We start from the raw sequence: 72,089 nt of genomic DNA on the forward strand, positions 1-72,089 counted from the left end.
ATGTTAAGTTGTCAATCATATGGCCCAAGATGGGCCATTCATTGTGATGGCTAAGAAAGTACAAAGCAAATTACAAGTTATGATCAAAATGAAGAAAAATGGCTATTGATGTTGCCCTTAAAGTGGGAGAAATTATAAGCGGAGGGGAAACAAGATGTGGGAAGTGATTTCTAAACCACAGCAGTACGAGGGAAGAAGTTGGATGTCCGTTGATGGAGTGTGATTGGTTACAGTGTACATTGTATGTATACAAGACGTGATCTGACTGTTGGTGTGTAGCCTGTGTAAAAGGCATATGAGGGGAAGTAAATAATTTGTTGAGTGACTGTGGCCGATGGCACAAAAGGAGAGCTAATCAGTCACTTTTGAGCACTTCACGAGCAATGCATTTTACAGAGGTTAGTGACAAGCAGTCAGAGCATATTTTGAGGATGCACTCTGACTAGTCATCTTTAGTCAAAAGCTAAAAACAGGAAACCGGTTGCACAGCTGACTTAATAATCATCTACAGCGAATATTTGTATTAAATTAAATTTGTAAATAGTCACAGCCAGTCAATTTTGCTTGTAGGCTGGGAACTTTTAACTGTTTGAAATAATACTTTGATTGATTTTGACTGCAAAGACAGCTTGGCAGAGAATGCATGTTTGTGTAGGAGGGTTAATAAAGTGCGAATTTTGTTCAGGCTGCCTACTTGAGCGATGTGGCAAGTACTGACAGAAGTATTTATTGTATTAAATGAGCTAGATTTCATTTATGTAAAGGATAGTGAAATAACACATGCACATACTGTATAAGTTAGCTAGTACAAAAAAATGAAGTTCATTTATGAAATGTTTATTTTCTTAAGAGTACACAATTTGTGAGAAGATTGATACTTAATAAAGTGTGGTGTGCAGCAGTGTTGTGGAGTGCAGAACTCGATGAAGTGTCCATCAGTGGTGTGTTGTCAACGAAGCTCATTTGTTGGAAGTGTTGATCTCAATGAATGGGAAGTGTCAAAGTTCATCATAGGAGGTAAGAATGTGCATTTATCAGGATGTCTGAAACAAATGAAAGTAAATAAAAGAAATGAGCATGTTAAGTTTCTTAAATGCTTAATAAGTGCAATGACTGTATTTTTGAATATGTCATAAATGCCAAGTTTGTAGGTAATCTGTGAAGGTGAAGATGGACAAATGTTTGCCAGCAATTATATTATGTGGGTGTGTCTAGACTACATGTATATTATCAAGTGTACAATACCAAAAAAAACCTGTCCCTTATACTGAATAAAATGTATAGGGTGCAAATAGGCCTATAAAGCCATCAATTGAATTCATTTCAAGTCAATGGAACATGTATTTCTACAATGTGGAAGGATCATCATGAAAAGTTTGGCAGTAACAGTAGCGGGTTGGTTTGAGGTTTCATTGTTTTCAGGCACAGTAGCATGAATCTGGAATTGGTTAATGTGGGGAAAGTGTAAACAAAAAGAAAGGAAAGTTAAGATAAGAAAAGGATCTATACATTTTTTATAGTTGGAAAGTTTGAGAGAAATAAGTTCTTACAAGACAATATTGCTGTGCAAAGTCTGCATTGGATGGTCAGATGGCAGGAATGGCTGGTGTTTGAAACTTTTTCCCGAGTAATCTTCTATGCTCAATACAGAACCTGTTAAAAATACAGCAAGTAATGTCAAATGTATTAAGTATACATCAGAGTTTTAGGGAAATTTGTTAACTAAATTCAAATGGAAATCAATCGTGTTCATACTCGCCGTGTGGGCTCAGTATAGTAATATTATTATGTACATTATGTATTTACTGCCTTGACATGAAACAGTTGTTAGGTATTTCATGTTGCGGCGCGCGAATTACTGTGAGACGTGTATGCCTGCGTATTATACGTGATAAATGTGCAGTCTGGTCCCCCCCCAAAAAAAAATAATAGTTAGAATCTTTTGATTGCGGAGGCAGATCTTGTCTGTCACAATGACAACAACAACCGTGCGAAGAATTGAATACAGGGATTTTTGAAAAATTCAACAATGAATTTCACCAAAAGTAAGCCCCCCTCAGTCCCCATTTTGACGAAAAAGTAAAGGCTTGCTATTCTGAGCCAACATGGCGAGTATGAATGCAATTGATTTCCATTTGAGTTTCGTTGAAAATTAAACCAACTTTTTGTACACATTAGCCCCATAAATGTGGCCTATTTACAGGACTGCCTGCGTAAACATAGGCCACACATCCACATGTACAAAAATGTGTTGCACTTTGTCAATTTTTGATTTTCACATTTAGGCTTAGTTTGTAGCATTTTTTTGCTTTAGAAGCCCACTCACCCTCCAGCCTACTCACCCTCCATGCCCTCTTTATAGGCTAATCAGAAAGTGCTTCCTTTTTCAGCTTTCTATTTTTTGTGAAATTTCATGTTAAAATTTTGATATGCAAACCTGTGCAAAGGAATCTGAAAATTTCACGAAAAATAGACATCTGAAAAAGGCAGCACTTTCTGATTAGCCTATAAAGAGGGTGAGTATGCTTCTAAAGCAAAAACCCCTACAAACTAAGCCTAAATGCGAAAATCTAAATTTGGCAAAGTGCAACATGTTTTTGTACATGTGGATGTGTGGCCTACATGGCCTATGTTTACGGAGGCAGTCCAGTAAATAGGCTACATTAATGGGGTTATGTACACATATGCGTACGGTGAAGTATGTGGCCTACTGAGGTTGGCCTACTTGTTAGAAAGCAAATGAGTACTTGCCGGACAAGGAATAGGCCTAGTTACCGAATTATTTGAAGGTAGGCCGATGGCCTAATCATCCTTGTGTATCAATCATCCGTGTGTATTAGCCCAGTGGACTCCTCCGTTGTGTACAACGCGACGACGTCCAACCTGGGCTACCGTGTGTATCAATCATCTGGCAGTGCGATTATCTTCAGCCATGAAGTCTGCACGTGTAAGGAAGGAGAAGAAGAAGATCTGTAAGATGCATGGTAAGATAGAAATACATGCATTATTATTATTACAGTACATACACACGTGTACGTGTATTTTCTATGGGTCGCGTGCTATGCATATATGCCAGATCAAAGATGGCCGAGGATCGTTATGTCGACGTTGAACAATTTTTGGATGGTTTGTGCGTGTAGAGGGCGGTGTTCACTGTTGCGTGTAGAGGGCGGTGTTCACTTTTTATGGTCAAGTTACTTCGTCTCACAGCTTCGTCTCAGCTCCAGAGCATACTTTATTTCCAACTTTGTTTTCAATACTAAGCGGTTACTGATGGATATGGATGGGAGCGCGCTACTCAAGACAAATGTCACTGTAAAATATATATGGAGCGCCATCATGCATAGCGCATCAGGTATCAACGTGCACGTGATTTGATTTGTGTAGCATGTTTAGTGCGTAGTGGTTGAACTGTGTACATGTCTGGACAAATATTAGTTATTTTGGAAGTTTATTCAACTAGAGTTTGAACACAAAGTAGCGTTTAAAGAAAATCAAGAAAACCAAAAGTTATAGTGAATGTAAAAACATTGTTTCATGTGATAGTTTTTCTGGTTATAAATCTGTGGACTGTAACCAAGTCAAGCGGACAAACAAAGTCAAAGCCAAGGACAAGGTAGGAGGAATATGGATGTCGGTTACTTCGGGACCTAGTCAACTTGGCATCTTGTCAACTCGGCACCTTGTCAACTCGGCACCTGGACGACTCGGCACATAGCAATCTCGGCACATAGCCAACTCGGCACCCAAATTTTGCCTTTTGATGTAGGCTCTATTGTGGATTATTTTTAGGACCAAAAAAACCCAAACATTGACAAACATGAAATTTGGGAACGTCATGACGATGGAGTGGCTCTGATGATGTCCTCACAAGTTGCAGAGTCATTTCAAACAGCCGAAACAGCTGGTGTTTGTCCACAAAATGACAAACACATTTCTCATTTGTAAAAAAAAATAATAATGTTTTTTTGGGGGTAATTTATTGTCTTATGTTATTTTATTTTCCTCAAGAAATGTCTCCAAAATAATGAGAAGAGTCTGGTGCAAGCATGAATAGGTTCATGTGCCTGTACTGTAAATGTAATTCGGAGGTGCAGATCAGAGTAGGTCAGGTGTCGAGTCGGTCAGGTGTCGAGTTGGCAGGGTGCCGAGTTGACAAGGTGCCGAGTTGGCAAGGTTTTGAGTTGGTGGGTACCGAGTTGACAAGGTGCTGAAGTGACTGGATATCGGTAGGAAGTCATTTTGAAGTGTATGCCTAAGGGCCTACATGAAGTATATAAAATTGGTACATGTATGGTTTACATCTGTATGAATAGATTATATTCATGTTTTAATTCATAAAGAGTAAGTGGGAGGAGTGTAACTTTTATGCATAGAAAATGCTTCTTTTTGTTAGTGACGTACAAGCTATGAAAAGCAGTGATATGTGTTAAAAGTTGAAGTTAATGAATTTAGCAGGGAGCAAATCAAAGCATTTATTTAGAAAACACTTACAATTTTTTTCAGAGCAGTTTCATAGGGTTTGTGCACAGGGCATCAAGTGTTGTCTGTGTATGCAGGTATATGGAACTAGCTTGAATAATTCCAGCCCTACGGCTCCTGCCTCGCCATGTAGGGCGAGGCAGGAGCCGTAGGGCTGGAACTATTCCAGCTAGTATGGAACCGTTTGTAAAGTATATAAAAGAAAAGTATATTAATAATGCATTGTTATGGTTCTGTTGTGTTTAGATGACATCTGTGAGTTTCAAAATCCTCGGTGATTTTGAGAAAAGGGGGCAGTCATGGTGTGCAGATGTTGTTGTTAAAGACACAGACAGCATTCGTGCACTGTACACCAGTATAGCAGCTCATTTGGACTTGATGCACAATGGGCAATTTATCAAGGCTACAAAAGCGAACATGATGACGTTGGAAACCGGTCAAGATATTGTGCGTTTGACAGGAAGTTCCAAGGTATGTGGGATCTTTTATCATGTTGTGGTGGTGTTCAGTGTGATTTGGGTTTATTTTAATGCTTGTTGTTTTTAATGCGATGTAATGTGTTATGAGCTGGAAACGGATGGACATTGTCTGAGTGCAAGAACATTTCAAATAAGTATTATTTGGAGAGTGTTTCAACAGATTGTTTCTGTGTATGAGAGAAGGGTTGTTAAACTGTGCTATGCCTATAGTATGTTCTTTCAACCTATTCATGCATTTTGTTGTATTGAAATAAATTGTTCTTATACTATTGATATAATGTATTTCAAATTGCAAAATGTTTGTAAAGATACATTTAATATAATGAAGTAATGATTTTTGCAATTATTGTTTTTCTTCAGATCTACCGATCAGGAGCCTTCGACATAGATGATGCTGTGCTTGGAGCATATTTCAATGCACCAGTTGTTGGTGTTGCAGAAGTGTGTAACAAACCAGAGTTTGAAAGGTGCTCGGTGAAAGGCACGATTGTTGATGTGAGTTTATTTGATTTTTAAAAAAATTATATTGTGGAAGCATTTTACTGATATTGTTTTTTGTTATGAAGTCTGATAAACAACATTCAGCAAGTTTATTGTATAGTGGCATATTTGCATATTTGTATATTTTCTTTGGCATGAAATTGTTGTGTTAATATTTTCAAGAGAGTAAGATTAAGTGACATGGTTATTTTTGTGTCTCTTATGAACTACCCTAAGTATGTAGGTAGTAAAGAAAAAACAGGTCTTGTTCTGAAGTTGTTTTTCATATGTGGAACAAAGTTAAAGCTAATATGCTTAATAATGTACATGTATGGATGTTGCATATGGGTGAACATTCAAGTTTTTGTGCATTTTTGATGTGATTGTTGTACAAAACATGTCATATGTGTACATGTGTCTTTTTGCTGAGAAGGTTTTGCTGAGAAATTACATAATTTTGCACGGGTTGAATATTGGGTTCACTTTTAATGCTAAAAGTGGTTGTTTTCAAAAGTGTGAAATTCAATTATATATGATCTTTTATCAAAACAGGTGATAATGTGGCAATAAATAAAAGTTGTTTAATTTAGGCATACATGTTGGCTTTCTACAACCCCCCCCCCAAAAAAATAATAATCTAATTGTTCTCTTAATGTAATTTTGTGGCTAAAAAACATAGAAAAATAAGATTTCAAATGTTACATGCATGTATGGATATTTAAAAAGTATTATTAACCCTCCTATGCAAACATACATTCTGTGGCAAGATGTGCTTGCAGTCGAAATAAATCAGGTGGCTGTTTTCAACAGTTAGGAATTTCCAGCCTACATAAAGCAGGATTCACTAGTTGTGTATGTTCATGTAGCCAGATACAGCTCTGCTTTGGTTGTTAATCTGTCATTTAAAACAGTGTTGACATGAAAATGATTTCATCATAGTCTGGACAAAAGTATTGTTTTCTTCAGCATGTTGGATCATATCATTAGAGCTTCAAGTGGATAATGAATAGTCTCAAAATTCTTTTCACTTTTACACTAAATCAATATGACATAGGAGACTATGTTATGAACAATGGGTTTGTGGTTCTATCATCTCTGTCTGTTGCTAAATGTCACAAGAGACACTTTGTAACTCTGTCGTGTTTTTTGTGATGGCTGAAGGCATAAATGTTGCACATGCAATATTATTTTATTAGGAGTATATTTTTAAGTCATTTTGTAACTACGTGTAGTCATGATTGTGGCCGTGCACATTTACAGTATGTTCTGTAAATTTGTGAAAGATATAGGTTTATAGATTTGTTTTGTCTGTTACATGTAGAAACATCGAAAAGGGGCATAGAGTTTTGCAATTATCAGTAGATGTTGTTGATATATATTGTGATTTGTTATAGGTTTCACCTATTAAGACTACAGCAGCATCCAAGCGAAAGGAGATCCAGCTGCAAGATCTGGACAACAAGGCAAAAAAGATCTGCATTAAATTGTGGAGCGAGAGTGCTGATCAGTGTATTCCTGCAGAGCAGTCGGCCGTGATTGTGAAAAATGTGTGCAAGAGAACATACAACAATGCGGACTATTTGAACAGCACGCAACAAACTACAGTTGAGGTAGGTTGGTTGACATCAACTGTAATTGTGTTGAATCTAATGGACTTCAACATGGAGGACTGATGAACAGAGCACAAGCTTTATGTTGTGCTCCCACATAAAAGCATTTGTAGATCATCAATTTAGGTCATAAATCCAGTGTTTCGACCCACAGAGGCTAGCTAACATTAATAACTCCATCATTCAACGGCTTCAGCATAGTTCTGGAGCTAATATGCTACGACCACGAAGGAAATTGGCAAAATCGTCACCAGATCGGGGTCCATCCCTGTTGTCACCAGAATAATTGATGCATGCAATTCATACAAATCATGGATAAAGTTACTACTGCAATGAATAGCAAACAGAGCACCGTTTGTGTTTTTGTTGATTTATTGAAGGCATTCGATACCCTTGATCATTCTATTCTTCCTCACAAAATTTCTTTCTATGACATACAGGGCGTTGCACTCAAGTGTAAATTGATTTGAAGGAAATTGAGTTTAATGTTTGAAAATATGTAGGTCATTTTAACATGAAATAATGTGTGTCCTTTTTTGGGTGTAAATTACAGCCTCTTGTTCCATCCAGTAACACTGTGTCTATTACACTGGAAGGATTTGCCGAAGATTCTGAGTAAGTTCATATTAATGAAATTGTTGAACAGTTTGTTTCTTTAGGGAAAAAATTATGTACATTTAATATGAACATGTGAAATATAGATGTAGTTGGTATGGAAGCTGTAACTTCAAGAATGAGCAAATGGAAGTTTCTTTTTTACAATGGATAAAACAAATGCGATTTTTTAAAAACAACAACATTTATATAAAAATCACCTGTAGGACATACATGTATGTGATGTGAGTGATGGCAAGTCATGTTGAATTGGGTATAGATATTAATTAATTGAAAAATACTTGGGAAATAACATGTAGAAACTTTAGATGGTGCATGTGTAACGAAGAAAAACGGTTCACTAAAGAAAATATCTGTAAAGGCCTGGTTCAAATTGATAAGTCGCGAAAAATTTAATAGAAAACTGGGACAAATTTTAAAAAAGCGAAAGAGACAGACTGAATTGGGATGGAACTTTACCCCCAAAAAACCTATTTAATCCACGATTAACTGCAAGTTTTACATTCACAAAAAAAACCTTTTGGGAAAACAAAGCCAGAAATTAATAACTTTGGGGAAAAAAATCAAATTGGAAACGAAAAGTAATTGGAAATGAAAAGTAAATAAACCCAACCAAAAAAAACTAAAGAAGACGAGAAAAAAAAACCCAACCAAAAAACTAAAGAAGACGAAAAAAAAAACCCAACCAAAAAACTAAAGAAGACGAAAACAAAAAAAACCAACACAGTGCCAATAGCGGATTGCCTTAAGAGTGCGTTCAGACAGAGCACATGATATCTAAACACAAAAATACAAAAGGAATATACTTTTAAGAATGGGAAAAAAATACACAAAGCAAACAAAGTTGGGCTACACTAAAAAGAATACTGGTTAAAAACAAGATAACAAAATTCTAATAACACAAGCAGGCCTTCATGAAGTATGTGGCAAGTGTCTCTTATCTACCAGGCACTGCTAAACAACCCAACTTTCTTGTGAATATCTAATAAGCTACACATGGCCATCCTCAAGGTCAGACTGTAAACAATGGTAAGTCCAGCCACCCAGGCTGCAAGATGTTAGAGTAGCCACTAGCCACTTCACAGTTAAAGTACACACCATAAGTACTTGCATAAAGAATCCAATCAAACTCACACATCAGTTCGCAATAATGAAAGGACTAAAGTCTAAGTCTAAAATCTATTAGCACACTACTGGCCAAAGAGTAACATGGAACATCTTGTGTCCAGTGCAAGATCTCCCTCAGGCAAGTTGACATAACTTCCAATTAGACTGGTCTAGTCTCTCCATACATCAATGACTTACTCTACTTCACCATATATTTGTCTAACTAAATACAATCAACAGATCAAGCCCATGTATCAACTTAAGTTTACGATACTTGACTGAAACAAGTCTATTCATTATCTCTGGCAAAGCTGTTCTCCTAAAATAAAAGTGGGCTATTAATCCTAATCTTGCATGGTGAAATGGTAAAGAAATTAAAACATCGCTCTTCTAAAATAGCGCATAAAATCACAAGATTATCAAGAAAAAAAACAAACAAGGATACGTTCAAAGTTCCAAACTAAATCATCAATGAATTCTTCAGAGTAAATCAAAAGAACTAATTTCACGGAGTCACCAAAACTCTTTGGAAATGAAACCTCACTTCTCCAACATGTTATGAATAGAAAAGGAACTTATACAATTATAATCCTAAGAAAAATACAAAACATATCCTAAAATGAAAAGAAAACGCTTGTAGTCGAGAGTAGTCTAAGGCAATGGTCTAAAAGCAAAGTCATCACCAGCAGTATAAAAAGTGAGACTAACCATGGAGCAAGGAAAACGATAAGAAAGAACAACTTAAATATCAATGTCACTGATTTTCAAACAAAAACAACCAAATAAACTTGGAAAAACTCACCAAAGTGGTCCAGCAGACTGGCCCATCTAGGCAGGTTGGGCTAGGGAAATTTTGGCTTGCTCCCTCTTCACTGCCTGTTTGCTGAATGGAGGGTCTATATCTTCAGGGGCACAGAGCACACTAGGATGGAGACATTCCTAAGTGTTACATAATCTGAGGGGGGGGGGAACACTCTTAAATGTACAGGGGTCAATCTAGGGTGGGCCATTCTAGCAAAAACAACTACATGTATGCAGGGGGAACTACTCCTAAAAAACAACTTAAGGGAAATTTGCCCCTATTACACATGTACTTACAGTTTACACATGTACATGTATGTTTAAGCATTATGTTTTATAATGACATACTTTGTGAATAATATTTTCTTTTTGGAACTTTAAAAGACATTTTTTTCAGTTTTAACAATTCAATTACAGAATCATGAAAAAGAAAAGTAATATTGCAATAAGTGAGAATTGCGTTTGCGAACAAATTTGTTGATATGAAGTATGTCTGTAAATTAATTGTGGATTTATGTGCTAAAAATGGTGTGGACTGGCAGATGGAGTACAATAATGGTTAGGTATAGAGTGTGATGAAAGATAATAAAATAAAAACCACAAAATACAGTGATTTTGTACAAACTTGGAGCTATTGATTGATATTTACAAAGAAATTGGATGTTTTCAATACGGTTGATTTTTTTCTAGAAGTTAGTTCTGTAGTTAAATGTTTTTGATTTGAATGATTTATATTGTTAGAGAATGTTGTACTTGAAATTGTACTGATATCTATAATTTGTCTTTAAAATTTATTTTAAATAAAAATTGTACACATGTGTTTTATTATTAGTAAGGAGACAATAGTACATATAACTATGTATTTTTCACTACAGTGACATGTTGAACCTGGTGACGGATCACGATGCCGAGTACTCAGTGGCGAAACATGTGTTGCTCACTGGCCTTGGATATGCATCACTTGATGAACTTCAGAATTACTTGCCGATGGTGATGAACATCAACTATTGCGAGCTGTCAAAGAAGGTCAAGGAGGTTGGGAGTATGTAAGTTTTGTGATGGTAATTTTCTTTTCCAAAATAGATGTTCATTATTTGTAATAGTTAATTGTCAAGAACAAAAACAGTTTTTTTTCTTTCGGGGGGGGGGGGTGTCAGTTACCCAAGCAATAAGGTGAAATGTTAAAGATGGGTTTCTCCTTTTTCTGTCAAAGAAATGTCAGCGAATTTGACAGAAATTCTTTTTTAAATTAGCTGTGATTTTGATTGGCCCAAAACAGAAAGTGGTTAGTCTGTTGCATTTTATTGTCAGTATGTTTCTCCAATTGCAGGGAAATGCATGCTTGTTTTACAATGTATGTCTGGGAAAATTTTATCAGTGGCATAATCTGACAAATACTTTACATAAATTGAGAATATGATTTGTGTAGTGCTCTTGCTAATTGCGAGAATATTGCATTTGGGTTTGGAAAATCAAGGCTTAAGGTTGCAAGGGCGAAATCAAGGAAAAAATCCTGTTAACCACTTGACGTCGGGATTATTTTGGCTGAAAAATTAATAGAATTAAATCGCCAAAATGTAATAGGCAAAATTTAATATCAAATCAAGCACCTGCGAATCCTGACTCTTAGAGGCATTTCTACATTAATTGTATGATCGGCGATGAGTATCATACAATTAATGTAGAAATGCCTCTAAGAGTCAGGATTCGCAGGTGCTTGATTTGATATTAAATTTTGGCTATTACATTTTGGCATTTTAGACCCCACCATGGAGTGATATTTGCTACAAAGACAGGCCGTGTACAGCGGCCAAGTTCAAGTGCAAAACACGGTGTGCACAAATAGATGGTGGACAATGGACGTGCCCACACGTCAACCGTGGGAGACAGAGGCAAAGCATAGTTGTAAAACTGGAATATAATAATACATTGTTCCCATTCTTTTCAGTGTCCTTGATGGTGATGACTAGTGTGACTGAGAACGGTAAGATGTTGCATAAAACAGTTTGCATTTATGGCAGTAGTTAAAATTAGTTGTTAGATTTGCATCAGTATGGTAGTAATTTTAATATTTGGCTTGAAACAGCTATTGATTGTGTTTCCAATTTCGAAAACACCTACTGTTTTTCATCAATAACAATTTTTTTTTTTGTTATTCCTTGTTTTTTCTTCTCTTTTTGAGTGTTACCTCTCTAGGTTTTGTTGATGTCTTCGGGTTTTCTACTCCTACATTTTAGCATTTTCATAAATCCAATCGATTAATTAACATTTTGGTACTTTCATAAACGAAATTGAGCAACGTCAGAATTGGCAATTTCGAAAACACCTACTATTTTTCATCAATAACAATTTTGTTTTTGTTATTCCTTGTTTTTTCTTCTATTTTTGAGTGTTACCTCTCTAGGTTTTGTTGATGTCTTCGGTTTTTTCTACTCCTACATTTTAGCATTTTCATAAATCCAATCGATTAATTAACATTTTGGTACTTTCATAAACGAAATTGAGCAACGTCAGAATTGGCAGAGACGTGGACCTGTATAAACTTGGCTGAGAAGCCAAGAAATTAAACATTAAAGCCGAGCTAGTTCCATGATAATCCGAATTTATCAAATATTTTGTGTAACTTGAATGAATTTCCATAAATTCACCAGTCTACATGTGCTCTGTGTTATCTGAAGTTGTTTCTAAAGTTGAATTCTTACAAAAACTTGGCTGAAGAAATAACATAAGAAGAGTAGATACTTAACTTTCATCAAATAGAAAATGCTATTCCTCATGGCATAGAATTCATATAGGGGGGGACCTACATGTACACCTGGCTCAAAAGAAACTACACAGTTATATAATAAACCGTCAATGGTTGAATATTTGACAGTGAACAACAAATCAGAAATATGCATTTCTGTTTAATTTCAATAACGAAGCAGTAAGTATTGATGCTTCTAAAACCCAAAAACTAAAAGTTGCAGTTAGCGAATCTTTCAACAGGCACTATAGGGTACAGTAGAAACATGGTTTTGCACATATGCTTTCAGCACTGACAAACAGTAAACAAACCTTCACATTGACCGGCTTAATCTATTATCAACCACACTAACTTATTTCCACACACTGTTGCTATCCTACCTCTACATAGACATTAAAGGAAGGGCAAATAAAATGCACTGAAATGAAATTATTCTACACATACTACACATGATTACTGAATTCAATTGTCAGAGTCCAAGGGAGACACCTGTACAAATCACACAACCACTCATAAATTCACACACACTATGCTTTCATTCAACAACTCTATTCTCAATTAACTCTATGCTGAATTAACAATAATTCATTATTATTCATTTTTATCTCTTCGTTACATAGGGATCTCCAAGGAGGAACAAACTGCAACAGCAAGAGAATAGCAAGAAATAGTTCCCTATTTTCACCTCTTATTTATATTACTCATTTCATCGCAATTTTGATCAAAAGATTTTTTTTTAATCAGTGATTTCAATAACTTTTTACTTAAAATAGTACTTTTTAATAGTAAGTAATTTACCACGAAATTTTGTTCGCAAACCCTGCTTTTGTATACCCCATATTTATACCGTGTTACATGTTCAGTTTTCCTTCACATACTCCGTTGCATTATTTACTCTCTATTAAAAGCCAGATATATACTGTGATTATTTACCAATGCTGCTTTTGTATAATTTATATTTTCAACCATTTTACATGTTGCCTTTTGTTCACATAGTTACTGCTTTCCATTATGTTCTCTTCATTAAACCCAAATATATACTGTGATTACCTCTACTTAATTTTACAACAAGATAAAACGGTTCATTCATTTAAAGGGAATATACAACATTTGCAAACATCGAAAAATAAAACTACCAAGTTTTTACGAAATACCTTACTAGGATGTTGGTAAATGACAGTCTCAAGCATCTTGTAAAATTATGGCACCTGGTGTAAAGTCATTTTCAAGAAAATGGTATTTTTGTAAACATTTCCAACGGTGGTCGGCCGACCAGCGTTGGAAAAACCTAACTATTTTTCAACTACTGCTCCAAATGTACCATTTTTTTCAGTCCAAATTTTGTTTGCTATTGGTTACATGTTCATGAACGGGTGCAGGCCAGCTAGACTGGTTCCCTTGCCTTACAATAATTTTCCATCATCTATAAATTGATCCATTTTATCTTTTGTGGAGTCAGGCAACCAGACTACTTGAAAAATTTAGTTTTTCTTGTTTTTTCCAACCTTTCTGAACACAAAACTCAAAAAATGTCAGTGTAACAATATTTGATCTATTATACTAACCTCTCAAATAGTTCATTTCTGAAAATTACAGCAAAAGCCAATGATGTACATTCCCTTTAACTTTCTCTAGAAATTTTCAAAGACTCAATTCAAATTTATAGATGATGATGATTAGAAGAAACTCAAAACTCCTTGTTGATGATTGTAAGGGTACATTGTGAGATTTAGATAAATTTGGACACAGTTATTATTTTGAAAGTGACAATCATAAAAGCATCTGATTTCAATCAAAAACATTAATAAAACAAACCCAATTCCATTTTTCAGATTTTTGTTTCAATTTTTATACAAAATTACCAACCCTGCTTTTGCATAATTTATATTTATACCATGTTACATGTTTAGTTTACCTTCACATATTGATACTCCGTTGCATTATTTACTCTCCAGTAAAACCCAGGTATAATTATACTGTGATTAACTCTACCTAATTTTACAAGAACAAGATCATGTCCTAACTCCTAACAAAAGCTAGCAATTATTTCACCAAGTTATAATCACAACAAATATTGCCCCTCTCAGAATTTCCATCTGTAATTATGGGGTAATTCAAGTGCATGTTAACAATCATTCGTTTAATTAAAATCTTTTGCTACTGCTCTAATTGTAACACTACGACCAAAACTTGTACTATCATAGACCTCAGAATTAAACCTGATGATGAAACACATTTCAAAATGCTTCTTCGTTGTCATTTCTTGCTGGATTTTCGTTCTGTTTGTTTTATCTGATACGGCTATTTGGGGCATTTAAAAAGTCTACACAGATTGTACAAATTAATTAATTATGCAAAGTTATGCAAATTTATTCGTTTTCACAAAAACAGATTCTTCTTGTGTAGACCGATTTTGATTCTGTTGTTTTATCCCGTAGAGTGGGGTACACAGAACACGAACACAGAATTTTGACATTTAACTCCAAGCATTAATTCTGAAAATTTATGGGTGGCTCGTACGATAGATTCGTTAAGTTTTTATTATCATGAAAAGCGGCAAAAAGAAAGTTCTTATAAAATAAATAACTTAACATGAACATTGTAGGAAATGTTTTTATCTTTCTTTATGATTTTTCACCCGGCCGGGCCCTCATGCACGGTAAATAAGGGGGGAATGTGAGGAAGAAAAATATATAAACTGTATTACAAAATTATTGCATTAGTAAAAAGTGAAGGCCTGCAGGAACGTCCGAAATCAACAATGAATATCTCGCGGCGCACGCAGTGAGGCCACGGTAGTACAAGTGTCGAAACAAGGAATGAGATGGAGCTGAAAAGTTCCGATGATCATCAGAATTATGATGAGCGGCCTCACTTGTAGCTCCGGAGCAGCACTGCATTGCACGCATGCGTATTACATAGGAATAAAAGTTTGGTTTCCGCCTCATGTCTTTGAATGGAGCGGAGCCATGTTTTTGTGATGGGCGAATAAGAGGATGCGCGATGTTTTAATCGCGCTCTGCTCTCGGTCGATTGGTCGCAGTTTCGACAGATCGCGCTCAGATCGTGTCAACATAATGTACAGGATCGATGGATTGCGCAAGTGTATGTGGGATATGCAGGTGTGTAGCGCAGATCCATCTAATCGCGCCATTGTTCAGCAAGACAGCGTAAGTGTGAGTTGTGTAAACTGAAGCAAAGAAAACTTCAGAGAAATCGTTGGTCTGTCGGATTAGTTCAATATTGAATGTCCACTATTTTCATTTGGGTGTACCTAAAAGTGTGAAGATGTATGTTTTGTTTGGGGTGGTTAACATAATTTGAGGAAATCGTTGGGGGAAAGATAGCCCCACTAGTGTGGCCGTCGGTATGCTGCGCTGAACCTCTAGCCACACACCGTGGTACCGCGCGCTACTGAGGACGAAGTTTCATAAAATCTGCGGTCCGTTTCTTACATTCTCGGTTTCTTACTTTCTTATGGTTGTATTCTATGATGTTTCACCTATCACTTCTGGGATGCTTAGGTCTAATGATGTTTCATTTTCCGAGATATTCTTCGATCTTTCGGGAGCCCATATGCACTCGTGAAACGTCTGGTGATGGCAGCCATTTTGAATGGGACAAGAGATGACCTCAAGCTGTGACGTCGCGTTTATGCAAATTGCTTGTCGAGCGCGCTGTTTCCTGTGCCCTAGATCCTGAGGGGAGATCGGTGCACGTGGCCCCCTGACGATAAATGCATGGCTGTTTTCTGTACCATGCATTTATCGTCAGGGGGCCACGTGCACCGATCTCCCCTCAGGATCTAGGGCACAGGAAACAGCCGTCGCATTTTCAACTCGCGCCCTCGCGCGCTCGACAAGCAATTTGCATAAACGCGACGTCACAGCTTGAGGTCATCTCTTGTCCCATTCAAAATGGCTGCCATCACCAGACGTTTCACGAGTGCATATGGGCTCCCGAAAGATCGAAGAATATCTCGGAAAATGGAACATCATTAGACCTAAGCATCCCAGAAGTGATAGGTGAAACATCATAGAATACAACCATAAGAAAGTAAGAAACCGAGAATGTAAGAAACGGACCGCAGATTTTATGAAACTTCGTCCTCAGTAGCGCGCGGTACCACGGTGTGTGGCTAGAGGTTCAGCGCAGCATACCGACGGCCACACTAGTGGGGCTAGGGGAAAGAGTGCCGTACACGGGGTATCCCACTTGACAGGCTGTGCATGTTGTTTGTGGCATGGCGTTCGTAAAAACATAACAACCCTATGAATTTTTACGATGAACGAAAGTGCTGTGAAAAATTGACAGTTAAGTGTTTTCTAAGTAGATGCTTCGATTTGCTCACTGCTGAATTGGACTTTTTTAAGGACATGTCATTGCATTTTATGGCTTGTACTTTGTAGGTCACTATTAATTTTAAGTGTTGTCTGGGCCATTTGAACTCTTCCCAAAAATTTAAAGTGTTTTTTAAGTAGGCCTGGCTTAATCATTAAATATGCTTCAATTTTCTCACTGCTAAATTTGACTGATTAGGACATCATTGCTTGTCATGGTTGATAGATCGCTATAACCTAGGAAAAATAACTGTCTGTGTATGGAACTCTTTCCAACATTTTCAGAGCAGTCTCATTGGGTTTGTGCACAGGGTGTCAAGTGTTGTCTGTGTATGGAATTGTCAAATGAGATTTGGAAATGCGAGTGAAAGGATTGAAATAAATTATTATTCAGAAGAACATTGTTCACAGAAGTGCGTAATGTAGATGTGCAGCTGTATGCATAAAATATGGTGACGACTTGTAAATATTATGCACGTGGGAAAGAGTTCAATACACGGACAACATTTGACACCCTGTGCACAAACATTATAAGACTGCTCTGAAAAATTCGACGTGTTTTCTAAGTAAATTCTTCATTTTTTTCACTGCTAAATTTGACTTTTTAGGACATATCATTGTTTTTCATGGTTTGTCGGTCACTATTGGGTAAGGGAAAAATAAGCGTTGTTTGTGTATGGAACTCTTTCCTGCACATGTACATGTATGACACATTTGTATGTGGCAATTATTTTGGAAAGTGATTTGCATTCGTTTTGTTAAATGAATGTACATGTATTTTAATTGATTTGTAATTTGTATAGATGTATATAAATCATTTTCAGATGTGATTAAAGGTTTATAATAAAGTGTCCTACATGTAATTGCGATGTAAGTTAAACTACATGTATAAAAAAGGTTCTGACAACATCATTGTTGTGAAAGTTTGAAATAGGTTTTGTTTTGTTAGGGTCATAGTACATGTATATGTATACATGTATCTATAAAGGCTTTCATATGATATTGGTAGTTCATATTACAATGTTCAGTGACATGTGGATGAATGGTCGTTATGTATGAATCTGGTTTCACTTTAATCTGCACTGCCCAAACTGGGTGCTGAGAAGGGCAAGTTTCTTCTGGCAGTACATGCATGATAATTTTTTTAAGTCTCGTCGGACAGAATTTGTTTAAATCGTAAAAGGTGTCAAGCATTCTGCATGCATGATGACATGTGGACTCAGAATGTGCTTGCATCGGATAAGACAGCTAGTTCTTCATAATGCTTTATGTACCGTAACATGTACTTTCTGTAATAATGAAATTCTCGGAAGGAGATTATCTCTTCCCTACTCCCTGTTTGGGTGATATACGTGCATGAGCAGAGAACATGGGGCATTCAGGCTACACATTTCATGTATAATGTACTGCACCAAGTACATTATGTACATGTAGGCCTCGTCGTTTAAGAGCAAAACACTGTATTAGTTGGTTGTGGGTGGGAGGGTGTTGATACCTGTACTTTTTTGGAGAAGACTCAGTTTGATCTGGGATTGCCTTATGAATATCGATGTTTATGGGTAATAATGATGGGGAAACTATTATCGTGACAAATTCTTTAGCAGTATAATTTCGTTAGAGGTGTGTCTTGGTGATATGTACAGTCCTCTCCCGTTAAAACAAACTCTGTCTGACATTGTGATCATCATTAAAAAGCTTTGGTCCCATCCATACAGCTATGTGCTGGTGCACAATGAATTTCAGTGATTGATGTTCAAGTTATTAATACAAATGTAAAATTTTATTGGTAGATTAATCAGACTTTGTATTAACGGGAGTATACTGTAATGTTTATTTTTTGTTGTTTGAATGTGTATTTTTTATTTTGTGTGCATTACAGAAGATGCCAAGCTACGTGGTCCATACCGAGGCAACGTTGGATGCCAAGAGATGTACATGTACGTATCATTCCTCTGCCCGGAGAAAAGCACTTTCTCAGGGAAGTCTGCTTGCCAGGCCTACGAACCAAGGCTTGGCCCAGGCGAACATAAAGCCCTGTCCTAAAGAAACTGGACATGGGAATGCTCTGGGGTTGGCACCTCCCCGGAGAAGTCTGTCTCTAAGGCCATCTGAAGATGGTCTGGAGCAGGCGTGGCCGATGACCGAGTCATCACATGAGAGTGATGGCAATGATGGCCGTTGGCTTTCAGAGAGAAAAGATGCACAGATACCTCATGCTCAGATACCTCAGATACCTCATGCTCAAATACTTGACGCTCCTGAAACGTACGCTCCTGAAACTTATGCTCCTGATACGTACCCTCCTGAAACTTGCACTCATGAAAGTTTTCCCCCCGAAACATGCACTCCTGAAACGTGCAGTTCTGAAATTTCTACTCCTGAAACTTCTAGTCATGAAAGTTCATGTCATGGAAACTCTTATACAGACAGAAGTTATGACCATAGTTATTGTGCATATGATCTTTCACAGAGAGGAAATGATGTTGAGCTGAAGAAGCAGAGAATGCGGAAGAACACAGGAAGTATTCTGAAAGCAGTGAGAAGGTTGAAGGTTAGTGGACTGACATGTTGTAGCAGACATCAGGTATTGGAGTGTGTTGTAGAGTATCATAGAGAGGAAAGAAAGGTTTCAAAACCAAACAGGAAGAAAATCAGAAGACATGAACGAAGACAAGCATTCAATAGGTTGAGGAATGGCAAGGTCATTGAATTACGTATGAGTAAGGAAGAGAGAAAGAGCCATGAAAGAGCACAGAAGAATATTCAGAGACATACAAGGAGAAGTCTGACATATGTCATCAAGAAGATGCACAATAAGAAAGAACTATGCAAAGACAAGAAATCAAGCAAAAATGAGCACGAAGAGCAGGTTTCATTCAAGAACAGGAGTAAATTTTCAAATGGAGTAAGACAGAATGGTACAAGCAAGAGGTTGAGCAAGAGGTGTCGTGTTGAGAAGAGAAAGATTAAGAAAATGAACCATAGCTTGAAGGAAACAGAGCCTGTGCAGTGTTGGTTATGTGATCAAGTAACTAATACAGTTGAACAAGTTGTGGAATGTGATACCTGCAGTATCTGCTATCATATGAGTTGTATGGGATTTGCAAATATGGAATCTGTGCTAGCAAGCAAATCAGTATCATGGCTGTGTCTAAAATGTGGAAGATGTACTTACAGTGACTCTTGGTTGTATGATCTTGGCATTCCGACAGATGAGAACAAATTTGAGATACCATCATCTGAAGTGTACATGGAGGAAGCATCTGTTGAGTCATGCAGTGAAGGTGTTCCTTGCACAGAAGATTACATTCAAGTTTCAACAGTGAATGGAAACGAAGGTGAGAAACAAACAGGTACTGGCAAAATCAAGCATGTAATAGCCTGCAGAGATACATGTTTAAATACAGTTGAAAGACAATGCATACATGTAGTTAGGCAGACTGGAGGTTATTCATTGCGGAGCAAGAAGAGTACCAATGTTGAGAGTAGTTCTAGTAGTGGAAAGAAAAAGAAAGAGGAAAGTAAAAACAAAGCAAAGACAACAAGAGGTCAGTCTGCTAAGAAAGATGGAGAGCATAATGACACAAGTATAAATGAAGCAGTCTCAGAAAGAAAACCTATTACTAGATACAGTCTTCGAAACAGGAAAGAGCAAGTGTTGGTAGAAAATGAAAAGGAGAGTGTTGAGAATATGAAATCCAAAAGAAAAGCTGGAGATGGTGTGGAAGATTTTGGAAAAGGTACTGAGAGGAAAAAGCCCCGAGTCATTCCACAGAGAGGTAAATCACCGGAAAAGCATAAATCTAATGATGAAACCAAAATATGGAGTTGTTCTAAAAACAGTTGCAAAGACAATGACAACATAAATGAGACTAAAGAGATGAGATGTATTCAAGGTACTTTCCATCAAGGTGATCTCAGATTTGCAGAACTGGCTGGAAGACAATGTGTTTGTATGAGCCTGTGTGGAATCCTCTTTAGCCGAATTAAGCTGTTGAATACGTGGAGTTGCAAAGACATGGATTTTGTGTTGAACACTGGCAATGAATTGTACAGTTGTTTGTCTCGAAGCTCTACAATGAGAAATGAATATTTGTTAATCAGTGAGTTGCCTGATAAGATTGATGCGTTTGGTAAATGTTTTCACATGAAGATTGCTGAATCTGTTTCTGGCACTTTTGCAGAAGAAGGACATCTGACTGAGTTCAATATGATTCCATTGAGTAGGGCAGTAGAGCAGACAATTCAGAAATACTGTGCCTGTTTTATCTGTTTCAAAGGGAACACATTTTCAGTAATTGCTCAAGATGGAATGTATTATATTTTTGATTCACATTCTAGAAATCAGTATGGACATCAGGACAGTGAAGGAAGAAGTTTGGTCAAATGTGTATCATCATGGCAAGGTGTGTACAGGTATTGTACTGAACTTGGACAATCTATGAATGTCAGTGGTCATGAACAGTTTGAAATTACAGGTGTTACTGTCTGGGTAGATGATGATCTCAGTATCTGTGGTTGTGATGAGACTCTCAATGGTAGCTCCAGTAGTATGACACAGATAAAGAAACACAGTGAACATGACATAGAAATCATACAAGCTAATCAACCTGACAATCTAAAATTTGTTCCCTTGTCTTATGACCATAAGATTGCACTGTGTGAGAAATTAGGTGTGACAAAAATGTGTGTATATGGTCATGAAATTCCTGTGAAATGTGAGAAGTTGACAAAACCTGATGCTATAAAGAAAATTCAAGGTGATGGTAACTGTTTCTACAGAGCTATTTCATATGCTATTTCAGGAACTGAAAATAATCACATGCAACTCAGAATGGCAATTGTTAATCACTTGTTGGAAAATGCTGCTCAGTTTAGGTGCTATTTACGTGAAGGTTACAGGACAATTCAAGAGTATGTCACAAATGCAAGACTGTATAACAATGGAACATGGGCTACCGAGGTAGAAATCATTGTAACAGCACACATGTTGGATGTCGGTATTTACACATATGATGATGCCAATAAGTGGTATTTATTTTCAAATAGATATACATGCACAGATAGTAGAAGTGACAATTCAGAGATGTCAGGAATTTATTTGCACCACAAGAATCAGGTACATTATGATTTAGTGACAAGTGTACATGAGTTCAGAAGAAAGGTACAACACAACATTCAGGAGCACGATGACAATACATCAGAAACACAAGTGTTGAAAAGATCAAAGAGACGTAAACGTGTTAATGTAAGGAAGAGGCAAAAAACTAACCGAGACCAGCAAAGGGAAAGATATCAGAGAAAGAAAGATAAACAAAATAAAAACAATGCTGTAAGTGTCAAAGCGAAGAAAAATTGTGCAAAGAAAGAAAAATATCATAGTTGTGTGGTATACAGGCAAGGTGCTATTGAGTATGGCAAAAAGAGATACAAAGAAAATGCGGCAAATATCACTGGAGTTATGAGGAAACGATACCATGAGAATGCTGATTATAGGAGTAAAAAAATTGGCTGTGAAAAATTGAAATATGACAGAGATGCAGAACATAGGCAAACGAAGAAAAAAAGTGTGAAAATATACTGTAAGAGAAAATACCATTGTGATTTATCATATAAATATGCTCGTATCAAATCTATGAAAAAGAAGTATCATAGTGATTTGTCATATAGAAATGCTCTTATTAAATCTATGAAAAAGAAGTACCATGGTGATTTATCATATAAAAATGCTCTAATTAAATCGATTAAAAAGAAGTATTCTTTGAACAAATTATATAGGATGAAATTGATACATTTTCAGAAAGCAAAGTACCACAGTGATCAGTGTTATCGTCAAAATATGAAGCAAAGGAATGCTGAACGAGAAATAAGAAAGAGAGCAAGTCAATGTATTATGAGCAATGTAATGAGAAATTGGAGGCAAGATGTGTCATCAGGACCTGAATATATTTGTGCAGTTTGTCATAAAATCCTTTTTCGAAAGCAGGTTGTAAAGTGTAATCAAAATAAATACAAAAGTGACAATTGCATATCTCAAGAATATCTGCATAAGTGTGCCAACAATGAAAATTGTGGTGATAAGTGTCGTGTGGCAGAATCAAGTAGATCAAGTTTGTGGATTTGCTATACATGTCACAGGAAGTTGCTTCAGAACAGGATCCCAGCAGAAGCTTGTGCAAACAATTTGGCGTTGGAAGATATCCCAGAGGAATTGAGTTGTTTAAATATATTAGAGGAGCATCTGATTGCAATTAATGTGGCATTTATGAAGATGATGGCTTTACCCAGAGGTGGTCAGAATGCAGTGCATGGCCCAGTTGTTTGTGTACCTTCAAATATTTCGGAAACTGTAACAGCATTGCCTAGATGTTCTAATAATAATGAGTTAATCAGGGTTAAGTTGAAGAGAAAATTGTCATTCAAAGGATATTACCAGTACCAATTTGTAAGTAGAGAACATGTTGAACGTGCACTACAGTATCTTAAGGAGCATAATGTGTGGTACAAGGACATTGAGATAAACTGTGATTGGGACAATCCCCTGGAAGATGAAAGTGATAGCCAAGAAGAGCATGAATCTGATAATTCAAGTGAGAGTGATGAAGACACAGATGTAGACACAGATGAAGAACGTTTGACAGGTATTGTTTACGATACATGTTTGCAGCCAGTGAACATTGCTCAAGATGCTTTGGATCAATATTTTGATGATGTCATGTGTGTTGCACCTTGTGAAGGAAATAGCCCAGTCAGAGTTTTAATGGAAGAAGGTAATGAGGCGAAATGTTTTCCAGCGTTATTTCCAACAGGCACCCCTATTTTTAGTGATGATCGTGATGTGAAGTTAAGTCTCTGCAGATATTTTCATAACAGGTTAATGAATGCAAATAATAGATTTGCAAAGTGTACTCAGTATATCTTCTATGCTCAATACCTGTCAGAAATACAGCAAGTAATGTCACAAGTATCAATTGCAATGCGTCAGAGTTCAGGCAGTATACACAGTGCTGAAAGTGTAAATGCTAGCATGATTAATGATAGAGATCAACTGAGAGATATTTTACAGTCTGATAGTGGTTATAGGTTCTTGAAACCAATCAGAGGTACACCCCCATACTGGCAAGCAGCTCAGAAAGATGTCATGGCTATGATTAGACAACTTGGAATTCCAACATGGTTTTGCTCATTTTCAGCAGCTGATATGAGATGGCCTGAAATCATAAACACGATATTGAGACAACAGGGTGATTCTAGAGATGTTGAGGATTTGGATTGGAATGAGAAATGTAAAATATTGCGAAGTAATCCTGTGACTGCAGCTAGAATGTTTGACAAGAGATTCCATTCATTCTTGAAAGATGTTATTTTGTCCAGAGCTCAGCCTATTGGCAAAGTGAAGGATTATTTTTATAGAGTTGAATTTCAGCAAAGAGGAAGTCCACATACCCACTGTTTATTTTGGATTGAGAATGCTCCAAAATTGGGATGTGATAATGATGAAGAGGTTATTAAATTCATTGATTCATATATCAGCTGCAAATTGCCATCCAAGGATGAGGATTCAGAGCTGAATGACATAGTGAGTCACGTGCAGCTACATAGCAAGAAGCATTCTAAGTCATGTAAAAAAAAAGGAACTGAGTGTAGATTTAATTTTCCAAGACCACCATCCAGTAGAACCTTCATTACTGAGCCAGATCCCATGGATGATGATGATGACCGTGATGATATTCGTATTGATGATAATCATACTGATGGTGATGATGATAATTATACTGATGGTGATGATGATAACGATGAGTGTGGAGTGGATGAAAGTGATGATGGTGATGATAATCACAGAAATCAGCAATGTGATAGCAAGAAGCATAGTGATGCCAAGGAATTATTGAAGTCAGTTTGGGATGCAATACAGAATGAGGAAAACCAGAATTTGTCAACTGTACAGTTATTTGAAAGAATGAATATTACACAGGATGCTTTTGAAAAGGCTAACAATACATTGAGTCACAAACCTACAATTGTCATAAAAAGAGAACCACAAGATGTATGGGTAAATTTGTACAATCCTGCTTTGATTAGATGTTGGAATGCTAACATGGATATCCAGTATATCACCGATGCATATGCCTGTGCAGCTTATGTTGTGTCATATATGTCTAAATCAGAACGTGAAATGGGACAGTTATTAGCAAATACACAGAAAGAAGCTTTGAAGGGTAATTTGGATGCTAGGCAAAGTATGAAGGAACTTGGTTCTGTGTATCTGCATAATCGTGAAGTATCTGCCCAAGAAGCAGTGTTTCGAGTATGTGGTCTTCGATTGAAAGAAGGTTCAAGGAAAGTCGAGTTTATACCTGTTGGTGAAAATCCAGTCAGAATGAGCTTGCCGTTAAGTGTAATTCAGAATAGATCTGAAGATGATGACAGTGACATATTCATGGCTAATAGAGTTGATCGCTATAAAGCAAGACCAGATCTTCATAAATTTAATGACATGTGCCTTGCAAAATTTTGCTCAGAATACAGGGTAATATATAATGCAAACACTAACAAGAAAACTAAATCACCAGTGTATGAACTTAAAGATGGTTTGGGTCATGTACAGAGGCGTAGTAAAACTGAACCTGCAGTCATAAGATACCCCCGATTTTCAGAGAATAAATATCCTGAGAAGTATTACCACAGTATATTGCAGCTGTTTCTTCCATATTGTGTAGATGCACATTTGAAACCACCTAAGTTTGAAACATTTGAACAATTCTATAAAAATGGTGCTGTATGTCTACATGATAAACTGAAATCTGTGAGGTGCATTGTTGAAAGTAACCGCTCCATATATGAAGCAAATGTTGAGTCTCTTGAAGCAGCAGAACAGTATGTGAAGAAATTTGGTCTTCAAGAAGATGCTTGGGCTTTGATTTGTCCTAAGTCTGAGCAAGAGAGACTTGAATGTGAAGCAGAACGTGAAGAAGTAATAGGAGAAGAGAATGGTTTTGATATCCCTGATTTGCAAGCTGATGAAACAGTAGGAAAAAAATGTAGTATTGAACCACATCCAGCAAAAATATCAAAGCAAGAAGCACTCAATTTATTAAGATCATTGAACGAACAGCAGAGACAAGTGTTTAATAAGATTCGTAACTGGTGCTTGAAGAAGATCAATGGGAAAAATCCTGAACCATTTCATGTATTTGTGACCGGTGGAGCTGGAACTGGGAAAAGCCACTTGATAAAGTCAGTTCACTATGAAGCAACAAGACTTTTTGCTAGAATGGTTCAAAACCCTGAAAACATGTCAGTATTGATAGTTGCGCCTACAGGAGTTGCTGCATTTAATGTCAATGGTAGTACAATTCACAGTGCTCTTTCAATCCCTGTTGATGCTAGATTACCATATCAACCACTTGGAGAAGAGAAATTGAATACGCTGAGGAATGTGTTACAAGATCTTCAAATTTTGATTATTGATGAAATATCGATGGTTGATCACAAGATTTTGTGCTATATACATGGACGTTTGCGTCAGATGAAACAAACACGTAGTCATAATCATTTCGGTAACATCAGTATTTTAGCTGTTGGAGATTTTTATCAGCTACCTCCAGTCAAAGGAAAAGCATTGTATCAGAGAGCACTCCCAGTAGATCTATGGAATGATATTTTCCAGAAAGTAGAACTTAATGAAATAATGCGACAAAAAGATGATGTAGAGTTTGCAAAAGCACTGAATAGATTACGAGTAAAAACTAAGAAGGAAAAGTTATCAGAAGAAGATGTAACATTGTTGAAGTCCTGTGAAACTGGAGAAGATTGGAATGATGCATTACATATCTACCCATGTAACAAACAAGTGGATGAATACAATACGCAAACACTCTTTGCAACGTGTATTGATTGTATATGTATTGTTGCTAAGGATTTACAGAAAGATGCTAGTAAAGGTAATCGAAAAGGAAGGGTAAAAGTTCCTAAGAAATCAACATACACAAGCTTGCCTGAATCATTGTGGTTAGGTGTTGGTGCTAGAGTTATGTTAACTAAGAATATTGATGTATCAGATGGACTTGTGAATGGAGTGTTTGGCACTGTACGTGAAATTATTATGTTGCCAGATAAATCTTGGCCAAAGTGCATTGAAGTTCAGTTTGATAATAAGGATGTTGGATTGAAGTTAAAAAGAAAATACAAATCGTCAAATAAAGAAGACACAGTTCCAATTCAAAAGGAAGAAGAAAATGTCAGTAAGCAATGTGTTCGACAGCAGTTTCCCTTAAAATTAGCCTGGGCATGCACAGTTCACAAAGTGCAAGGAATGACAACAGATAGAGCAGTTGTTTGCCTTGAACACACATTTTCAGCTGGACAAGCTTATGTTGCACTGAGCAGAGTCACATCAATGCATGGACTTGTGATTCAAGGATTTGATGAAAAATATATCTACTGTAACAAGGCAATTTCGGAATCATTGAAAAGTATGCCAGAATTTACTGATGCTGAAGAATGTGCAAGGGAAGTGAAATCTGAAAAGACTGTTATCATGATGCATAACATTCAAGGATTAAAGGAACATCATATGGACCTAAAATGTAATAATGAAATGATGAAATCTGATTTCATCTGTCTTACTGAGACATGGATCGATAATGAGGAATACTCTGATGTAGAATTGAGTGATTTCAAATGCTATCATCAGATCAGAAGTGCGTCATATGATAATTCAAGTACAGTTACACAAATGTTGAAGCAGCAATGTCGTGGAGGTGTAGCAGTATTTGGTAGAAGGAACAGCACATTTAGCAGACTGACTCTTCCTGTTCAGAATCTAGAGCATATTGCATTTCAGGTAATAAGTAAGACGTCATACTGTGTGGCAGTAATTTATCGTCCGGCTTCATATTCAATGGATGAATTTCTTGGCTATCTTAAAATTTTGCTGAGTGAACTTCATAAAGTGTCTTATAGGTGCATTGTAATGGGTGATTTTAATGAAGACATTCTGAAACACTGTTCACGGATTGAAAAGTTAATGCAAAATTATGGTTATAGACAGTGTGTTCATGATGAAACTACAGAAAATGGCACATTGATTGACCACGTATACGTCAGAAATATGGATACGGTAGATGCTGCAGTGATTCCAACATACTACAGCTATCATGAAGCAGTTTCCATAAGAATATAATTTGAATACTTTTATTGAGGACATTCTGAAACCTACATGTACATGTACATGTACATGTATAACATTGAAACTGTCAATGTGAAGTATAGTGGTGTACACGTACATTGTATTTCACAGTTCCATAATGTTGGGATCATTTTGGACATTATAGAAGTAAGGATCAAGTGAATATTTATTCTTGTAAAATGTATGAATCTGTTTGATCATGATTAACCCGAACTGTGAAGGCCCTTTCAAAAAAAGCTTGGTTGTATCCTCAAATTGTTCAAAATATTCTAATTGCCACAGTGTACAAATTGAATACAGCCTCAATCTGCCTAAATAATTTTTTTGTTAATGACATTTGTTCCTGGAGGGATGATCACTGGCTAAATATCCTTCATTTGTATGCATAAAGGTATTTGTATTAAATGTAATTCTGTTAAATGATGTTGTTTTAATGTAAAGCTGATCTTTGAAGCAAACATACAATTGATGTGCAATATCAGTGCTAATGTGAACTAGTCATGAAATTACGATGGATGTTTTTTTGTAGATCATGTTCATTTCTCAAGTTGTGTACTCAAGAGACGTACATTATGTGCAAGATGGAATTATGTCATTCATGGTAAGTAAACAATTGCATCATCTATTTTGCTGAGGTCATAGTAGAAGTCTAAGAGAACATAGAGACCAGATTAGTTGAGCCTAGCTACTCAGTGGTCTGAGCTTCAGAAGTGCTATAGGTAAACATCGCGGTGAACATTCCTTTAAGAATAAACAAATCCTTAAAAAGAATTGAGAATATCGGACTCCTTGTGACGAGGAGATCTGCATGTGACGCACATTTGCTCACATCTGATCTCCATTGACGAAACAATTCAGCTACACATACTTGGGGTATGTACCGGTAATCTTCTCTGATGTTAAGATTGACGTACTGGTAGATGTGGACAAACAGTGGATTTGGCAGACTCCCCACAGATGTCTGGAAGAACTACCTCAAAAATGACACCAAAAACAGCTTCCTGTTGTGCAGTGCCGAGTCCTGGGTGACCACCCATTGGTGGCTGCTGCTCCTCGAGTGTTTCCATCAGTGTTGCCTCTATACCATTCATTGGAGTGACCTTGTCAGCAGTATTGAAGTCTGTGGGGCAACCGATGTTACCAGCATTGAGGCCATGCTCCTAAACATGAAGCTGCATTGAGGAGGATATCTAGCATGGAGAATCATGGTCTGCAAAAGATTGTTGAGTTCAGGGAACTGTTTAGGAGCCATCGCGACTGAGGAGCACCATGGAAGAGGTACCGGTACACAGACACCTTGAAAAAGTCCTCGACCACTTTCCACGTTGGCCGCTAGTAGTGTGTAATGCAAGCTGCTGATTCTGTAAGATAAGGAGACATGGTCAACCAGGGCACCTCCTTGGAGGGCAATTGAAGGTCCAGCATGTCAATACATGGTGGATGTGACTTCCAAAAGAGTGAACTTGTGTAATTTTGTAAACATTTTTGAGCGCTTGGCCAGATTACAGTGTGGCCCACAACTCTGCTCTCCAAAAGCATCACTTTACCTGCCAGTATTTGAACATGGTTCAGGTGAGTGAGATTGTCAGTTTTCCTGTTGGTTTTTTTTTGGGGGGGGGCGGGGAGGGCGGAGGGGGGTTGGTTGGTGGTGTTCAACTGTTCCTCAACTTGACACTTGCTGGTTTGTGTTTGGTTTGTGTGAGTACTGGAGCTAGTAGATCCTCGCACATGTCATTCTCTTGTATCCACTTTCTGTAGAAGTCATCAACTACAAATCCACATGTTTTCTGCCAGTTGCCTGTGTGCTTTCCAACAGCATCACTCTGTATGCCAGTATTTGAACATGGTTCAGGTGAGTGAGATTGTCAGATTTTCTGGTTTTTCGAGGGTTTTATCAGTGGTGTTCAAGTGTTCTTCAAAATGAAACTTGCTTGTTTGTGTTTGGTTTGTGTGAGTACTGGAGCTAGTAGATCCTCACACATGTCATTCTCTTGTATCCACTTTCTGTAGAAGTCATCAACTACAAATCCACATGTTTCCTGCCAGTTGCCAGTGTGCTCTCCAACAGCATCACTCTATATGCCAGTATTTGAACATGGTTCAGGTGAGTGAGATTTATCATGAAACTTCATTTCCATTACCATTATTGAAGCAAATAATTCGAAAAGTACCTTATTGGGACTTGATGAATCACAAAGGTTGTATCAGGACCGTCCAACAATCACGTGGACGTTGCTGAGGCGCTCATGTGACCTGTCACATTGTCATACTTGGTCAAACAACAGTCAGCAGTTTTACACGTGGGCTAGCTTGTATCCTCCATCTCTGTTCATCTGATGGCAGTGCATGTGGATTTTGACCGCTGCACATATTTTGAATTTCTAGAGTTGGTCCTTCCTGGCGATGATCTTAACATTGTCCACGTATATGTTGTCTCAAGTCAGATCTTAAATATTTGTGAATGATTTTCTAAAACCTACTCTATTTTCAAACTTTAGACAATGTTCAGACTTTGCTCATAGAAATACACGCGGACAGGTGCATTCTGACATATTTAGCTCAAATTTGAGGTGAAGGGCAACTAATGCAGAATATGCTATTGATGATTTGAATTGTCCTCAAATGAGGCACTTGGAAGGGCATCTACATATCTGCAAATAGTGTACCTTGAATGCAACTGATGGCTTAAAATTGAGTGTGTCCACAAATTTTTTAGCATTTTGCAAAAGTAAAGCCAGGTGGCAAAATTGTACGAGACATAATTTTGTACAAGTGTTGTTTCTTATAAACCACTTCCTATTTTATTGTATTCAGGGAAATATGCTGACTCTGTAGCAGATAAAATGAAGTGGTGCCAGCCTTTCTGCTATCGCTCTGTTAGCAACATCCAGCCTTATGTCATACAAGATGAAGTTACTCTGTAATTCTACGCTCTCAGCCACTATTGCGAGGCCTAATTGTCATATGGTTTAACCTAACAACCTTTGTGTATGCTGGGACCTCCAAGAAGCGTGAAATGTACATAGACACTCTTTCTACGAATCTATGTTTAAAGCAACACTGAGTGATCACAAATGTATCACTAAATACAGTGCTTTGGAGAAAAAGTGAGTCTGGAATCATGCACTGAAAGAGCTTGTTGCCTGCATGAGATGAATGACTGCAAGTGACATGCATGTTTAGGTTAAATCCATTATTTGGTACCTGATTGGTAAAACTGTTATCTTTCAGTTCCTCAACTACGGTGCAGAAAGCAACTAAAAGATATCAGAGTTATGGAACATAATCATGTTGAATTTGTATAAATACAAATTCAACATGATTATCGTAAATTTACGATAATACAAGTACGTGTTACGTGTAAAATACCACTGGCAGTGTACAACTGTACATCTATGTTTGTATGACCACGTTTAGTTTTAGTTCGATTGTTAAAATGGGGAGGGGGGGGGCTTTGTGTACTTAGATAATTTCTTGTGGCATGCCGTTTCTAAAAATCTGAAGGTTTTTCTGCATTCTAGAGTTTGTTTTGGGGAACAGTTTTCCCTCTTCAATATTTTAGCTGTCGATGTGTAGTCTTCATGTTATCCATCAAAACACTTTATAAAGGCTCAGTAATGTTTATCAGGGACAGTTTCTATGCACTTATATTACTTTTAGATGAAATTTGTCTTTTCCAGCGTTTTTTAAATGTGTTAAGAAATTAGCTATATTGTCAATTGTTAAGGACTTTGACATCTATCAAGTATCATGTAGACATTTTAATCTTGGTCAATTATATTTAAAGCCATTGTCACATATATGCCCTTTCCAATGTAGCAACCAACAAGCCGTCAGCCAAGCATGTTCAAAAATAAAATACTTGACAAAGACAAAGTTCAATTTGATTTTTATTTGGGGGGGGGGGGGTTGGAGTGTTGTGAGTGTTATGCATGCTAGTAGAGATGGGCTGACTGTTAAGCAAGTAAATATACACAAGCTTTACTTATATTGTGAGTAATCCTTTACATTTCCAAAAGAATCGACAATTGCAAAGGATATCAGATATGGTAAGGATAAGTAGGACTCTCAACATCAGCCTTGCAATTTATAGTCCATGCTCTTTTCTCAGGGACAGATTGTATGCACTTATCTTAATTTTAGATGAAATTTGTCTTTTCCACCGTTTTTTAAGTGTTAAGAAATAGCTATATTGTCATTGTCGAGCAGTTTGATAGTACATGTTCAAAAAAGTGACAACATCTATCATGTAGACATTTTAATTATTGGTATTTTGGTCAATTGTATTTAAAGCCATTATCACATATATGCCTTGTAGCTCCCAACAAGTCATCAACCAAGCCCGTTTTTCAATAAACTACTTTACAAAGAATAAGTCAAATTTGACTTGCATTTTTGTCGAAGTCAATGTTCCTTTTTTTGGGGGGGGGGGCGGTTGGAGTGTAATGAGACTAATCATCTGAGTACGCACTCATTTGAATAAATAATATGATGGTATGAAGTTTCAATAACATGTTACTGCAGTCATTTTGTTAAACAAAAAACACTTTGTGCAACAGGTTTGACATTTGTTTTTCCGCATTATGTTTTTTTTAGTTGAAGCAAGGTCTTTATGTTTGAATGCATTACCATTATTTTATGCGCTGTTGTTGTTTTTGTTATTTAGATTTAGGACTTGAAGAATGTACACCGTTATTAAGATGATGCACTGGGACCCATTATGACATCATCATGGCTTCTGTATGTGCGTATGTACAACGTACGTGCGTATGTACATGTACATTCTGTGCATGTTTTAAACCAGAGGTATTGTCAACCTAAAGTTTCAAGCGTGCGCAGGGCATGTTCGAGTTTGCTTATTGCCTCGAAGCTTTGAAATGTTTTTGACCTACCTTTAGATCGACAAATAAAGTAAAAACTAATATAAAAACTGCCATGGTTGATTTTTCAGGAATTTTCAAAGGAAAAAGGGTCTTTTCATTATAACTTCCGGTCTGATGACGTCATACGCCTAAAACTTCGCACACGTTTTAAGTGGGTCAAGATCATCATATACACCAATATTTAGGCGATTACGACAAACTTCGCCACAGACATCTATTCAAAACACATTTGTGAAAATTTTCAACCTGTCGCTAGAGGGCGCTCGAAGATTGCATGACGTCATTGGTAAATGATTTGAAAAATACTATTGGCCAAGAGACTAACACCGTTAAAAGCAAGTTCATATCTATTACCACTTTTAAATGATAAGCCACTTCCGGTTTTGGCCTTTTTCGACCGGAAGCAAGGGTCACGTGATTTCACGCACACTGAATGAAATAAAGACCTCAACCTACTCTACCACTTGCCGGCAACAGAATGCTGCGGACGCGTATGGTTGATTTCTTATGCATTTTTAAATATTAAAAGTGTCACAATTTAATTGCCTATCAATCAACATGGGATGACGTCATCATGACGTCATCATTCCACAATGTTGTTTGAATTAGGGTCTTTGCTTGGACAAAGATTGGTGTAAATGAATTACTGGCAAAGAGTCAAAAATGCCCTTTGAAAAGCGACAATTTTTTTTTAATTTCTGTGTACAAAGTCTATGGGAAAAATTTAATATTCAAAAATCTATAATAAATTAGTCGATGACGTCACCATGACGTCAATCTTCGGGACACATCTTTGCTATAGGGACTATGCTTATGCAAACTTTGAATGGTGTCTGACAAAGATTAATGCCAAAAGTGGCACTGAGAAAAAACGTGCACAAAGTCTATGGGGTTTTGGCGACAAAAAGAAGAAGGAAAAAAAAAAAAATGAGAACAAAAACAAAGGCTTTTCCGCACTATGCGGAAAAGCCAAAAAAAAGAAAAAGGAAAAAAAAAAACTTTAACGAAAACAATAGCTGTTCCCAATTGAAATTGGGAACAGCTAAAAAAACTAGAGCTATATCTGTTCGATGAACAGAACATAGGGCTTTTCCGTAGTTTGTTTATGAATAAATATGTTGTATAATTGACGTGAGTTGAATTGCATGTATAATATATGAGATCATAGGTGTGACAGGTGACCCTAAAAGAAGAAGATGATTGCACTGACGAGGATCGATGTTGTTGTAAACTGCCTTTTTGCCTTTGTATTGTAGAAATAAGTAGGGGTGTGCTCACAAGTGTGTGACAAGTAAGGCTTGAGATGTGTGTGTGTGGTTGAATTTGTTATGAACATAAAGTAGAAAAATACCAAAATGGTGAAATAACTATGTAAAGAAATGTAGCTGCATATGTTTATTACATATGAAGTGATAATGAAGTGGACTGATTTGATATCCAAAAAATATAAGATTGCGTCTATTGTTTTTTTGTTTTGGTAAATACGTATATGGGATGTCGTCTTATTGGTATCTTTAATATTGTGACCAAAATCGCTCTGCCTTTGTGAAATGTTTGGACACATATTATTCAGCCAGGTTCACTCTAGGCTTTAAAAATGATCGTGTGAGAAATTGTTCTTTTATTCAATCCACATTTTTTTTCCTAGTATTAGTTTCACTTACCAATTGTTCACATGGAAATAGGGCACGTGTTATGATGAATGAAGAATTTCTAGAAAGCCTAATTATCTTACAATGGTGACTAATTTCCCGAGAGTTAGTATTTCTTACAGATTTTAGCGACAGGGGTTTTATATAACGCAACTGGTTAATGGCAGAAGTGTGTGTTTACAACAGGCATTGTGTAGTAGTGTACGGAAATACTGTGCATTTTTCAATAGCAAACGCTGATCAGTGCGAGTGACTCATTTGCATATACGCTGCGCACGTTTAGCCAATTGTAGCGCGTGGGCAGTTCGTGGCCTAGTTTTTGACGGCCAGAACTTTATAAAAGGCGAGCGTCACCAGCATTTGGGTGGCTAGGTTTGAAGTTTATATCGTTAGTAAGCGTTCAAGTGCTGTGAACTTAGTCATCATTCAAGTGCCGTGAAGAACTTATAGTCAGCATTCAAGTGCTGTGAAAATTTAGTCAGCATAAAGAGCTGTGAAGAATTTAGTCAGCATTCAAGTGTTGTGAAGAATTTAGTCAGCATTCAAAGTGCTGTGAAGAAATAGTCAGCATCCAAGTGCTGTGAAGATTTAGCTAGCATTCAAATTTCGAGTGCTGTGATTGTTGAATTTATTCAGTATTAATTGTTAGCAGACAGCTTACAAGGCATTGCCTCCGAGGTAGCCGAACGTGCAAAGCAAAGTACGCGCATAATTTATTTTGCAGACCGCACATAGTGGCGGTGTCTTGCTAAAGAGTCACTTTAATTAAACAGCCAATGCAGTAACAGATATATTAAAGAGGTTGTGGAATGCTCGAAGACATTTCTGTCATTTTTCGGGTATATGTAGCCCAAGGTGTGATGAAATAAAAACGACTATTGTTTCTGTCATAAAATGAGTACAAAAGGTACTTTTGAGAGCTGTTTTTCAAGTCCTGTTATGCCTGTTTCGACCCGAACGTGCAATTTGTGTAAAAGTCGTCGTTGCGGGCAGCAAACAAAACACAGTAAATCGTGACGTAATAAACAGGACTCCCGATGCAGAGTAGCATGTACGAGTCCTGTCTATTACGTCACGATTTACTGTGTTTTGTTTGCTGCCCGCAACGACGATTTTTACACAAATTGCACGTTCGGGTCGAAACAGGACCTGAAAAACAGCTCTCAACAGTACCTTTTGTACTCATTTCATGACAGAAACAATAGTCGTTTTTATTTCATCACACCTTAGGCTACATATACCCAAAAAATGACGGAAATGTTTTCGAGCATTCCACAACGTCTTTAAATGTTAATAATTCCCTTCATGTAAATAGAGTTGAATAAGCCGAGTTGACACTGTTAATAAATTATTTGTTGCGGATTGAGTTCTTGAATTCTAAAAGCTGTTTCCTCGAGTGAATTTCTTGTTTGTTTAATGCCTGCGCGTGCTGCGCATTAGTAGACTGAGTTTAATAATATGCCTCTTCTGATTGACGACTTTGGAGTCTTCCTGAGGAGCCTGGGCTGCCCCTACCCTTCCCCTCCCTGAGTCCACATTATAGTTAATAGTTCAGACTGGTTCAGAATTTCACGCCCTCATCCCCCTTCAAAATTCACGCCGTTTTCAGTCTGTTCCACTGGCTGCAGCGTCTGACCATCCAGGCTGTATTATATCTGGTGAAGTTCGTTCAGACACATTCGTTGTCAAGCTGTGAGTATTACACAGTAGGTATCATTCTCTGAACGGGCACCCCGTCCATCCACGCCCCGTTACAAAAACATGTTTGTCGTTCGGAAGAGAGATTGCCAACTAGTTAACCTTTGTTAACTTGGGTGCATACCTATGCTCCCCAATACTGATGTTCGTGGAAATCTCTACCATAATAACCCTAACCTTAACCCTAATCCAAGCCCTAATTAACCCTAACCTTAATCCTAAGGATTTCGGGTAATATTGTTTACATCGGTATTGGGGAACATCGGGTAGATCGCGTTAATTGTCATATGTTTTGTGTTGGGTATTTTTTCTTTTTCAAATTGATATAAAGAAATCCATTGGTGGTGGGGTTTATTGCGTGCATGATGGTTGTGTAAAATAAACATGCTGGAGAATGGGTAAGGAGGTGGACTGTGTCGTGGTAGATGGGAAGTGGTTTGTTATAATGATGTGAATTTTGGTGTTTTTTATAGTTAATTCATCTCTTGAATGAAGTCGGATATTGTCGTTGTAACATTGAAGTTGATTAATAATTTGTGGAAGGTGATTTGTTAAGATCCTGCACGTCATTTAGTGTGTGTTATAGACTCTGTCCCTGGTGAAAAGTGGCCCTGTGGAGGCTGTGGATAACTGGTGATACTCAAGACAACTCCTCCGTTGAAAGGAGAAGAAATCACTGAGACAAGCTATATTGAACTGATTGCAATTGGGGGCGCCATTCATTGTAGACGGTGCGGCGTTTATTTTTTTGTAACGCGCTGTCCTTATTTTGATCCCGTAAAAGTTTACGGTTTTGTGGTAGAAATATTGTTTATTGACCTGTCTTTGTGTTTTCAGTTATGGAATGGGAACAAAAGTGGAATAGTCATGGACAGAGCATCATTACAGACTTCTGTTAAAACGAAGATGTTAACGAAGGCCTGCATTAATTGGCAGTTATTGATGTTATACATCGTCAAAAAGAGGACTGAGGATGGTTATTGAGATCACCTATTATACACAATTAACTATTGTGTTTATTGAAATGTCAAAAAATATAAAAGTAATGCGACTGGGTGTATGTCAAAATCAAACTTAGGAAGTTCTGATTGGACTGATGTTGGATGAATCTTGACAGTACTGGCGCGGTTAGAGCGCCCTCTTGTGACTGAAGAAAATTTACGGGTATGACATCAGTCTAATTTGTAAACTTTTCTGAAGTACTTGCAACATAAGAATAGAATGCAGAAAACAGTGTGCGCACGCGAAGACTAGTAAGTTGTAACTTGTGGAGATATAGCGTACGGCCGTTAGGAAAAGTACAATGATTAAGATGATGTCCGATTAATATGCAAGACTACAAGGGGTGTTTGTTGGCGCAGAAAATGTTATGAAGAAAAAAATAATGGGAACTTGTGCGACGGACAATTGAATCTAGTAGGGGAGGGGATGTGGGTTAAAAGAAAAATGAAGGCACAGTATTGAGCATTTGTTCCCGTCAACAGGAATGGGTTTTTATTCAGTATTTGTGGCTGAGTAAGGACTGTGGCATATAACGTTTGATTTATGTAATTAAGCACACATTATTGAGATAATTATGATGCATATGTAACAAAAGCTAACTACCGAAATGCTTTATAGATGTAGACTTATGTTATTAAAAACACAAATTATTCAGAGATAATATATGTTGAGTTTTGTTGTGATTTTTAAATCAATGATAATGATTTGCAGTGATTATTTTGGACTGGGTATTATTTGAAGTTTAGTGTTTAGATAGAGTGCCACTCAACTGTTTCATTTACTGCTAAGCAAATGCATATATAGGGTGAGTCAAAAAAGGAGCAACCCAAATGTTGGGATGATGTGTGCGGCAGTTCTGCACATAGCTGTTATATGTAAATAGTGGGCCTGTAACTTTGGTGATAATGGTGAAGCAGAGAGGGTGAACCAAGTCAGCAAATTTGACAGCCATTGCATGAAGTTGAAACGTTGAAATTGCTGTGTTAAATGAGAAGTGTCCACAATACAAACTTTTTGCTATTTCTGCGGTTCCCAAGAACACCTAGCGAACGAGAGGGCATGTCGTGCCAGGAAAAAGAAATGAAATGTGTGTCACAAAGTTGGGCTTTCAAAATGTAGGACATGAAAGCCCAAAGTTCAGAATCTTTCTTTTAGTACAAGAATCATTCAGATCACTGATGTTCTTTTCACGCTACAGAATTTTAAACACAACTAATGTTTGAAAGTTCTGTCCATGGATGACAAAAAAGGTGGGTGTTGTTTCAGCAAGATGAAAACAATTCATAAACATATCTGTATGTGATCTGTTCATACATATTCATATACACATCTGTATGTGATCTGTTTTCGTTTTGCTGAAAGAAGTCTTATCTTCTTGTGATCCAAGGACAATGTTTTAAAATAGTGGTTGTGTTTAAAATTCTAGATTGTACTGTTTAAGAAATAGTAAAGTACCTAAGACGGTGATTTGAATGATTGTTGTAGTAATAAATGAAAGGTTATGGATTGGAGTCCTATGCTAGATTTTGACTGAATTAGGTAATTGTGTTACTGGAGTTAGGATTGGCTATATTCGTATGTGTTATCATGTACACTTTAATTTTTCGGGAGTTACATGGAACATCTTGTAAATAGTATATGGTTAACAATAGAGAACTGGGAAAGAGTTTAAATATGATGCAAACTAGCCCGACTGCATCTGGCCATACAGTACTATCGCAAGCTGTGTAGTATGGCCAGACAACCAATGCTCCCCTAAACGGTGAACTCTGATGTAGTGATTTTCGGCTACCAATTGTGAGATTATTTTCTCATCCAGGACAGAAATTTACAAAGTTGAGGTTCCTAATTGTAGAGTAACTTATACCTTTTCGAAAAAGACATTCTTTTATCTAAAAATCTTCATCCATCTGACCAAAAAATGACTTTGAATTATCATTTCCCATGAATATTGCCCCGAAAATGTTCCCTTATTCGATGTAAAAATGGTGGTCGCATTGTAATGTATGCATTATGTGTGCGCGCTTGAGCAAGATTATGAATATGCATTGTTCAGTTCATGACGTTGTTTTTATATGGACAGCTGCCCCGTGCGCCTGACAAACGTTATGAAACGAATGCATATTCATCATCTTGCCCAAGTGTACGTGCATAATGCATACAATACAACGCGGTCCCCATTTTGAAATTGCATGGAGGAACATTTTTGGGATGATATTCATGGGAGATGATGATTGAAAGATGTTTTTTGGTCAGATGGATGAAGATTTTTAGATAATCGCACGTTTTTTTCGAAAAGGTATGAGTTCCTCTACGACTAGGAACCTTAACTTTGAAAATTTGTGTCCTGGATGAGAAGATAATCTCCATCAAAATTGTTATGATAGTACTCTACGTCCAGATGGAGTCGGGCTAGATGCAAACGTAACAAAAGCTAACTACTGAAATGCTTAATAGATGTATGTAACAAAAAACACAAATTATTGAGAGAATTAGGGTTTTGATTAAAACATTGATCATGTGTACATGTATGAAATAATTATATGAGTCAAGATGTAAATTGCATGATTAAATATATGTTGAGTTTTTTTGTGATTTTTAAATCAATGATAATGATTTGCAGTGATTATTTTGGGCTTGGTATTATTTGAAGTTTAGTGTTCAGACAGAGTGTTAGGCCAAAACAAATAATAAGTCGGTCTCTGGTCAGCGCGCGCGTCAAATTTAATCATTTAGCTCCAACAGCGCCCTCTATTTTTGCACCTCCTCAATTTTTTTTTACCAAAGAGCACCAAGGAATGGGAAATAGCACCAAGGCAAATGATTGAAAGCACCAAGGCAAATTATGGAGGACACCAATGTACAGGAGGACACCAAAAAAGCAAAATAGTACCCACCTTGTCTGTACAATCCAAGCTTGAAGAAAAAAAAAAAAAAGGAAAAAAAAAAAAAAAAAAACCGCGGGGCTGCGTCAATTCCAGAACTTTGGTCTGACCAGAGACCGAATTTTTTTTTTTTTAGCGTTATTCAACTGTTTCATTTACTGCTGAGCAAATGCATGTATAGGGTGAGTCAAAAAAGCAGCAACCCAAATGTTGGGATGATTAGTGCAGTTCTGCACGTAGCTGTTATATGTAAATTGTGGGCCTGTAACTTTATTATATGGTTGGTGATAATGGTCAAGCAGAGAGGGTGAACCAAGTCAGCAAATTTGACAGCCATTGTATGAAGTTGAAAGCCCAATTAAGAATCCTTTTTTAGTACAAGAATCATTCAGATCACTCATGTTCTTTTCACGCTATGGAATTTTAAACACAACCAATGTTTGAAAATCCGTTCATGGATGACAAGAAAGGTGGGTGTTGTTTCAGCAAAATGAAAACAATTCATACACATTCCTATGTGATCTGTTTTTGTTTGGCTGAAAGAAGACTTACCTTCTTGTGATCTGAGAAAAATGTTTTAAAATGGTGGTTGTGTTTAAAATTCTAGATTGTAGTGTTTAAAAAGTAGTAAAGTACCTAAGTGATTTAAATGATTGTTGTACTAAATGAAAGGTTATGGATTGGGCTTGCATATGCTAGATTTTGAAAGTGCTACATGCAGAACCTAACTTAAAGATTAGTCACGACATTTGGGTATTGCTTTTTTGAATCACCCATGGAGTACGTAATTAAAAGCAATAATTATTTAGAAAATATTGGTTTGATTAAAACATTAATGTGGACATTTTTTAATAATCAAATGACTCAAGACTTTAGTTTTATGATTCAATAGATGGTGAATTTTGTTCTGATTTTTTAAACTATTTGCAGTGATCAGTTTTGATTGGAAGTTGACTCCTCAGGATGGCTGAGATTCCTCAGGATGGTTCAGCCTTTAATCTACTGCCAAGGTAGTCTTTGATGTGGAGGCTTCAGAGTCATCGGTGATGCTTTAAAATTAAAAAGAATAAAAATTGAATGAGCAGTGAAGTGAAGATTTAAATTTGAATATGTGATGTTAATTAAGTTAAGTTTCAGAGAAGAAATAGATTGTGTTATGTAGCACTTCGAAGTTTAATTGAATTAGATTGAAATATTAATCTAAGGTGTTAAGTGGTAGTCATGGTAAATTCTTTGTTTGTAAGATTTAGTGATACATGCATTAAGGAAGAAGTTAGAATTAGTGGTGGAAAGACAGTTTGAAATGAAAATTTGGTGGTGGAGTATTTGATTTATGTTTGTGTGATAAGTGGTAAAATGTGGGATATAATTAAGTCTTAGTTTATCTTGTTGGATTAGTTGGACTGTTATGCCCGGAAAAAAAACAGAGAAAAAAAATCATATTACAGATTGATGCGAATATATAATTTGTACTTTATAAAAGGGGGGGGGGAGGAAGGGAATTGGGTGGGAGGAAATATTTGATGGGGCAGTCAAAATGAAATTGTAAGCTTGTGTATGTGTGTGTGGACCTACTGTACTGTGAATGGGCTGGAAATAAGTGAGTAGAACAACTAATTTTTTGTGTATGAGAAATTTGTGGAACTGCAGAATAGTGTATGTATAACAAATACAAAGACGTTAGTTGTAGACTATCTAGGGTTTTACAAATGCACATGTGCTGAGCATGTTTTCTGTAAAGTATGAATTTGTATAGTGTTTCATTGGTGTGAATATTTTGTGAATCTTATCAGATAAGAAATTGAATAGAACATGTCGATAAAGTGCTGGGGATCAATCGGGGGGGGGAGGGGGAGGGGGAAAGGAAGGGGAAAAGTTTTGGGGAAAGTGTCTTACTGTGAATGTGGGTGGGGGTGTTGAAACTGTTGAGGTACATGTTTTGATGTGTGGTGTAGGGGATGTGGGTATGTATCGGTTAGATTATCTTAATGATGTGATGTAGTTATTAATGCAGCTCGAATTGTTGTTATTGGAATTCTTTTGTTAGGTTTAGATGAGTTATGATAGTGACAAGAGATACTCAGTGAGAATGAAGTGCAAAAAGATAATTGAATAGGATGTGGAAGCAAGGGCGGATCCAGAACACAATTTTGGTCCCCCCAAAAAGTGGGTCCAAAAATTACGGCGTGGGGTTTGGGGCTTGCTCAAGGGCCACGAACAAATTGTGAATTCTAGATGCTCTGTGGTGCGATCTGAGGCAATTTCTGACCACTTTGCCTGCCTTTATTGTGATGTCACATTAAAAAAAAAAAAAAATTGTTTTCTTTTTATGGGGGGGGGGGGCATGGCCCCCTTTGGCCCCCCCCCCCCCCCCCTGGATCTGCCCTTGTGTGGAAGATCAGTATGAAATGTGAGGATGAAGCGGATGTGAATATTGGATAAATTGTACAAGTATGTGCAGGGTGCATGGTTGCCTGATGTGGGTTGAATGAAGTGGACTAAATATGGAAATGTAATGGTAAATGGATAATGGAGTCAATTGTTGAAATGAAGTTAAGTTGAAATACAAGTGTAAATACTTACTGTTTGATACTCTGCACAACTTTGGTTGTCATGTTGTATGTCATTTGAGCACACATTGGCAGCTGGAAGTTGTGCAAGGATTTGATGTTTGCGAAGTCGAGGAGCATTTGCTCAGGCACATAGAACTCTTCGTCAGTGTCAGAGAGAAGAGTTACGTTGAATCTGTAGAAAATAGTGATTAAGTTTGGTGGAAATGATATGCAGTGTTAAATTAGAATGAAGAAGAGTTTCATGACTTCTAAGAAATAGTGTGAGATTTTACATGAAATTGACACAAGACGGTGTCAGAGCTGGGGGTTGGTGAGATAATAATAGGCTTGTCCTGAATCAGGTGATATAGTAACCGTGTTTGGTCTGAAAATGCGAAGTTGAGACAAGCAAAGCATTATATTAAAGGTAAGATACAACTGGGGGGGAGGGGCGTAGGGGGGGGGGGGGGGCGACGGCCCCCCATGAAACCTTGTCGCCCCCCCCCCCCAGTTGCCTCTCCCACTGAGATTTTGAGTTTGTAAAAAAAATATCATTGATCTACATGATGCCCCCTCCATGAAATGTTCCACCACTCCAGGCCCTCCCCCCCCCCCCCCCCCCCCCCCCCCCCCAACTGAAAAATTCCTGGCTATGCTACTGGATACAACATTTGCAAACATCACAAAATGAAATGATTAAATTATGAGAAAATGCCTTACTGCATTGTTAGGCAATGACAGTTGAAAGCATCCTGTAAAAATGTGGGTCATGGTATGGTGACATTTTCCAGAAAATTTGTATTTTTCCAATGGTGGTCAGCTGACTAGCGTTGGAGAAAACTGGCTTTGTTGAAAAGATGCTCGTAATTTTTACTAATTAGTTATTGTGCATCTTTGCTATTGATTACACATCTGTGAAGGGGTACAAGCCTTGTAGACTGATTCTCTGACCTTACCATCCCTGAAGTCTATAAATTGGTTTTATTCATCTTAATTAGTGTTTCATGGGGTGAGGGAACCAGACTACAAGAATGATAATTGGCTTTCTTGAGTTTTTTTGCATGCATGAGCCCAAAATGTGAATTAAGTCATTTAATAATATTTGCTATACCACACTGATTCAACAAATTCATTTATTTCTGATAATTGCAGCAAAAGCAAATGTTGTACATTGCCCAGTGTTCCAGTTCAACTTATCTTGAAAATGCCTTAACTGTTTGAGTTTAGCATGTGGAGATTGATTTTGGAAGAGCAAGGTAAGATGGTATTAAAAAAATTATGAAAGGGGTTAGGGTAAAAAAAAAAGGGTTGGATGATTGCTTTGTTAATGAATGAGACTTTTTAGCATAAAGCAGAGCATCTATACAGGCAAGAGGCAGTGTACGATATTTTGTAAGGATTTGTATAGTTGTTAGAAGAGATGTAATAAGAAGAAAGTTAGAATGAGAAAAAAAAGTGTGGTCTTACCTTTCTTCACAGTATGCAGTGATGTTGATGTCTTTTGTATCAGTTGCAAGTTGCTCCTGTTGAATTGGAAGAATAAAGACGAGTAAGAAAATATTGAATGAGTGGTATGTGTTTGTGAATTTTTTTTTTTAAATAAGACAATTGTGTTTTGTTAAAATTTGGGTAGTTTGTAGACGCTGTGATTTGGTAATTTTTGGGAAGGTTGTATATTTAGGAAAGTTAATGGTTAATAGTGGAATATATGAAGTTGTTTTGCACTTTTGTAATAATTTTCTTCTCCACAGTCATATGAGAGGAACATTGACAAATGTTATTGTCGGACACAACCAATGATGGAGCAAATTGGAGAGGGGATCAGGAATGGGTGTACCATGGGTTTTGTGAGTGTAAAAGGTGTGTGTCTTTTCTCTCTCTAGGTAATTAAGTTTAAAATTGTATTTGTGGGGGGAAAAGGGTGGGGGAATTAGCAGTTTGTTTGTATGAAGGGATGTGTGGATGAAAGTAGTAGTCTATGAAATGAAATTATACTGGTGGGTTCCATTGTATTGATTGTAAATATTTTTGAAAATTAATGAAAAATGAAATGATGGGTTTTGAAAAATATGTTAAAAATTGATTGCTTACCTTGATATTTGTTTCAGGTGTAGTGTTGAATGAGATCTGGCCTTGATACAAGGATGTCTCAACGTTGGTGACTTCTACCATAGATCTCATGGGTGGGACCGGAGTTGATGACATGTGATTCCAAAGGTTCACAACGACTTTGTTCGGACATGATGTTTGTGAGAGGTGGAGTGTCTTCCGTTTCCAACCTGTGGCCTCCTTGACCGGTGAGACCTGAAAATTATAAACCACAGTTAATGTATATGTTTTGCACTGTCTGTGGTAAAGTGTTGTTTGTTGACAATATATGTATTATTATGTGAGGTAGAAGAGTTTGATACTTATGGTTTGTTAAAAAGTATGTTGTGAAGGGAATGTGTATTGAAAGGCTTAGATAAGAAGAATTGTAGTATGATGGTTTTACTTACATAGGTCAATATGCCTTTGATGGATGCGCGTCGGTATGGTGGTAGCTGGAGTGCTTCCTCGACGCTCACAGGGTCAGCGTGGAAGAATTGTTCTTCAATTTCAGCCGGGATGAAGAATGGTTGACAGTGGAAAATCTGAAAGAAAAAATGGCAGTAAAAAAATAATAGTACAGTTGTGAACATAGAATGTCCATGGATCACCTTGGGAGGCTAGTTTTACTACACCATTCCAAGCAGTCAATATTTGTATAAAAAGCTTATAAAAATGTTATTTAAGTAAGGGTGTGTAAGTAGTATGACTGAAATTAACTTTTTAAAAATCAAAAGGAATATAGAATATACCCCAATATGGAAATAAATGGCAGGGATTAATATTTTATGGAAATTAGATATATTTTGGTCAAACTTAAGGGTGGCATCTACCTACATTTTGTTCTCCATCGTTGCACTGATTTATGTAACATGGTTGCGTGCTATTACCAAAAAAAATGCAACTAAAGTTAAATATTCAACTTCAGTGCTGGTCGATTATTGAAGTTTGTAGAGAAATATGCACATTTTATATAAAGTGTTTGAAACTTTGCATACTTACTCGGGTCTTTGCATTGACTTTGATGGCACTTTCGTGGTTTGCTAGCTCAAATGAAGTATAGCCTACGAGTTTGTAGTAGTTGCCAACCTCGAATTTGGCTTGTGCTTCATGGAACATGTACAACGGTTTCACTTGGTGATCACCTGTGATGCATCTCATTATGTACATCGCTTTAGGTCGCTCTTCTGCTGCTGTGATGATTTTAATGTTGACAGCTGACATCTGATAATAAAAATGTGATAATACTTAATTTAATATTGTGTAAAATGCACATGTGTATACTTCACCAATGTTAAAATAAGCTCGCTGTAATGAAAATATACACATTACTGTATATATTGTTTAATGTAGTTTATTATTAACTAAATATGATTTTAACAGAGGTTTTGTTACATCTTTAAAATGTTTTGCACGAGGTGCAGTAACATAATAAGTCTGATTTAAGGATTCCATTAGTTGTTTGGCTATTAGTGCAACACCTATTGTTAATTATTGCATGAATGTACTTTTGTTTTTGTTACTATTATTGTTTTCAGGAAATTGTTCTCCACAACTGTTTGTCAAAATGAAAACACAAATGAAAATACATGAATGGAGAACCCACTGAAGATGCTTTTTTTTGTAATTATGAAGTCATCATGGGTTGTGTGACGTACGTCTGCACTTCAAAGGTTAATAATTTAATCTTTCAAATTTAAAATATAATTAAATTAACATGAGAGACATGAAGTTGAATGTTGTGGGAATTGACATGATAATACATGATCTGTAGTTTATCTTTTGTGTGTCAAGTCTTGTAAGCCTTCCTTCCAGTTGATATCAGAAGTGCCTAATAATTTGAAAGTGGAAAAAGATATGGACTTGTTGTCAACGGTGTTAGTCTTTGGGTGCGTTCAGTGTTCCAGAAAAATGATTGATGATGCCATTAAGTGTTTGAGCACCCTCTAGGGGCAGGTAAAAAAAAGTTGAAAATGTATTTTGTCATTACTGACAGTCATTAAGATGAAGGCCAAGTTATAAGTTATCTGTAAGTTATAAAGTAAATTTCTTCATTGTATGAAGAAAAAATGTAGTGTGAGGTTGCAACATGTTTTTGTGAGGAAAAAATGATGGGAGCTTGATAATTGACAAAGGATTGATGAATAATTTTAGTAAGTTGATGCAGCTGCAATATAGTCAATCAGGAATTTGACATATAGGGCTGAAGGTAAAACTATGTAAGTACATTCTAGATTCTAAGGGGTCCTAAAAATGTGACTCTGATCTGTATCTGTAGCACTAAAATGGTTATTTTTCCCTCTAGTTTCCCAATGTAGATTGCATGGAAAATATCTCATTCATTTGAATATGTTTGTGAGTTGGGGTTAGTAGACAGGAGAAAGATCATAACAGAGAGTCCCATTTTTTAGGCCTGTTAGAATCTCGGATCTACAAGACAGTTTAAGCTCCACATGTCAAATTCTTGATGACCATGGAGCTGGAGTTAGTCAAGGTAAATGAAGAAATGTAAATGATAAGAGATTAATGTGCAGTATATAAGGTTAATAAATGAAAGGTTTGTGGAAACATCATATGTGAATAATAGTTCTGAAAGGAACAAAAGGTATCAACATGATGTTCTGGTCAGGTGACTGTGTTGAGGAGAGTGCCTAATAAAGTCTAAGAAAGTAACCACCTAAGTAGCAAAGGGAAATTGATGAAGTGTGAAGTTACCTCTTAGTGGATTTTAAGTAGCTGCTATGGGAGTGTGGAGCAAGGTTATGGTGTGTCCACTGAAGTAGAACAGTTGGATTCCACTCTTGGTAGGAGGAGGAGCTATAGGAGACCCATTGGTCTGGGGTAGTGGTAGATCGAGAGGACCTAGGGTATAGGAGATCCACCAGTCTATAGGAGCGGGAATCAGATGTCGTTGAAGTGTGAAGTTGCATCCTATAGTGGATTAGTAGGTGATTGGAGCCAAGAGCAAGCTAATGGACGTGCTCACTGAAGTGGAACAGTTGGGTTGCAGTCTCAGTAGGAGGACCTAGGGTATATGAGACCCATTAGTCTGTAGTATTAGAGGACTTAGGATATAGAGTCCCATCATTGTATAGGAGTGGAAGTCAGATGTTGTTGAGGTGCCACAATGTCTTGAGGAACTGTGTTGTGCTTGTGGATCTCAATGGTTCCTCATGTCGATGCGTTGTGGATTCCAGAACTGGATCGAGGCAATGAGTTTGGCTGCATGCCAATCAACATTGTGATAGTTAATGTGGGAATGTTTGACAATGGCCGATATCCGTCACCAGACTTTTCAGTCTGGGGGGGCACAGGGGGGGCACCAGCATTTGATGGGGGGCACTTAGGTGGATACGGATCGCCGTCCTGGGGGAGGGGTCTAAGGGGAGGGGGTGCCCCCCTCCCCTTTGGAAAATTTTCGCATACGGAGGATGGGATAGATGCAAAATGGTGCCACATTTGATGCTAAATTCGATCTGAAGATATCTCCAGAAATTGCTATTTTCGAGGTAATGATTTTAACAACGCGCAGAATTTTTTTTTTACCAACCCAAATCTCAGATGGGGGGGCACTCGGGGGGGCACTAGGTTTTCCAGGGGGGGCACGTGCCCCCCCTGGCCCCCCTTGGCGACGCCACTGCCGATATGTGAAAATGTCTTCGTCGTCCATGTGGTCTGTACATGTTCCTTGAGTCTTGTGGGAAGGTTCCAACCAGTTTCCCTAATGTAGACTTTGCTGCATTTACATGAAATGCGGTAGACTGTTGGCTTGGAGGAAGTGTCCTGCGAGTGTGGAGGATGGCTTGGAGCTTGTCGGAAGATGAGTGATATACCTTGACACAGCTTGTCGGAGGATGTGTTGGAGATCAATGATGAGAAGCTGGACCTTTGTATGGAAGAGTGACTGAGGGAGACACAGTGGTAGGACCTTGGGTAGAGGAGACCCCTAGGTTCAGGTTTGCTGATCCAACCGCATTAAGATCATCAAACCTGACCAACAGGTCTCCTCTGGGGAAGGTCCTTCCACTGTATCTGCCTCACACTCAGTCACTCTTTTGTACATATGTGCAGCTTCTCATCATCTCCAATGCATCCTTTGACAATTAGCTGGTGTCAAGGTGTATCACTCATGTTGCAAGAAGCTCCAAGGCACCCTCCACACTCACATGGACAAGCAGGACTCCTTGTCCAAGCAGGGGGTCTACTGCATTCCATGTAAATGTGGCAAAGTTTACATCAAGGAAACTGGTTGGAACTAAGGTTCTAACCAGGCTAAAGGATTTTCACAGACCACATGGATGATGAGGAGATTTTGACAAATCGGCCATTGTCAAACATCCTCACGTACATTAACGACCACAAAGTTCTTTGGGATGCAGCCAAACTGGCATCAGTCTGATCCAGTTGTGGCATCCATGATGCATACGAGAAGCCATTGACATCTGGTAAGCATGCAAAGACAGTTCCACAACTGCCACAAGACATTGGGTTTCACCTTAATAACATCTGGGTCCTACTGCTACAGACTGATTGGTCTCCTATACCCTAAGTACTAATGGGTCTCTTGAACCCCAGGTCGTCCTTGTACTGAGACTGTAACTCTACTGTTGCACTGGTGACTGCGTTATGTTCCGACACCCCTATATGATGTTCCGACAACCTGGATTGTGTTACTCCCGGTTAGGGTTAGGGTTAGGAATAGGAATATGTGCAGTCGGAACATAGGGGTGTCGGAACATAGAGGTGTAACTGTTGCACTTCATTGGGCATTATCCAAGCTTGCTCTAGGCTCCCATCCAGCTACTTGGCATCTACTAGGATATGCAACTTCACTCTTGAAAGGCATCTAGTCCCCACTACTACAGAGTGATGGGTTTCCTATACCGTAGGTCCTCTGCTACTACCTAAGACTAATGGGTCTTCTATACCATATAGGTCCTATAGTTATACTGAGACTCACTGCTGCAACCATACTGTTCCACTTCAGTGGGTAGACCAAGCTTGTTCTAGGCTCCCTGTACTTGGCACCACTAGGATGCAACTTCACACTTCAATGACATCTGGCTCCTGCTGCTACAGACTGATGGGTCTCCTATACCCTAGTTCCTCTCGATCTACTACTACTAAGACTAATGGGTCTCCTATACCCTAGCTTCTGCTTGTACTGAAAGTGTAACATGATTAATTGATCCACTTCAGTGGGCACACCTTAATTTTGCTCCAGGTTCCCATAGCAGCTATGTAACGTACTTCACACTTCATCGATTCGCTTTTGCTACTTAGGTGGTTACTTTCTTAGACTGAGAATTTAGGCACTCTCGTGCTGGTCAGAGCTGGAATGTGACTTCACAATTTTAGTAAAGGGAAATAGGGCCTAGGCCTATGTTCATAAGTAATTAGGGATAGGCCTATATGGTGTACTTAACACAATAATACTTTTGAACAGCCTTTGTCTTTAGTAACTTAGACTTAGAGTTGTTAACTGCATTTGGTGGTGAGCATGCATGTCGAGCGATATATTAATACTTAGGTGATATATGTAGCTCCGTGGTTGAGCATATATCTGACTAATTTAGACCCAACTTATTGACTTTTTAACATTCGAACATGGTCTGGCGATGTCCGAATGTTAAAAAAGGCGATAAGTTAAGGAGTGGACTACGTTATTGAGCTCGTACATGAATAGCACGTGGTGAATATTGCTCATGGCCCATGGGTTGAAAATTTGGTCTGAAAGAAACATGAATTTTTCATTAGAAAAAAACACTGGAAACTGTTTATTTGGCTTTCCAATGATGTAAGACAAGTGCCAAAAAAGATGAGATGAAAGTTACCTTTCGCTTTAGTGTAGTTGTTGGCCAAGTTGAAGTAGAACTTTTGTCAGGCTTAGATCATATATGAAGATAGCGCTAGATCGAATTGGTTTGTTTCTCAAAAATCTGTTGTCAAGGGGAGGTATACGTAGCGCATGCGCGAGCGATTTGGAAATCTGCCAATTTCACGGAGCTGCTGAGGAGAAACAGTTGCTTAGCACACAAATGTTTGGCTAATAAAGGCAGGTTAGCAGCCAAAACTCCAGGTAATGTATTTTGCTCGTGATTATAGTATTCAGTTGTTGTTTGCTTTGCATGAAAATCACATGGACTTTTGGCTAATAACCTTAACGAAACTTCACCAAACTGTTTTGTGCTAAGTGAAATGTTTGTGCTTAGCAGCGCCGCGAAGTCGGCCCAGATGTGGACTTGGTTATTGGTTGCATTTCTAAGTTATGCAAATTTGGAATGTTTAATCAAAACGATACTAGGCGTTTAATACAAACGCAGAGTGGTCGGGTAGATAACTATTTTATGAAACAACAAAGGTCAGACAATTTACATTTTTAAATACAATTAGTTATTTGTTTAAAAATTCACTTTTGTTTAGGTAGTGATCAATGTGTGTATATATTGATTTTTTAAACACGCACAAGTAATTAATTTTCTAGTTTGATTACGCCATTATAAGAGGGGTAGTGAATACTGATGTTAGTGGGAGAGGATACATGCTCATCGAAGTTAAAATATGTGACGCTTGAAAATTAATATGGAATAAGTGTGTGTGTTCACATTGTACACTTACTGTTTCATGACGTCACAGCACTAGGGATCCAATTAAGGTGAAAAAATGTATTGGGTATCATTATTTGAGCTACGAACAAAGTCACAAATCAGGGGTGACAGGGATCAAATGATAAAAAAAACAAATTTGAAAAATGATCGTTTTGAAACTGTGATCACAGTAACTTGAGGTCTGATGACGTAATGACTTTGGGACATTGGAAATCTATCTGTGGTTAATCAAGGAATCTAGGGGCAGTTTAGCAAAATTTGGAGGGTTTGTTTTGAAATTCAAAAAAGCAAACTATGAGCCGCTTTCAGATGATGGTCCGATTGGAGACTATGTTTTTTGCCCTTATTTATCGTATCTGGAATTCCTTTACTAGGCCGTTTGATAATATATTTGTAAATAGTGAAAACTTATCAGCTTCTTGTGAGTCATATTCAATGTTTTGAGTTCTGGTAACAGCAAAGTCAAGCGGTTTTGTCCGATCGCCGGAATAAGAATTCTTGTTTAAAGGACCGTCAAAAACACGTCACGAATAATTAATAAACACCACACTCTATTTAGTTCAAAAGATATGTACTCTAGCTAAATTGGTTGTATTTTGACAGGTGATGACGGCATAATGACATCAATTATCATTTTGTTAATCCCTTGAATGGTTTGGAAGAAATTTTGTTTGTTTTGATTTTGAGGGTTCTGTCTGTATGTGGAATTCATCCGTCAAATTTTGATGTCTTCGAATTCGTCTCTAGAAATGGTGTGAAATTATATAAGCCATTGTAGTTGCGGACATTTAAACGCTGGTGATGAAAAGAGAAAGTTTAAGGCGATGTTAAATCAATATGCAGGGTCTTAGTTGGTCTGTGGTAAGTTTTATCAAGAAATAATGTGAAAGGTGCACTGAGAAGTTAGAATATTGAAGATAGCTATAGGCCTAGGCCTATATAAATTGTGTGCGAGGGATTGGATGGAATATAATGAACAGTATTTCCCCCCCGGTTAACAGGATTTTTAAATTATATACAGAACATCGTTACAAAGATTACAATTGATGAAGACTTTTTGTGATTAATTAGGGCCTTTATAAAAATTGAAAGAAATCTTTTAGTTTGTATGTAGAGAATTGTTGTGATTATAGGCCCGGTTTGGTGTTTATTTTTGAATGAATCGTCAGTTGGGTTTTTATGATGTTTTGATCAGTTTGAGATAGATATGGTGAAGATGATAATTATGTCAGGCTGAGCTAAGTTTGATAAAATTGTTTATTTTCGCAAAGTGAATGTTTTGTTCAGATGCGCAAGGCAATCATGCATGCGTTGAGGTTGCGCTAGAGTTGGTGACGTGCACGCGCGCGCACGTCTGGTTTCGCCTCTAGTGCATAATGCAGCATCGTTGAAACGGCAGGGCGCCCTCTGTTTTATGTTACAGTCGGGTTCTGCAAGACATTATTTTTACGAATGTGTATTACGTGTAATGTTTAGGTATCTAGACCAGTAGTATATTATTACGAGCGTGGCAGGTATGAGCACACGACGTGAGTTAGGTCTACTTAAAAAAAAAAAAAAAAAATTATTTGGAAAATGGGAAAACTATAGTGTTAAGAATGTACTGAGGTAACGTTAGGGGATTAATTTAAAAAAGGAAGAAGTTGACTAGGGCGTATATATAAATAATTGAAATCAGCTTGGAATATTTTACAACTACAACTCAGTCATAACAATCAAGTACTAGGCCTAGGCCTCATCATGAAAGTCTATGGAGAGTTGTGTAGTGTGTGTGTGCAAATAAGAATGCATGTACATGTATGCACTATGTGATTTATGCATGTGTGTAAGCCCACATACTCAACTAAGATTTTCCTCTTGTTTACGGTAGCGCCAGTATCACAACTCCACAACATGGTTATTGAAAAGGACTGAAAGGAAGGACATGGATCTCTCAATTAAAAAATAAAAGAAATGCTGATTGTTTCAACAAAGCATGTGACAGTCATGTGAAGACTGTTTTTGTATAAGAAGTGTTGATGTGTAATTTACACAATGTACATGTATGTATGGACAGATGTAATGTGTTAATGTTCCAGCGCAATAAAGCTATTGCATCATCCTGATCATGTGTACAAACTGCACATATGTGTGAATTCCATAACACAATATTGGAAGTGAATTGTATGTGCAGGTTGTACTTGTATGTGCATATAATGCAACACATGTTGCACCGAAGTTGAAGAAGGAAATCAAAATTTTTGATTTTGATCTAGTTTTTAGAATGACTAAAAAAGTGAATTTGAAATATGAAAGGTGTTATTAAAATTGTCCGTCTTTCCAAGTGATTAGTTAATAGTTATATTAATAGTACCGTAAAGTGATTCGTTTGTTGATATATTTGGTGGAATGTATGAAAGGGTTGTATTTGTGGAATGCCATGTAATGCAAGTTGTGCTTGTTGTAAGAGGTTGGGAATTGAGTTATGTAAGTGTCTGTGTTGTAATGAACTATCTTTTTGTCAACAGAAAATGAAGGTCTATAAGAAGAAAACCACTTGCAGGGCTACCTTGTGGCATGAGAGACAAGACAGGAAGAAGGAGTATGTGTTACCCTTGTCTGTTACGTCTGTTATCCTTCACTCTCATGTTACATCTCATACCTTCCCTTCAGTGTGTACCCATGTTACCCCTACATGCAACATTCCATTTCCAGTAATGACTCCTTCGGGAGAAAATGGTCAGACTCCTTCAGGAGAAAATGCTCAGATGATGCCTCCTAGTGGAGAAAAAGATCAGAAAATGCCTCCTAGTGGAGAGAATGCTCAGATAATGCCTCCTAGTGGAGAACATGCTCAGACAATGCCTCCTAGTGGAGAAAATGCTCAGACTCCTTTGGGAGAAAATTCTCAGACAATGGCCCTTAGTGGACAAAATGATCAGAAAATGCCTCCTAGTGGAGAAAATGTTCAGAAAATGCCTCCTAGTAGAGAAAATGCTCAGAAAATGTCTCCTAGTGGAGAAAATGCTCAGAAAATGTCTCCTAGTGGAGAAAATGCTCAGAAAATGCCTCAATCAAAGTTTCAAATGAAGTCAGAATCAAAAGACAAAGACTTGAAGAAGTTAAGAATGAAGACAATGAGTATTATGAGACTAGTTCAGCAGAATGCATTGCAAAAGTTGAAGATCAGGGGTCAGACATGCTGCAGCAGAAATAGAGTATTAGAGTGTGTTATAGTGTATTACAGAGACGAGAGAAAAGTTGTAAAACCAAACAGAAAGAAAATGCGAAGAAGTGCATGTAAAAAGGATTATCATAGGTCAAGGAATGGCAAGGTTGTGGAAATGCGTATGAGTAAGGAACATAGAAGGAACCATGAGAAAGCACAGCACAATGTAAAAAGTCACACTAGAAGATGCTTGAGTTATGTCATAAAGAATATGCAGAAGAGAGAAAAATGCAAATGTAAGCAAAATAGGAGAAGTGAGTGTGAACAGATTTCTGTCATGAAAAGTAAATGTTCAGATGCAGTAAAGCAGAAAGGTAAGGGAAAGTCTTTTTATAAGAGAGTTGTTGTGGATGACAAAGAGGCAAAGAATGTCAATTGTGTGAAGGAAAGAGAAGTTAAGCAGTGCTGGGTATGTGATAAATTGTTTGGTCGAGATGAAAGAGCTGTGCAGTGTGACTCGTGCAACATTGTTTATCATGTGAACTGTTTGGGGTTTTCAAAGATGGAATCTCTTTTGGCAAGTAAGGCAGTATCGTGGTTGTGTCGGAAATGTGGGCAATGTACTTATACTGAATGTTTGTTGTATGATCTTGGCATTCCTGCAGATGTGAACAAATATGAGATACTCAACATGGATGATGTACCTGTCAAGTCATGTACTGAAGGTCTTTCCGGTAGAGAAGATAACATTGACATTTCAGTGATAAATGGAACTGAAGGTAAGGGACAGATAGGAACGATGAAGTATGTAATAGTGGATGACATGGGTTGCAGACAAGGTTCAAATACAGATCAAAAACAGGGCATAGTGAAGCAAACAGGAGGATACTCTTTGCGGAACAAGAAAAGTAGTAATGTTGATAGTGGTTCTAATACTGGAAAGGAAAAGAATGAGGGAAATCAGGTAAAAACACAGAAGGCAAGTCGTAAATGTGTCGGGCAATGTGCAGAGCAAAATGGTGTAAAGAGAAATGAAGAGACTTCAAAAACATTACCTATTGCTAGATATGGACTTCGAAGCAAGAAACAGGTGTTAACACAAAATGAAAAAGATATTAGTGATGAGAAAATGAAGTCAAAAAGAAAAGTTGAAGATGGTGTTGAAAATTCTGTTGAATGTACTGACTGTAGGAAAAAGCTGAAAGTCGTTCCTCAAAGAGATAATTCAGAGAGAATACATGAAGCTGATGGGGGAAATGAAAAATGGACTGATCGTAAAAGCATTTGTTGCACTAAAATACAAAAGGTACAAGAGAATAAGGATATCAGTTTCATTCAAGGTAGTTTCCATCAAGGTGATCTTAGATTTGGCGAGCTAGCTGGTAGACAATGTGTTTGTATGAGCCTGTGCGGAATCCTCTTTAGCAAAATTAAGCCTTTGAACTCGTGGTGTAACAAAGACGTGGATTTTGTGTTGAATAGTGGCAATGAATTGTACTGTTGTTTGTCTCGTAGCTCTACAATGATGGATGAATATTTGTTAATCAGCGAGTTGCCTGATGAAATTGATGCTTTCGGTAAACATTTTCACATGAAGATTGATGAATCTGTTTGTGGTAGTTTTGGAGAAGAAACACATCTGATTGAATTTAATATGATTCCAATGAGTTGTGCAGTGGAACAGACAGTGCAGAAGTATTGTGCATGTTTTATTTGCTTCAAAGGGAACACATTTTCAGTAATCGCTCATAAAGGAAAGTATTATATTTTTGATTCACATTCTAGAAATCAGTATGGACATCAGGACAGTGAAGGAAGAAGTTTGGTCAAATGTGTATCATCATGGCAAGGTGTGTACAGGTATTGTACTGAACTTGGAAAATCTATGAATGTCAGTGATCATGAACAGTTTGAAATTACAGGTGTTACTGTCTGGGTAGATGATGATCTCAGTATCTGTGGTTGTGATGAGACTCTCAAGGGTACATGTAGCTCCAGTAGTACTGTACAGATAAACAAAGACGTTGAACATGATGTAGAAATCATACAGACTAATCAACCTGTCAATTTAAAGTTTGTTCCATTGGTTTATGACCATGTAGTGCTTCACGGTGTATCTACACGTGCGTCAGGAGCGTGAACCGAGACGGTGCTTGCCGCGGCCGACTTCACTTCTTACGGGTCCGAATTCCTCGTAAAAAGACAAGCCCGCAGGATTACTGTTAATCCCAGGCTTGAGTCCGATCCGGCAACTTGGGTCTCGAACGCAAAGGAGACGGATTGGTGCAGAAACACGAGAACACTAGAAGTTCTAGAAGAGTTTTGGTAACAACCATGTGACAATGTTTCGACTGATCTAAGATGGCGGCGCCCACGAAAAACGATAAATTGATCATCGGTCACGTGACCGCATAATTCTGATACATTGATTAGTACGGGTGAAATATCAACTGGCACTACACTCCTCCCACTTTTCTTCTTTGGATGATGGTGTGGGGGGCTCTTAACATAAGTTAGTGAAAAATACAAGTATTACTAATACTAAACATGGAAAAACACTACATATTAAACCCAACACTAAATAAGTGCCATTCCTTCTAACTGAAGGAAAGCATTGGTAGAGGTTCATATTGCTCCCTCTACAGCGGCAAAGGCTGAGAGAGTTCTATGTCCTGTTTCAGTGGAAGAATGCCCTCGCGTTTGTTTCAGTTAGTTCAAGAACTTCTTCCGGTGAGATGTCTCCAAGAATGGTGGCCACCGCCTCAGCTGTGTAGTCAAGTAGAGATGGGGCATTCAGTTTCTTGCCAACTGGGGGGAAGTAAGGTGCATCGGTCTCCAGGAGCAGCTTGTTCCTTGGAACTGACTTCAGGGCAGCCCTCTGTCGACTGTTGAAGCTGTTCGCCATGTTACTTATGCTGAAGTGGGTACTGGGGAAGGATTCCAGCCACTGCTGGACTACCTCTGTGGTGCTGGAGAAACAGTGCAGCTGGATCTTCTGACTTCCCTTGATGATCGGTGTTATGACGTCTAAGCATCGCATGTAGGCCTCTACTCCAGTGACGTCGTCTCGCATACCGCGGATGTGGAGAGTCAGGACTCTTGACGGAGGTAGGCCAGTCAGGAGATCTCGGAGTTGCCTCTCTTGTAGGTGCCAAAGGTCAGAGGTCACCGAATGGTCCAAACCAACCTCGCCTAGTCCGCTGACTGAAGGATGCTGGCTCAAGGACTTCACCCTTTGTCTCTCCTTGCGTGTCAAGATTATCTTTGGATGAGCGCCAATCATCACTGTGAATCCTTGCTGGGTCAGAGCTGTTATTTCTTTCTCCGAAGGCAATGTCTTTTGATCACAGAAGACCGCTATGGCTCCCGACAGCAGAGTCGTATAGCCCTTGTCTGGCTGTTGGGGAAATGCCTGTTCAATAGCCGCCAGATTAGTCAACGGAATCCTGGGACCTCTGGCCGACAATCTGTCAAGATGGAAGTGGCTATCGAAGCTGCGGATGAGGGTCTTCTCCACCTTCTTGTATGGGGCACTTCCTGTGGATCCCGAATGCGGGATCTGTTTCTCGTCCTGCTGCAGGCCTTCCTGTCTGGGGCTGGGGGGAATTTGCTCCAATGATGCTTGGATGCTAGTGGATGTCTCCGAAGAACGGCGGAGTCCGGTAGATGGATACCGTCGTCTAAGCTCCCCCATCCCTTGAGGCGATATTTCTCCTGCCAATACCAGTAAGCACCTCCAGTGAGACAATGCTGCCACACTGTTGACGGGGTGCAGGGAAAATTCCTCCAGCACTGGCCACCCTGCCACTCGGCACATTCCTACCATGGCACTCCTTTGTTCTGGTGTGCCACCCCGGCTTGATGACATCTCTGTTGTTGATGAGGTCAACCATGTCCTGCAGGGTTCTACTCTCTCCAAGTGCCTCATGCACCATCTCCCTCAGGCATTCCACTCGCGTGCGAGCGAGCCCATCGTTCTCGGCTTGGTAATAGTCGAAAACAGCTGGTGCGTGGTCTTCTTCTACGTGCTTCTTCATGTAGAAGGTTGTGGCTGAGCACCATGAGAACTGGCATGTCATGAGCCTTCTCTTCCCACAGCGTGGCCTTGGTTGCCTGCTTGTTGACTGGCAGTCTGTACTGCTTGATGATTTTGGATAGGCCCGTTTTCTGGACCGTTCTCCCTGCTGTTCCCTGTGGCAGGAGTGCCTTCCTCGGTCCGGTACTCTGTGTTTTTCCTGTGGTGCTGCAACAGTCCCTGTCTGCGCTTCACCTGGCTTGGGCCTTATTTCCACGAATGGCTCCCTGGGGCTCGGTGAGGTGTCTCGCGTGTGCTGAGAACCTGTCCTTGTGGAAATTACGAGGTTCCTTTCTTGGGACCACTGACGTTTCGGACGCTCGTCCTCACTCTCTGATGGAGAAGAAACACAAACCTCCATAGTATCCCTAGTGAGTTGCACGCAACGGCTAGGGTTACCGACTGTGGTGGTCCAACGAGGTCTCTCGATACCGTATGCGGTATCTACTGTGCTGGTACCGGATGCGGTACATGGCACACTCACGGTTAGCTGACTTCTCACAGGAGGCCCAGATACGGTGCCCACTGTGAGGGTCCTTGCTGAGGGGTCGAGGGATTTACTGACTTCCGCATGGGTGAGGTCCATCCGTTTCCTCGCCGTATGGGTTACCTGTCGGACAAAGTAGATGTTAGCGTCCACCCAGTTAGTGTCAAGGAGACTTTTCCCAACAAACACCTCAGCTTCCTTGGCTGCTGCTCTGAGCCACTTGGTATCTTCTCTCCTCCGGGCAATGCCAACTTGCATCCTGATGCAGCTCTTCAGTTCACCCCCTGCTACTCCCGCCGCATAGAGTTTCCTCATTAGCTGTCTTGCATCAAGGAGGTTCCGGGATTTTGTAGCAATCTCGATGTCTAGACAAGTATGCTTGTCCAGCGTCGCCCGGCTAGTCTGCAGGCCGGCCATGTCCTGAAAATCAGAAAGAGCAAAGACATTATTTACAGTTTGGGGACACCTTTGCATTCTAGACACTTATATTTGTCGATGTCCAGAGCATCCGATGGAGCTATATTGATGCACGATCCATGATACCAGGTGTCGCAATAATCACACTGTATCATGAATCGCCCATCCCAAGGTTGCTTGCATACACAGTAGGTGTCGGTTTGTGTGTTGTTGGGAGTTGCTGAGTTAGTGTCAGGGGCTTTGTAGTTTATGATCCATGCCGGAAGTTGCCTGTCGCGGCAGAGCTTCATCCTGTCATGGTTCACCACCATGACCTTGTTTCTCATCTGCACTCTGAAGAGATAGGGTGTTATTCTCTCCCTAATGACTCCTGGGCCTTTCCAGGGGGCACTCAACTTTTTGCACTTCCCCTTAATGGCCGTATTATCCAAGACATACACATGATCCCCTTCCTGGTAAGGTTTCTCCAGGATCCTCAGGTCATAGTTTCTTTTCATTTTTCGTTGATTCTCCTTGAGGTTCTCACGGGCAATCTGATGACTGTCTTGGAGTGACTTGACCAACTTCGGGATGTACTGACTGACACCCAGATCCTCCTCTTGTGTAGCGGATGAAAACATCAGGTCTGCTGGCATGTTTATCTCCCGTCCCAACATCATCCGATTGGGAGTCTGGCCGGTGCTCCTGTTCACCGTGGCTCTTATAGCTCCGGCTAACTGAGGTATGAAGACATCCCAATCATCCTGTCTCTTTCCGACAAAGCAGCGGGTGGCATCCATGATTGTACGGTTGTACCGCTCTACCTGGCCATTCGCAGAAGGCCTGTAGGGTGTTGTCCGCTTTTTGTGGATTTGTAGAACACGGCAGAGAGCAGAAAACAGTTCGCTCTCGAAGTTTCGACCTTGATCCGAAAATATGTTCAATGGGACACCGAACCTGGAAAAGAATGAGTTGACCGCTGCCTGGGCTGTCACTTCTGCTGTCTGTGATGGTAGAGGTACAATCTCCACCCATTTGGTGAACTGGTCAACCATCACCAGTATATTCTCATTCCCTTGTTTGGTCTTGGGTAGTGGGCCCATAAAGTCGATGTGAACGCGTTCCATGGGGACACCTGCGTGGTACTCAATGAGCCTGTGCCTGTTCTTACGGTTTGGTTTCTTGTTCCGGTTACATGTCTCACACGACATGACATACCTTTCGACTTCTGTTCCCATACCATACCAGTAGAACTTCTCCTTCACCCGAAATTTTGTGCGTTTGATTCCTTGATGGCCTGCAGATGGTAAATCATGGTGTAACCGTAGGGCAGCCTCTCTTAAACCTTGTGGCAGGATTAAGTATTCCTGGTCGCTGTCCTTAGCCTTAATGAACAGAATGCTGTTCCGCAAGTGGAGACGATCTCTGTTAATCCAGTAGAACTTGGCTGCAGCACTGGATGAAAACAGCTTTCCCTCTGAAGGCTGAATTTTCTCCTTTAGCCAGCTGATAGCTATGCCCAGATCTGGATCCTTGATTTGTTCCTGTTCGATTTCCTCTGCTGACAGACCCCAGACACTTTCCTTCTTGTCCCCTAACTCTACTACCATGATCTTGGTTCCCTCCTCTGAGAGGATATTCACTTGTGAGGTTATTGTACCATCAGGAAATCTGTGTATCACTGTTTCTAGTGTGGGTGTTTCTGGTTGCATTTTGCCTCCAGGGTCCCAGACGCGGGACGAGGCTAAGTCACTACTCTCCTCCGCTGCGAAGAGAGTGGCCCGTTGGCAGCGGGAGATAGGCACCACATCGTCTACCTCCTCGATGAAGCTTGACCACTGCGTGTGGGCCTTAGTGCAGTATGAGCACCCTCCACATGGTAGATCCTTCAATTCTACTCCGTGGATGAAGTGACTATCTGATGTATCTCCCGTTCGCGAGAGTGCATCAGCATTGCTATGAAGGCTCCCTCGACGATGCTTAAGAGTCATATTGTACTGGCTCAGTTCCTCAATCCACCGGGCCAGTTGACCTTGGGGTTCCTTGAACCTTAACAGCCACGTTAGGCTGTTGTGGTCCGTGCGAACAGTGAACGGTTTCCCCAGAAGGTGGTGTCGAAATTGGCGTGTGAGCCTCACAATGGCTAGTAGTTCTTGACGAGTTGTGCAGTAGCGTCTCTGCTCAGGAGTTAAGGCGTAACTCGCATAGGCGACAACTCTTTCCTGGCCGTCCTGGACTTGTATCAACTCTCCACCGATGGCTATGTTCGACGCATCAGTGTCCAGGATAAATTCATCGTGCGCGTTAGGCAGAGCAAGGACAGGCGGTTGCATCATCTTGTCTCTTAGGGCATTGAAGGCTGTCTCCTGCTCCTCCTCCCAACGGAATTCTTTGCGTCCTGTGATGGCATACAATGGAACCGCGAGTTCCGCAAAGTCGGGGATGAAGGCTCTGTGGTAATTCACAAAGCCTAGGAATCGCTCGACATCCTTGGTGTTTTGAGGTGTTGACCAGGACTTCACTGCACGTATATCTGCGTCTGAGATTGCAATGGAGTTTTCGTTGACAATTCTACCCAAGAATTCCACCTTTTTTGAACAGAAGGCACACTTTTTGGGTTTGAGTTTAAGTCCGTGCTGTCTGAAGCGCTCTAGTGCCTCAGCCAGATTGTGGAGATGCTCCTGGAAGTTACTTCCTAGGATGACAATATCATCTAGGAATGCCAAGGCAGTTTTCCAATTCAAGCCTCTGAGAATTAGGATGATTACTCTGGAAAACGTGGAAGGACTATTGCAGAGGCCAAATGGCATTTTGGTGAACTCAAATAAGCCATATTTGGTGATGAATGCCGTCTTTTTGCGATCCTCTTTACGCAAGTTGACCTGCCAGTATCCCCAGATAGCATCAAGTTTCGAGAACCAACGGTTTCCCGATAATGTGTCAACACAGTCTTCGACCAGTGGGAGAGGGTAAACGTCCTTAACAGTTATGTTATTGAGGGCCCTATAGTCAACGCAAAAGCGGACTGTACCGTCCCTCTTTCTAACTAAAACGGGCGGAGATGCCCATTCAGAGACCGAAGGTTGGATGACTCCAGCCTCTAGCATTTTGTCCAGCTCTTTCTCCTCCTCTCCAGCAAACTGAACTGGCGTTCGTCTCATTCGTTGCTTGATTGGTGGTGCGTCTCTAGTGTCAACGCCATGTTCAATCTCTTTGACTGTCCCGATGTCATAGATATGAGATGCAAAGACATCAGAAAAGTTACAGATGACATCTCTCAGCTGACTGAACTGTTCTTCTGTAAGTTCTCCCTTGGACCTTTATAGCATGTCTCTCAGGTGTGCAGGTACATTCGCACATGGGTCATCAGCTAGCCCGAATGCGGAGCTAGTATTTCGAATGTGTTTATCACCTACCGGTGCATGTGCGGCACTGGTTCCTTGTGAGTCTGTTTCTGACCCAGAAGCGGTGTCATGAATTTCAGGAAGTGCATCAGCTTCCACAGCTTCTCCTACAGCCTGCCCAGGCTTCAACAACACAAAGCTGTTTGTGACGTTGGCAACATATAATGTTGGCCTGGCTTTACTGCGGTGTGCAGATCTTGGAATTACAAGATGCGAGTTTGGGAGTGGTTCTAGGACATAGTCCGGCATTGTCCCTTCTAGCTGACCAACAACCGCAGTGACAGAGTTTGGAGGGATAACTCTCCTCTTTCCTACCATCACTCGGGACACCCTAGTTTCCCTGGGTTTGTTCCCAAACTGAATAGACACTGTGTCCTCTCCCAGCATCATGAGATTTGTCCCCATATCCATTTTCATAGTTCGGCTCCTGAAGAAATCAACCCCTAGCAACATATCATCCTCAATTGGGGCGACATGTATTATTTCATGATGTACCGTGGAGCCAATCCTGAAAGACACTGGGCCTATCTTGTACCCATTCATTGTTAAGTCTCTCCCAGCCATGTGAAATTTCATGTAAGAGAGTACCTTTGGTTTAGGATGTAATTTATTGAAAATACGATCCGACAGTATGGTAGATTCCGCCGCGGTGTCTATTACTGCCTCGATATGTTGGTCCTCTATTTGTACTGGTACATGGTAAACTGCACTTGACTGGATTTGGTTGACAGTGACGATGTCTTCTATTGTCTCTGTAGGTGTCTTTGCAAATTCCGTATTGGCAGGGCATTCATCCCCTGCCATCTCGAAAATCGCATTTTCCCTTTCTTCGCTGATAATATCCCGATGCGGATATTCTGCCTCTGTTGTGTCCCGATGTGGTTTTTCTGTACTTTGATGTGCATGGCTAACAACCTGGTGCGGTTGGTTATTTACTGTGGCAATAGGCGTGTAGCATAGTGGGGGGCTCAACAGATGCGGTGAGTCCTCCTGGCCGTAATCTACTGGGGCGAAAACCCGGCCTCCGTCTTCGTCCCTTGAGATTTTGGCTGCTCATCTTCGAAACGAAGAACCTTGGTTTCTTTTCCCTTCAGGTCCTTTGTTGGGCACTCTCTTGCAAAATGCTTCTCGTCGCCACACAAATAGCAGGCTCGCCGACTCGGAGATGTGCTCCTCTGTCGTCCCAGCTCCCGGAACATTCCCTTGATCTCTGTAGTAAGATCAGAGATAGAAGCAGCTACCTGCTTGGTCAAAGCTGATGTAGCCACTGTCATCTGTGACATCTGCTTAGCCAACCCTGCTATCCCTACATCCTGTGTAGGCTCTGGTGTTTTGTTGCCACTTTCTCTTTTAAGGATAGGCTGGGGAGTCGACTGCTTCCTTCTCACTTCCATTTTCCTTATCCTTAGATCTTCTTCTTCCTCTTCCTCGGAACCAGGGTCGTTTTCGCCGAACTCATACGATGCGCATTTATATGCCCTAACTGGGGGTGCTGACTTGGTTAGTTTTTGTGGAGCATGTCTGGCACCTGCTGATTTGCTGATGCAGCGGAACCACTCCATCTTGTCCATTGCCTCGTCAAATGTTTTAGGTTGCTGTATGCAGGCATGCTGACCAGCTTCCTTGTCCAGGCTTCCCATGCAAAACCTGATGATCGCATTCTTCCTGATCCACGCCTCGGGCAAATCCTTGTAGGCCTTGGCTGCCAAGGAGAGGATTTTATCGGCCCAGTCTCTTAGGGTCTCGCCTTCTTCTTGGCATTCCAATTGGAAGCGGGCCTGTAGGGTCTCGGGAAGTTCTTCCCTCTTAAACCTCTTGTTAAATTCTGAGATGAGGTGGCTGTAGGACAAGTCTTCGTTCATCTTACTAAGAAGGACGTAGAAGTCTGCAGCTTTCCCTGTCAATCCCCAAATCAACATATCTTTTTTCTGACTTTCTGTCCAACCAACAGACATTGCATAGGTCTCAAACTTCCGCTTGTAAAGAGACCAATCGAGTTTGCCATCAAACTCCAGCGTCTTGGGGAGCACTCGTGGTTTCCGGTCCTCTGGCGTCACACCTCGAGTCTGGGGTGCGCGAGTAGCCGACTGCGGGATGGCCACTGGACGGTGCCTATACGGAAGTGGTGGTACCATATCTGGTGACGGATATGGAGGTTGACCATACCATTGCTGTGGTGGGTCAGGGCGGTATGCCACCGACTGCGGTGGTAGGTACGGGTAAGCACCTACATCTGGGTTTTGGGGTGGAATTGGTGGGTATGCATACATGTACGTGGGCGGTGGTGTGTATCTGTCCGAGTAAAAAGACCATGGGGGCATGTCTTGCGACACCGGCCTACCAGGTTTGTGTGATACATAACCCTGAGGTCTGCATCGTGCTTGAGCAGTGTCAATGTGTTGCGACATGTTCTGCACGAAGCTGGCCTCTGCGGAATGTGGAGGGGGTTCTGATTGCGTTGGTTGACTGGACGACCTGATGCGGTTGTCCTGTTGCGCGGGTGCCACCGGCTCCCTAGTCGGACTTTGATCCGACTGCATGGTCGCCTGCTGACAGGTGGGGTCTGTGGTGAAGTCGATTGACCTATACAACCTCTCCGAGGGTTTTAACCTGGGTATGTGTTCAATGTTATCGGGAGTTATTGGAAAATTCTCCTCCCTGTATTGGACGATATTTCTAGCAATCCTAGACCCTATCCCGTGAAGTTGTTGCAACTCAACCTCCCCTGCAAAATTTATCGGAACTAATCTGGACATGAGGAACAAAGAAATCTTCCCTCAAAAAATGTACGGCGTACAAAGTTGCCCTCGGTAGCACGACAAATTTTATGTACACAGCTCCAGAATGCTCCAGTCATGAACAAAAAATTATCTCAAACAAAAATACAACAGATGCGTTGTTTTCACCAAGAAATAAATTGGAAAAAATTATCGCTAAACAAAATTACAATGGATGCCTCGCTTAAATACCACAGAAATACAACGGATGCGTTGTCTTCACTAACAAAAAAAACAGACTGCATGCGTTCTAGGCATAAACGCTTTCTTGTTGTTGCTTTTTATTTTGTTGTGTTTAAATTATTTATTAACACAAGCAACATGCATTGGCAAAAACAGGAATCACAAAAAAGGAAAGTAATTGAAGAATATTACTTATATAATACCTGTTACGGTATTAAGTTACCCAAGATACCACAGACGTGCTTTATTTGTTTAGTGCAATAGACTGCAGAGAACACACACATGTATCTCTAACCACAGTCCAACAGCATATAGTCCACAAAATCAGCCCCGTCTATTTCTATATTCCGATGCGAAATAAAAATAGACAGTAGTAAACATGGTACTTTATGTTGAAAACTGTAAAGAGGGGCGTACCACTAGCTGAGTGTATGCTATAGTGACCCAAGTTCTCAAAATTGTAAACGGCCAAAGTAACCAAAGTGAGGGGCTAACCAGTTGTTAATTTATTTTGTGGACGGTCATGGCACTGACCATGCTGACAGTACTATTATCTTAAACCACTTTCCCTTCCGCTTATTTTTCCCCCTTTTATTTTTTTTATTTTTTATTTTTCTCTTTGTATTTGTTTAATTCCTTATCAAACCCAATACTGAGATCAAGAGATGGCCCAACAATAAGCTTTAAATGTACTGAAGGCTACTTGCTGTGCCGCTCCGAACTATCCTCGTCGCCAATGTAGTGCTTCACGGTGTATCTACACGTGCGTCAGGAGCGTGAACCGAGACGGTGCTTGCCGCGGCCGACTTCACTTCTTACGGGTCCGAATTCCTCGTAAAAAGACAAGCCCGCAGGATTACTGTTAATCCCAGGCTTGAGTCCGATCCGGCAACTTGGGTCTCGAACGCAAAGGAGACGGATTGGTGCAGAAACACGAGAACACTAGAAGTTCTAGAAGAGTTTTGGTAACAACCATGTGACAATGTTTCGACTGATCTAAGATGGCGGCGCCCACGAAAAACGATAAATTGATCATCGGTCACGTGACCGCATAATTCTGATACATTGATTAGTACGGGTGAAATATCAACTGGCACTACAACCATAAGATTGAATTGTGTGAGAAATTTGGTATTTCAAAACTTTGTCTAGATAGACATGAAATCTCCAAGATATGTGAAAAATTGAGTAAGCCTGACTCTGTTAAAACAATTCAAGGTGATGGTAACTGTTTCTACAGAGCTATTAGTTATGCTATATCAGGGACTGAGGACAATCACATGCAACTTAGATTAGCAATTGTTCATCACTTGCTGGAAAATGCTGCTCAGTTTAGGTGCTGTTTACGCGAAGGTTACAGAACAGTGCAAGAGTATGTCACAAATGCAAGATTGTGTAATAATGGTACATGGGCTACTGAGGTGGAAATCATTGTAACAGCACATATTTTGGATGTCGATATTTACACGTATGATGATGGTAATAGATGTAAGTGGTATTTGTTTTCAAGTAGTTATGCATGTCCAGGCCGTGCTTCTGATAGTTCTGTGAAATCAGGAATTTATTTGCACCACAAGAATCAAATACATTATGATTTAGTGACAAGTGTATGTGAGTTGAGAAGGGAGCTACCGATAGACAGCACTCAGAAACATGATGAAAATACATCCAAAACACGAGTATTGAAAAGATCAAAGAGACGCAAACGTGTTAATGTAAAGAAGAGGCAGAAAACTAACCGAGAAAAACAAAGTGAAAGATATCAGAGAAAGAAAGATAAAGAAAATAAAAACGATGCTGTAAATGTCAGAGAGAAAAAAAAAAGGGCAAAGAAAGAAAAATATCGTAGTTGTGTGCAATACAGACAAGGTGCTATTGAGTATGGCAAAAAGAGATACAAAGAAAATGTGAAAACCATTACTGGGGTTGTAAGGAAAAGATACCATGAGAATGCTGATTATAGGAATAACAAAATTGGCAATGCAAAAATGAAGTATGACAGAGATGAAGAACATAGGCAAAGAAAAAAGCAATGTACAATGACGAACTATCATAAAAATATAGAGTATAGACAACAAAAGATTAATAATGCCAAAACAAGATATGAGGATGCAGTACATAGGCAAGAAAAGATCAATTTTGCTAAAGCTAAATATCATGAGAATGAAGAACATAGGCAAAGAAAGGTGAAGAGTGCCAAAACGAAGTATCATGAGAATGAAGGACATAGGCAAAGAAAGGTGAAGAGTGCCAAAACGAAGTATCATGAGAATGAAGGACATAGGCAAAGAAAGATGACTAGTGCCAAAAAATACACTAAGAAAAAATACCATAGTGATTTATCATATAGAAATGCTCTTGTTAAATCGATTAAAAAAAAGTATTCTTTGAACAAATTTTATAGGATGAAATTGATAAATTTTCAGAAAGCAAAGTACCACACGGATAGGTGTTATCGTCAAAATATGAAGCAAAGAAATGATGAACGAGAAAAAAGAAAGAGAGCAAGTCAATGTATTATGAACAATGTAATGAGAAATTGGAGGCAAGATGTATCATCCGGACCTGAATATATATGTGCAGTTTGCCATAAACTCCTTTTTCGAAAACAAGTTGTTAAGTGTTATCAAAAGAAGTACAAATGTGTCTATTGCATATGTGGTAAATTTGTGCATACATGTGGAGACAATGGAAATTGTGGTGATAAGTGTAAAGTGTCAGAATCAAGTAGATCATGTTTGTGGATTTGCTATACATGTCACAGGAAATTGCTTCAGAACAGGATCCCAGCAGAAGCTTGTGCAAACAATTTGGCATTGGAAGATATCCCAGAGGAATTGAGTTGTTTAAATATATTGGAGGAGCATCTGATTGCAATCAATGTGGCATTTATGAAGATGATGGCTTTACCCAGAGGTGGTCAGAATGGAGTGCATGGCCCAGTTGTATGTGTACCATCAAATATTTCAGAAACAGTAACAGCATTACCTAGATGTGGAAATAATAATCAGTTAATCAAAGTTAAGTTGAAGAGAAAGTTGTCATTCAAAGGATATTACCAGTATCAATATGTCAGCAGAGAACATGTTGAGCGTGCACTACAGTATCTAAAGGAGCATAATGTATGGTATAATGACATTGAGATGAACTGTGAGTGGGACAATCCCTTGGAAGATGAAAGTGAAAAGCAAGAAGAGCATGAATCCGATAACTCGAGTGAGAATGATGAAGACACAGATGTAGACACAGATGTAGACACAGATGAAGAACGGTTGACGGGTATTACTTACGATACATGTTTGCAGCCAGTGAACATTGCTCAAGATGCCCTGGATCAAGATTTTGATGGTGTCATGTGTGTTGCTCCTTGTGAACGAAATAGCCCAGTCAGAGTATTGATGGAGAAAGCTAATGAGGCCAAATGTTTCCCAGCATTATTTCCAACAGGCACTTCTACTTTCAGTGATGATCGTGATGTGAAATTGAGTTTTTCTAGATATTTTCATAACAGGTTAATGAATGCAGATAATAGATTTGCAAATAGTACTCAGTATATCTTCTATGCTCAGTACCTGTCAGAAATACAACAAGTAATGTCAAAAGTATCAATTGCAATGCGTCAGAGTTCAGGCAGTATACACAGTGCTGAAAGGGTAAATGCTAGCATGATAAATGATAGAGATCAACTGAGAGATATTTTACAGTCTGATAGTGGTTATAGGTTCTTGAAACCAATTAGAGGTACACCCCCATACTGGCAAGCAGCTCAGAAAGATGTCATGGCTATGATTAGACAGCTTGGAATACCAACATGGTTTTGTTCATTTTCTGCAGCTGATATGAGATGGCCTGAAGTCATAAACACAATATTGAGGCAACAGGGTGATTCTAGAGATGTTGAAGATTTGGATTGGAATGAGAAGTGTAAAATATTGCGAAGTAATCCTGTGACTGCAGCTAGAATGTTCGACAAGAGATTCCATTCATTCTTGAAAGATGTAATTATGTGCAGAGCTCAGCCTATTGGCAAAGTCAAGGATTATTTCTATAGAGTTGAATTTCAGCAAAGAGGAAGTCCACATACCCACTGTCTATTTTGGATTGAGAATGCTCCGAGATTGGGATATGATAGCGATGTAGAAGTTATTCAATTCATTGATTCATATATCAGTTGCAAATTGCCATCTAAGGAGGAGGACCCAGAACTGAATGACATAGTGAGTCACGTGCAGCTACATAGCAGAAAACATTCCAAGTCATGTAAAAAGAAGGGAACTGAGTGTAGATTTAATTTTCCAAGACCACCATCTAATAGAACCTTCATTACTGAGCCAGATCCAATGGATAATGATGATGACCAATATGATCATCATACTGATACAATGACTGATGATGATGATGATGATGATGATCATGATGGGGATGATGATGATGGTGATGATGATATTAATAATGATACAAATATGCATTGTGATAGCAAGAAGCATAGTGATGCCAAGGAATTATTGAAGTCAGTATGGGATGCAATACAGAATGAGGAAAACCAGCATTTGTCAACTTTACAGTTATTTGAAAGAATTAATATTACACAAGATGAATTTGAAAAAGCCAACAATAGGTTGAGCCAAAAACCTACAATTGTCATAAAAAGAGAACCACAAGATGTATGGGTCAATCTGTACAATCCTGATTTGATTAGATGTTGGAATGCTAACATGGATATTCAGTACATCAGTGATGCATATGCTTGTGCTGCGTATGTTGTGTCATATATGTCTAAATCAGAACGTGAAATGGGACAGTTATTAGCAAATACACAGAAAGAAGCTTTGAAGGGTAATTTGGATGCTAGACAAAGTATGAAGGAACTTGGTTGTGTATATCTGCATAATCGTGAAGTATCAGCCCAGGAAGCAGTGTTTCGAGTATGTGGTCTCAGATTGAAAGAGGGTTCAAGAAAAGTTGAATTCATTCCTGTTGGCGAGAATCCTGTCCGAATGAGTTTACCACTAAGTGTAATTCAGAGCAGGTCTGAAGATGATGACAGTGATATATTCATGGCTAACAGAGTTGATCGCTACAAAGCTAGACCAGATCTTGATAAATTTAATAACATGTGCCTTGCTACATTCTGCTCAGAATACAGGATAATATATAATGCAAACACTAACAAGAAAACTAAATCACCAGTGTATGAACTTAAAGATGGCTTGGGTCACATACAGAAGCGTAGTAAAACTGAACCCGCAGTCATAAGATACCCCCGATTTTCAGAGAATAAATATCCTGAGAAATATTATCGCAGTATATTGCAGCTGTTTCTTCCATATTCTGTAGATGCACATTTGAAACCACGTCAGTTTGAAACATTTGAACAATTTTATAAAAATGGTGCTGTAAGTCTTAATGATCAATTGAAATCTGTGAGATGCATTGTTGAAAGTAATCGCTCTTTGTATGAGGCAAACGCTGATTCTCTTGAAGCAGCAGAACAGTATGTCAAGAAATTTGGTCTTCAAGAAGATGCTTGGGCTTTGATTTGTCCTACTTCTGAGCAAGAGAGACTTGAGTGTGGAGCAGAATGTGAAGAAGTAATAGGAGAAGAGAATGGTTTTGATATCCCTGATTTGCAAGCTGATGAAACAGTAGGAAAAAAATGTAGTATTGAACCACATCCAGCAAAAATATCAAAGCAAGAAGCACTCAATTTATTAAGATCATTGAACGTAGAGCAGAGACATGTATTTAATAAGATTCGTAACTGGTGCTTACAAAAGATCAATGGGAAAAATCCTGAAGCATTTAATGTATTTGTGACAGGTGGAGCTGGAACTGGGAAAAGCCACTTGATAAAGTCAGTTCATTATGAAGCAACAAGACTTCTTGCTAGAATGGTTCAAAATCCAGACAATATGTCAGTGTTGATAGTTGCACCTACAGGAGTAGCTGCTTTTAATGTCAATGGTAGTACAATTCACAGTGCTCTTTCAATCCCTGTTGATGCGAGATTACCATATCAACCACTTGGAGAAGAGAAATTGAATACACTGAGGAACACGTTACAAGATCTTCAAATTTTGATTATAGATGAAATATCGATGGTGGATCACAAGATTTTGTGTTATATACATGGACGTTTGCGTCAGATGAAACAGACACGTAGTCATAATCCTTTTGGTAACATCAGTATTTTAGCTGTTGGAGATTTTTATCAATTGCCGCCAGTCAAAGGAAAAGCATTGTATCAGAAAGCACTCCCAGTAGATCTATGGAATGATAATTTCAAGAAAGTGGAACTAAATGAAATCATGCGACAAAAAGATGATGTACAGTTTGCAAAACTACTGAATAGGTTGCGACTGAAAAGTAAGAAGGAAAAGTTATCTGAAGATGATGTAAC

The 72,089-nt window shown here is 38.9% G+C and overlaps 4 protein-coding genes across 5 annotated transcripts; 2 read left to right on the top strand and 2 right to left on the bottom strand.

The window, feature by feature from the left end:
* The first annotated feature begins 3,260 nt into the window (after positions 1-3,260).
* On the top strand, positions 3,261-13,465 carry LOC119734140. The gene is made up of 8 exons (XM_038207494.1): positions 3,261-3,616; positions 4,729-4,953; positions 5,322-5,456; positions 6,836-7,051; positions 7,605-7,666; positions 10,450-10,620; positions 11,523-11,558; positions 12,941-13,465. The coding sequence occupies exons 2-7, from the start codon at positions 4,729-4,731 to the stop codon at positions 11,542-11,544; spliced, it is 831 nt and encodes a 276-aa protein (XP_038063422.1). The 5' UTR covers positions 3,261-3,616; the 3' UTR covers positions 11,545-11,558; positions 12,941-13,465.
* A 5,046-nt stretch (positions 13,466-18,511) lies between these two features.
* Positions 18,512-32,567, top strand: LOC119734073. 2 transcript variants are annotated; one of them, XM_038207435.1, is made up of 7 exons: positions 18,512-18,597; positions 19,131-19,244; positions 19,873-19,998; positions 21,002-21,066; positions 28,381-28,452; positions 29,610-29,703; positions 30,666-32,567. In XM_038207435.1, the coding sequence occupies exons 3-7, from the start codon at positions 19,911-19,913 to the stop codon at positions 30,773-30,775; spliced, it is 429 nt and encodes a 142-aa protein (XP_038063363.1). In that variant the 5' UTR covers positions 18,512-18,597; positions 19,131-19,244; positions 19,873-19,910; the 3' UTR covers positions 30,776-32,567. The 2 variants fall into 2 exon arrangements, with proteins under 2 accessions (XP_038063363.1, XP_038063364.1); XM_038207436.1 differs by having other exon boundaries at positions 19,131-19,211.
* A 7,998-nt stretch (positions 32,568-40,565) lies between these two features.
* Positions 40,566-46,199, bottom strand: LOC119733769. The gene is made up of 6 exons (XM_038207136.1): positions 45,614-46,199; positions 45,022-45,156; positions 44,615-44,827; positions 43,991-44,046; positions 42,555-42,716; positions 40,566-41,020 (listed from the first exon to the last, which is right to left on the bottom strand). The coding sequence occupies exons 1-6, from the start codon at positions 45,833-45,835 to the stop codon at positions 40,966-40,968; spliced, it is 843 nt and encodes a 280-aa protein (XP_038063064.1). The 5' UTR covers positions 45,836-46,199; the 3' UTR covers positions 40,566-40,965.
* A 17,506-nt stretch (positions 46,200-63,705) lies between these two features.
* LOC119734121 lies at positions 63,706-65,139 on the bottom strand. Its single transcript, XM_038207477.1, has one exon. The coding sequence runs from the start codon at positions 65,135-65,137 to the stop codon at positions 63,731-63,733; it is 1,407 nt and encodes a 468-aa protein (XP_038063405.1). The 5' UTR covers positions 65,138-65,139; the 3' UTR covers positions 63,706-63,730.
* Between the last annotated feature and the right edge of the window lie 6,950 nt (positions 65,140-72,089).

The sequence above is a fragment of the Patiria miniata genome, unplaced genomic scaffold, assembly GCF_015706575.1.
Source record: "Patiria miniata isolate m_02_andy unplaced genomic scaffold, ASM1570657v1 HiC_scaffold_26, whole genome shotgun sequence".
Taxonomy (NCBI): domain Eukaryota; kingdom Metazoa; phylum Echinodermata; class Asteroidea; order Valvatida; family Asterinidae; genus Patiria; species Patiria miniata.

What these genes read in the sequence shown, in the direction of transcription:
- LOC119733769 (XM_038207136.1), bottom strand. Translation starts at nt 45,835, where the DNA reads ATGTCAGCTGTCAACATTAAAATCATCACAGCAGCAGAAGAGCGACCT. An exon ending in AAGTCAATGCAAAGACCCGA is followed by an intron (nt 45,157 to 45,613) that starts GTAAGTATGCAA and finishes TTTTTCTTTCAG; the next exon opens with ATTTTCCACTGTCAACCATT. An exon ending in CACCTGAAACAAATATCAAG is followed by an intron (nt 44,047 to 44,614) that starts GTAAGCAATCAA and finishes CCAATTCAACAG; the next exon opens with GAGCAACTTGCAACTGATAC.
- LOC119734140 (XM_038207494.1), top strand. Translation starts at nt 4,729, where the DNA reads ATGACATCTGTGAGTTTCAAAATCCTCGGTGATTTTGAGAAAAGGGGG. An exon ending in GGATTTGCCGAAGATTCTGA is followed by an intron (nt 7,667 to 10,449) that starts GTAAGTTCATAT and finishes TTTTCACTACAG; the next exon opens with TGACATGTTGAACCTGGTGA. An exon ending in GTCAAGGAGGTTGGGAGTAT is followed by an intron (nt 10,621 to 11,522) that starts GTAAGTTTTGTG and finishes CATTCTTTTCAG; the next exon opens with TGTCCTTGATGGTGATGACT.
- LOC119734073 (XM_038207435.1), top strand. Translation starts at nt 19,911, where the DNA reads ATGGAGGAAGCATCTGTTGAGTCATGCAGTGAAGGTGTTCCTTGCACA. An exon ending in AACAGTGAATGGAAACGAAG is followed by an intron (nt 19,999 to 21,001) that starts GTGAGAAACAAA and finishes TTCACATTCTAG; the next exon opens with AAATCAGTATGGACATCAGG. An exon ending in AGTATTTGAACATGGTTCAG is followed by an intron (nt 29,704 to 30,665) that starts GTGAGTGAGATT and finishes TATTGTATTCAG; the next exon opens with GGAAATATGCTGACTCTGTA.
- LOC119734121 (XM_038207477.1), bottom strand. Translation starts at nt 65,137, where the DNA reads ATGTCGCAACACATTGACACTGCTCAAGCACGATGCAGACCTCAGGGT.